The sequence below is a fragment of the Lemur catta genome, chromosome 24 (assembly GCF_020740605.2).
Source record: "Lemur catta isolate mLemCat1 chromosome 24, mLemCat1.pri, whole genome shotgun sequence".
Taxonomy (NCBI): Eukaryota; Metazoa; Chordata; class Mammalia; order Primates; family Lemuridae; genus Lemur; species Lemur catta.
Window position 1 is genome coordinate 4,613,770 of NC_059151.1, and position 72,089 is coordinate 4,685,858.

The window sequence follows — 72,089 nt, forward strand, 5'->3', positions numbered from 1 at the left end:
TTTGCCTGCTAATTTAATTGTACAGATTAGACTAGAATCTAGGCTTTCAAACCATAGGCCAGTGCTTTTTAAGCCATGCTTCAAAGTCAAAGTGAACTTACTAATTTTGTAATCATCAATAATTATTAATAATCATTGAAGTTAGTTTCCTAAAACACGTTTCGTTAGAGATATGCTAGAAATTTTACAATTTGCCTTTTGGAAATAGACTAACATTGCTTAAACAGAGTGGGTTGTGGGTAGGACACTAGCAATTGGAACGCAAAAGACTTAGGTTTTTATTTAGGCTCAGAAGTTATCTATTTGACCTTAATCTTTCTGGGACGCTTAAACATTCTTCAAGATGGTTGACTTTAACCACTCTATGTTGAAGAATCCTAAAAAATTTTTATCTCAGGCACTTATATGATTAAGACCTAATTTTCTGATATTTTTACAAAATACTGCATGTTCCTGATTCTAAGATACTATCAATTGTACAATGTACCATTTCATTAATAATAGCTTTTTAAAGAACAACAAGATCCTAGATTCAAGGGATGTATTCATTGTGTCCTGATTTCAGAAAAATATCTGTAGAAAGTGTGGTTTAGATAAATAGGATTTTTTAGTGTTACGTTTTGTAACTCTATTCAAGTATTCAGCATTTTCATTTGTGAAGATTTTGAGTAATTTATTGTATCGGTAAAAGGCCTCAATTTGAATTATTACAAAACATATCTGTTGGAATTTAGATTTGATAATCTTTAATGTATTATGTGTTTATGATAATTCGTCATTAGTGAAGAATTAATCCTTCCTAGAGCAATTTATCCTATAATGCAAGTCTTTTTACTCTTACCGTCATTGATGATAGAAGAAATTATCATGTTAGCTTATGGTTTGGATGAATTGAATAAATAAATGTAGAACCCTTCTCATGCATTGAGGTGGTTTTTTGCTTTGAATTTAACAGCTGTGCTTCATTTTGTATTCAAATAAACCAATACCAAAATAATGAATACAGACAATCATTTTCATGATGAATTGGTTCATCTTATGTAGGGTACTGAATGTAGTACTTTGACAGACTTTCTAGATTAACAAGGAAAAGCATATTTACCACTATAAGATCATTAAGTGTCAGGATGACCTAGAATAAAAGAAACAATCCAATAATCAAGGAGTTGTAATTCAGAATTTTATCTATCTCTTCTATGTCATACATTTTATATTAGCTTGGTAAATGAAGCCATGCTTTTTAGAATTCTTAGAATTTCTAAAATTTGTTAAGACTCCTATTCACTAATATTTTAAGCACCCCTCTTCAAATCTAACCATCTCGGGAAACATATAGTCTATTTTCCTTTGTGGGCACTAAACACAGGGACTTTTTGGAAAGATCATCAAATTTGTGCTTGCTGAGTTGGAAAAAAGACTATATTTTGGTATCACCTTTTTATGAAAAAAATGTTATTTTCTATAAATATTAAAAATTGGAATTAATATGCTATTTTTTTTTAGTATTTTACTGAATCGATCTTATCATATGTAATTATCACCTACTCAGTAAAATCTTTTCAAAAGTCAAATCTAAACAATTCTTTTATACCATGACTGTAGCCTTTAAATCTAGTTCAAAAACTTCTAGGACAGATTTATATTTCAATTAGAATGCATTTTCCCTCCACTAATGACAAATATAAAACTTTAGAGGCAAAATGGACATTGTAAATGATCTCATTTTACTATTTTATATTCTAGAAGAAGGTAGGGGTCAAAGGAGTTTTAAGAATATTCTGCAGCATTAAATGGGAGAGCTGAAGCTTACACGTAACTCCAAATCATTGGACTTCAAATTAAATGCTTTTTCTACTGCTCCTGCCACACGAATAAGAAACGTTTCAGATAGTTCACTTTTCAAGGATATGTACGATTTGACCATTAAATTCCTCAAATCAGACAAAATAGCAATAAAGCAACAACGAGTGGTCCCCTAAAGAGAATGTTAACCATTAATTCTTGCTTTCAAATTCCTCCCCAATTAAATCTAAAGAATTTTCAAGTTTTTGTAGTACTTTCTTAAAAGGAAGCTTTAAGTATCATTACCTGATTTGGATTGTTAGGAAAGGGAAAAGGAAATGGAATCTACAAAAAAAGGGGGAAAAACCAGTGAATTGTGAATGAAACAAACTGCACATTTTCTCTCGTCCTTTTTGTCATTCATGCAGTCACTTACCCATCATCCATCTGTCCATCCATCCCTGCAATATTTATTGAGCAATTAATTGTATGTGTAGGTCTAGGAATGGCAGTAAAGAAGACATTGTTCTTAGGGGGCTCCCTTTCTAGTTCGAGATTAGAGTCTAGTGGATTCTATATAATTTTTTCTTTTCATAGGTAAGGTTCTTTTGCTTAATTAGTCAAAGTCTAGGAATCTGTCTTACGTATCATTGTTGGCATAAATAGTTCTTGCAAATCAACCAGTCAGCTTCTCTTCAGTATTTCTTTGCTTGCTTTTTACATACTATTCTGCCATCTGGTGGTGGTAGGAAGAATTTCCATTTCCAATACTAGTGATTCTTCTAATTGCCACGTAGATTTACATCAATTTAAATAGAAGATGTCAACATGGATTCCTAAATTCTAGCTATTAGCCAAACCGCCAGGATTTTGCATCAGTTTAAAACAAATAAACTGAATTTCAGCCCCAAATAGGGAAACAATGCACCTAGCCCTGACTAGCACCCAAATCGTTCACAATTAATTACAAATGCAAGTATTTAGAAATTTAGCGACGACTAGGATTCAATTAGAACATGTAAAAACATTAAAGGGGAAGACATAGTCCATTGAGGACTGGGACTTTAGTGACAGATTTTCAAAAGCCTACTTAAAGTGGGGAGAAACAGTTTGAAATTAAACCCAAGTAAAGGGAAGGTGCTTATTACATTGAATTATAAAAACAAAATTATGCAAAATCATGTTTGTTTAAAATATTTAGGGAGTCAGACAAGATATTAAGCAGGATGCTATTTTAAAATGTATGTGAACTTTTTAAGTGTGTGTGATTGAGAAAAAGATCATTGCTTAAATACTGTCCCAATTTAACCTGTGTTGCAGCTGCGTTGTATTAATCATTCTTCTCCCAAATTACCGCGCACTTGCTGTTCCTCTGCCCGAAATGCCCCATCTAATCCTCATCCTTTAACACCTGGCTTGGATACTGTCTCCTGTGTGAAGTCTTTGATCCATAGCGTTGTATTTGTGTCTAGAAATACTGATCAAATCACATTGTGTTTTTCATTTCTTCCTCATCAGATCTTAAACTTATACTCTTTGTATTTCCAGCACTCACCACTAACTCTCAGTAAATATGAACCAAGTGAATGCTATCTGTGTTTACTTACAAAAGTGTTAGACATAGAATAAAGGCAACTCTATCATGTATTTAGCATTGATCCTACCTTTTTTGAAAAAAAATGTTAGAAGCATTCAGATATTAAAGAGATATTGGAGAGGGTCCAACATAAAGAGCCAAATAATCCTATTGCTTGACTTTTGGGAAAAAATTATAGAAAACCAAGGGAAAAAAAAACTTTCTGGAGAAAAGAAAGCAGCAAGATGAAATTAGTAAAAGCATAAGAATGGATATTATAGGAAGAAGTTAGTATTCTCTTCACAAAGAGTAACTAGGCTCATCATAGTGAAAATAATTCAGCATAAACACCTTTATAATGATACGTGCAGAGAGACAACTGGGAGAGGGCACTGAAGACTTGGGGGGAGATTTGCTCACCAAATATGACCCTGGTCTTGCTCCACCACAAGCTATGCAAGGAGAGGAGTTTGAATAGCTGGTTTCCCAGTGACCTCTTAACACCTTTCTTCCTATATCAAAATTTGGCCAATTTCATAACCATCATCCCAACTGCTAAATACTTTTTGCAATGTGAGATTCCCCGAACTCACGCTTACCAGAGGCGGTTGTGGAGCGGGTGGAAATGGGAACTGAGGAAGAAATGGCAGTATTGGTGGTGGGAAAAAGTTAAATCTCTACAAAAAGAAACACGACATCAGTCATTTCAGACAGTGGCAAACTGTGAAAATGATGAACACATCCTTTGAAAGTAGAACTGGAAGTTTACCTGTTCACTGGAACTTCCTCCAAATTGTTCAAGCTTGTAAAACAATAACAGCAACAAGGTGAAGCAGCATATGACAATAGATTATCCATGAAAAGAGATTTTATTCTAAATGAGAATATGTGATAAGTCACTACTGAGCATCCTACCCATTGTAATATAGCTTCCTGTCTGAAATAAAAAGCAGTTGAGCATCTAGTAGGGAAAAGTTGAATTAATTTGGCCAATGATTTAGAACACCGAGTACTTTTTTGCCTTATATCCAAAGAATGTTATTTACATTTCTTAGGATTAATTATATATTACATGAATATCATTTTTTTATCTTTGAATGAACAGTATTTTTTACTTAGTTCTCAGCACTTATAAATTCAAAGTGAAGGGAGTAGAAAAGTGTAAATTTAAATGTTGCATCCCAAACGTAAATTTTCCTCTTTTGTGAAATGCAAAGACGTAGGAAATGCTTTCTAGGCTAGAAATACAATCGCTCTAAGTCTGCGACTGGGTTGACAACCGACGACGGATTACTCACAGGGATGGGCAGCGAGGTGGCAGTGCCCAAAAGGCCAACCAAGAGGAGAAATTTCATCCTGAAGGTGAAATGCCTGGAATCGAAGGGTTAGGAGATCATTTCTAGTGTTTTTTTCTTTTTCTTTTTCTGTAAGTCCTATTTTTGCTGTAAATAGACTGTTTAGTTAGAAGTGTTCAAATAGTGGCCAGGCTAAATCCTGCCTCCAGATTCAGGTTTTATAAGCCCAGGAGAGTGTTTTTAAAACCTTTAGACACATTTTGAAATGCTTTGGACAAGACATGCACTCTTTGGCTCCCAACATAGACCACCACTTGCTACTCTTTCTTACCGATTTACAGTTCAACCTATACCTGTACCTGTTTGGTCCCTGAAGTTATTCGCTCATAAATCTTTTAAACATCAATGTTGCATCATGCTCGCTATTGGGAAATGATCACCACTGGCTCAAATGAGAGGAGAGTTTTTATGTGATGCACAAATGTAATAAATCCACCTGGAGCTTGTGCCTCCATGAAACTTACCAGGCCTTCATATGGTGAGGATGCTGTTACTGACAGGAAATCGTACGGGAAAAATTTAGTAAGATAGAATGGATTGGTAGGGAATAAACATGGTAAGAGTCAATTCAATAAAGCAAATCAGCTGGCCTTTTACTGGGATGTTGGTTCTGAAAGTCAACCTTTTTCTGTTTTTAAAATCACATTGAATTCAAATGAACTTACCTTGTGAGTATCACACCAAATCACCGGATTCTGGAATTAGATTTTGAGAGAAAAACACCTTCATCATATTCTTTTTAAGACTTCTCCCAGCCTCTGAGGCAAATTATATCTATTTATATATAAATCATTCTTTAGCTATTTTATATATATTGAAAACTCACCTCTGATTTGTCTTAGTGCTAATTTACTTTGCCTGAATTTAGACAATTTATCTCCCCCCCCCCTTCATGGTTTTCCTTTGTATTATTTTTCTTCTTTCTGCATTCAAACACTTGAATTTCTTTTTTCCTGTTATAAGTGGACCTACTAGAAATCATTAAATTATCCAACACAAGAATATCTTACATTCTTTTATCTAGTACAATAGAATCAGTGCAAATTATACCGTATGCCTCTTCAATTACCTTTCCTTCAGCTGGCCCTTGGAGAGACAAATCCAAGGAGCAGTGTGGTCTCCTAGGCTCTCTATACCCATCTAGTATTTAAGCCACGTTACTAATGCCTTTATGGTCAGAGGCTCTATGAGTCACAGCAGTTCAAACTAAACTCAGTAACTGCTTTCAGACCATGAACTCCACCTTCTAAAATATCTCAATTACACAGAAATAGGCTTACGGACTGATTACTGAGAAAATCGCTTCATCTCCTTGGTTGGGATTAGTATCTTTCTCACAAACCACACACAATTAAAAATTGTGACCCCCTAGAATATTAAAGTGCTTCTATATCATCCAGCTTTATACATGAGATCCTTAATTGGCACAGAAACTTAAGGTTTGAAATTTTCTGTTATTAAATACTATTTTTCATTTCAAAAGGAAAATTATTTTCAAATAAAAAAATTTTAAATAAATATTTAGGTGGTGTCCTTAGCATGAAAATCACTTTTCACTATTTTAAAACATTTTAAAAAGTTGCCTGAGGGTAAAATAATTTAGGTCTAATTAATGCTTCCGAACATAATTTCACTGTTCCCAAGAACTTGGTTTCTAATTAGTTAAACCCTTCTTAGCATCACATAAAAATATTCTGAAATTTGGAATAATTTATAAAGTTATTTCCCTAGCTGGAAAAAAATTACAAATAATCATTAGATTTTGATTCATCAAATTGAACTTAATTATTAATATTTAGAAAGGACCTGGTGTTATGTGGTTCTGGTTAAGAACAAGTGACTTGCTGAGCTAAGAAAAGAGATAACAAATACAATTTTGAAGTACTCAGAGAAGATTATTCTGATAAAAAAAGGAATAAACTCTTCCATAAGTATCTTTCAGATAAAATAAAATTCCCAGGGGCACGTTTTCTCAGCCACTATCACAGACAAGATTCTTAACAACAACATACTTTTTTTTTTTCAAATAATCAAAGATAATTGTATTGAGATATTACATTTCAGATAGGAAAATAGGTGAAACACCACTTTCTTTCAAATATTTGTAGGTAGATAAAGATTGACAGATCTTTTATTGTCTTGGTTTAGACCTTGGAAAACTCTATTATGATGCCTTTTATATTTTTGTGATCTAGTCTTTACCATAATAGGTACCGAAGAAGAGCTCAGATAAAAACACAAATTTTCTCTGACGACACATTTTTTGTTATCAGTTTACAGTAGTAATATCTATCTCTTTCTACATTGGACGTCAAGACACTTCATGGTTCTCCATCTGTCTAACGTTACATGACCTTTATTTTGTGGTAACGAAGCAAGCAGAAATTTTTGCAGGGTCTCCCTCTCCCCCAACACATGCCCAACTGCACAAAAGCTAGAATTGGTTTGATCAAGCAGTGTATAATCTTCCACATTTTAAACTGAATTTGGTAGAAAAGCACTTGAATTCAAATTTTTTTCTGTTTAAACTTACATAATGACAAAGGACATTGATGAACAACTACCATGAGTATTTTACAACTGAAGATTTGTTTCCCATAAGAAACATCTCATACTTTTTCCTCACCCACACTCACATATATATATATTTTTTAGGCATTAGGGTCTGGGAAGCACAATTATAATTTGATGTGAAGTATAAGCCCTGGGTTGGTCTTTCTGATTTGGTTATTTAAATAAATAACTGGAAGTCGACTTGAATAAGCATTTGGATTTTTATGGACTCTTTATTAGGATATTAAGATATTGAAAATAATGCATGTTAACCACAAAAGAGCAATACTCCACTTTCTTGAAGTGCACATGATATTATGAATATGAACGCATTATTTTTTCAAGTTTTACAATTAGTAATTACCTCCTAAGCTGATGCAGAGAGTAAAATTACTATGAGTTAAACTTCTGTTCACAATGTACAGTGTTTAGCATATACTGACTTGACTTAAAAAGTTTTATTTCCAAAGTTGTGTTAAATGCCTGGTGCATATATTGTTATCAAGCAGTTGCTCTCATTGTCTTCTTATACATGCAAACATTTTGCTAAATATAAATCTACAGGTATCACAGCTGCCTATATTTCTGAAGTGGTTACGACCGAGGAGGATGCTGGAAAGTTGGAGTTCTTTCAAATCTTAATTCAGAACAGGAGGTTCTCATCTATGTCTTCTGTAAAACAAAAAACAAAAAAACATTTTCAGAAAGTAGCCAGAGTAGAAGCATAACCAATGCTGGGGGATTAGAGAAACCATCTAATAAGGCAGAATAATGGTGATTCTCAGCCCTGGGAAGGCATCGACATCGCTTATGAACTTTCACAAATATATATGTTTGAGGCCTCACTCCTGGCTTCAGGAATCAGAATCCCCAGGGGTGGGCCAGTGGCATGCAGACCTCTAGAAAATTCTGCAAATAATGCTGATGCAGGGTTGAGGACCACTGACAGGGAGGCCAAGAAGTGCCACGTGTACTAATCTATAAGACAGCTAAAATAGAATAGAAATAAATAGAAGTGTAGTGCCAATTAAGTCAAGTTTTCAATTGAAAACTTGTAAAAGGACTCGTCGCCACACCTATGGAAGAAGACAGGATCCTCTAGTGGATATAAGACTCCTTACCATGTGGCCTGCCCTACTCAATCATCGGTAAACAAATGTTGAAAGCAGATTCATTTGAGGCATACTGAACTGCTATTCTGTCTGGAGCACCCAGTAATTTTCCTGCCCAATTTGTCTTTAGCCCTGCAGAGTGAGAGAGATTATGGAATTTGATGGATTTCTTTTGAGTACTGGCTTCATTTGTAAAATGGAGATGATAATGTAATTGCTTATAAATTTACTTATATGTGCACGCATACTCTTTTTCTTCTTTCTGTTGTTCAAATGGGAGGTGTCATTTTTGTTGACCTTCAGGCTCATTTCCTCTATTCGTGCTCAAGATCCCTTCTGACTTTCTCAGGATCCTCCTTCTATTTTCCTCTGTTTTATTTTTTTCTTTTTACGCCCTCAACCTTTCCTTATTTTCCTGGGCCCTTTCCATTAGCATTTATATATGCTGTATATTCAGCCTCTAGGACAGTGGCCAGCTCTTACGTAGACCCTCAGCAAAGATTTGTTGAGCGAGTGAAAGGATAAATGAATGCATGAGTGGAATGCTCGAGCCTCTTCCATTCTCAAAAATGCTTCCTCCCCTCTAGATCCCCCTCTAGCTCTTCCCTGCCGTCAGACATTCCCTCTTCACCCTTTTCTCATCTCCCGTTCTTTCTCAACCTACAGAATCTGGCTTCCATCCCTACCATTCCACCAAACTGCTCTTACTGAGGCCACCCAGGATATCCTTATTTCTGCCTCCAATGAACATGCTCAGTCTCTCATCTTCCTTGACCTCTCAGCAGCATTTGGTACCGTCCCTCTCTTCCTCCTCTTTGGAACACCTCCTTTGACATGGCGCTATCCTGATGTTCCTCCTTCCTTCAGAAGAAACTTTCCATTCTCCTTAGTGAACTCCTTCTTCCTCCTCTACCCATCATCTAGATGTTGTTCTTCGGTGTTCAACCCTAGACCCTTCCCTTATAACTCAACACATTTTCCTTGAGGATTTAATTCCTTTTCCTGGTGCCAATGGCTCTTGGATGCTCACAATAATCCCCAAATATGTATTTCAGTTCCAAAACTCTTTATCTTGAAATGTAGACCCAAGTATTCAACTACCAACAGTATATGTCTCCCAAGTGGTTTAATTCAATGTATCCAAAGTGGAATTTGCCATTTCCCCCAAATCTGCTTCTGTTCTGGTGTTTTCTCTCTGAGTGGAAGGTGCCTCTGTTTACCCTGCCTGCCCTGGGCCGGGAACCTAGGCATGTACTTCTCTTTCTCTCAATCCCTCGCCTGTCTGCTCCCTGCCCCCTCATATTCCTATCACCTTCCTATTTCTGTATGCTGGACATCAGGAGTACGCTTCTATTTAAAAATATATCTTGAATATGTTTACTTCTCTTTTTTCCCTCTGTCACTTCCCTAGTTCAAGTTCTTATCAACTCTTGCCTGGATTTACCACAACATTCTCTCAACTGTTCTTTGACCTCTCTACAGTGTAACCAGAGGAATCTTTCTCAAATACGATCCCAGGGAAATCGCTCCCTTGTTTAAAACACTTTGGTGATGTCCCACGACTCTTAAGATAATGTTTTTAAATGGCTTAGTAGAATCTGCATGATCTAACTCGTTCACCCCATTGGTCTCACTTGGAAGGTTTTCTAAAGATCAGCATGGATATATGTCAATGCACGGTATGTCACAGGCATTAAATAAATGAAGACTCCTCCACCTCTTAATTGGACCCCATTTTTGTAGATAAGGAAAGTGAGACTCGCTAAGGACAAGTGGCGTGCCCTTATTCACACAGCTAGTTAATGACAGAGTTGGAATATTTGATCACATCTAGTTCAGGTCACAGGCAGTTAAAATTCAGTAAAAGACTGGCTAAAATTTATCTTCCCATTCTGTGAATTTCCCACCTCTGAGGGAAGGAAGGGTTTACTTACAAATAGAGATTTTTCTTGTTCGTTTTCCTTAGCTACATCCCAATGCAGTAACTTGTTTACTTGTTCGGACTGAGTGTTTAATATCTGCTTTATTGGTTTATTATGTGATAATTTTTTCCTTTCTCCAAAATAACATAATGACGGCCAAACCACAGTGCACAAACAAGATCATTAGCAGCTTTGCAAATGACTGGACTGTAAGTCCTTCCTGCTCCTCCCAGACAACCCCCGGCAGAGCCTGAGTGAGCTCACATGCTGAGGAGCTGCCACAAGTTTTGCAAAAGGAAGAGTGAAATGCAACCGGTTTTCTTAAATAAATGGCCTCTGTTCAAATTTGCCTTCTTACTAGTGCTTTAAAATCATATGTCATGCAAAAGAGCATACACAAATACGTCCTATTCCAGCTGAGTTTTTCCCTCTTGATAATGGGGTGGGGTAGAGCGGGGTGCAGAGCAACTGTACTTGTTTTGTCTTTTTAATATGGGAATTGGGAAAAACAGTGCTAGCCATTTTAAGGGATATATTTGAATTTTTATAAGCACTCTGTAGAATAGATGTTAGAAAGGAAATTGACATTAGTCGTATGGGTCTGGGTCTTAATAGCTTATTAATTTCATACCAGTGCTAACAGTCTTTAAACAGTATGTGGCATCCAGCCTCTAAGATGGCCCCCAATGGTCCCCCACCTCCTGTGGTCTCCTTCCAAACTATAGCAGGGTTGGTCAGGGTGACCACCAGAATATGGTAGAAGCAATGGTATGTCACTTCTGAGATTAGGTTATAAAAGACATCGGGGCATCAGCTGTGGGGTCTTGGGTGTTCTCTCTCTCTCTCTCTCTCTCTCTCTCCCCCTCCCTCCCTCCCTCCCTGCTTGACCTGGAAGCAACCAGCTACAGATACCACGCTGTGAGCAGCCCTGTGGAGGAGAGACCTCCATGGCAGACAGCCATGCGAGTGAGCTTAGAGGCAGATGCTTCGGGCCTAGTCAAGCCATCAGATCACTGCCACCCTGGCTGACAGCTTGCCTGCAACCCAGTGAGAGACCCTAAGGCAGAGCATCCATGCCAGCTACTCCCAGATGCCTGACCCTTGGAACTGTGGGAGAGATTTTAAACCGCTAAGTTTTGGCATAATTTGTTACACAGCATAGACAAGTAATACACAGAACTAGATGCTTGCAAAAATATACATGCTTTGCTTGTAACACTTGTGCTTATTTCACAGAATAATATTGTAGAGGTAAAGGACTAACGCTTTCTGCTCACCTGATTATTAATAAATAGTCCTACTCTCAGCTCTTTCTAATTGCAAGGCATTATACATAGGCATGAGGAATGTTTTCAAAGCAAAGTTTGCACAGGTTACTTCTTTTTGGGAATTCTGACCTTTGAAGAACTTACTTTTCTTTACTGGTTGGCTGCAAATTTATCCTGCATATGTCCTAGACATACGTACAAAACCTCTGTTTTAGAGATTTGATGTTCACTGTGGAATTACATTCTGTGAGCTCTTTTCTTTCTTACTTATTTATTTTAATTGACAAATAAAAATCGTATGTATTTCTCATGTATAGCATGATGTTTAGAAATATGTATACATTGTGGAATGGCTAATTTGAACTAATTAACATATGCATTGCTTCACATACTTATTTTTGTGGTGAAAACGTGAATGCTCTTTTTTTTTTTAACATCTTTCATGTCTTCATTACTGAAATCATACTTGCTCATAAAAGTCAACTCTAACTTGGGTAAAGTAAAGGAAGTAGATTAAGACACAACCTCACACAACAAATGTCTAAATTTAAATTCCTCCACTGCGGGCATCAAGAAAGAACCCTCTGATCTTTTTTCCCCTCCCACCAACTGCAAATGCAGCCACAGGCCAGTCTGGGGTTAAAGGAATCATATCCCAGCACAACTTGGGATGTAAGACCTAGTCATGAGCGGATGTTACTAATGAATTCCCATTGTCAGAAGCAGGCTTGCTGTTTTACTCTTCACACACGATTTTTAAAAGTTTGACCCAAGACCCAGGTTAAGGAGGGATCTAAAATAAGGAAGGTCATAAAGCCTTCTGAGATTTGTCACATCTGTCTGGATTCACACTGCCTTTGTAGGCTCAGCCAACTGCAGAGACCTCTCTGCGTGTCCACCCTCGCTACCCTTTGAGAACGGAATGTCATAAAGGCAGTAAGAAATGACCTTGCAATGACAGCACGTGCAGCAAGGTGTCCTCTCTGGGATGCTGCCATCTTTTTTGTCTCTAGCTGTCAATCTGAACATCAGCAGTCCCTCCCTGTGCATCCTGCAGGACACAGGGCTCCTCTAGGGGAGAGGGCACCCCTGTCCCTTGGCTGGTGATGAATTTACCTTCTTTAATTCCAAAGCAGTGGCCCCACTCCTTCAAGGTGATGTGCTTATCCTTGTTGGGGTCACACTCCTCAAAGAAGCGGGTTATGCAGTGTTCCATGGGCACCAGAGATGCTCGCAGGGGAGCCAGCTCAGAATGTGTCAGGACTCTGCGGTGAAATGAATGGCAGCCCATTAGCCGAGAAGTTTGTGCATGAAGACTTAACCCTTAGTATCCCAAGGATGTTTTTCTTCCACAAGGTTACTGTGTATGCCAAATAAATAGTACTCTGATGACAAGCTGCGAATAAAATAAACTGTTTGTGGGTACGGTTGACAGCTTTGGGGATGTCGATTTCTCTCTTCACTGGGAGCTCTCCTCTCCTCTACCCTAACTCTATAGGGCCGTGCCCAGCAATCGTGTCTGTATAACCTGGTTCTTAAGCACTAGCCATGCCTGATGGTGCCAGACGTAGACACGTGCCTCAAGTGGGGCCAATCAGATTATCTTGGGAATTTAGGATCAAGAGTGAGAAAGTTGAAGGAGTCTCTGTGGGAAGCTAGACTTTAACAAGTAAACTTGGGAGCTGTGGTGTAGCCATAATCCGTTATTTTCAAAGCAGCTTTGTATTTCGATGGCTAACCATATTTGTTTGGCATTTTAGTATTCTAACATGGAACTGGGAAATTTCCTAAATCTGTTTAGATTTTTCTTTTGCATAGAGATGTAGACAATACGTCAGAGAGATGATCCGGTAATGGGAGGGTATTTACCTATCCATAGGATGCTGGTCAAGTTCACTAAACTGCCAGTGCACAGGATACACATACATGTGATAGTTTTTCTTAAAGTCCCTCAAAAGAAGGTCAATGGGATGGTCCCCAGCCAAGAGTCTCTTTTCATCCAGGTAAATTTTCTTGACCTGGAATTAGGAAGGGAGAAGATTATCAGACCAGTGTTGGAATTGTCACTTGCTAAACTTAACTTGAAGAGTAAACTCTCTCTCCCCGCCCCCAAAACAGCGCCTGTCAAGGTCAGCGGCCAATTCTCCAATTCTCAATCCTCAACTTACAGTCTGTAAACAGTGTTTGACACAGTTAATGCGTACTCTTTTCCTGGTTTATTTTTCTTTATAGCATGTTTCATCCCACCTGACATATCTTACATGTATATTTGCTGATTTGATTATGTTTGCATAAATGCTTATTTGAATATATTTATATAATGGCATGTATACTTACATATTTGTATATGTATGTGTATATATACAAATACACATGCACGCGCGCGCGCGCACACACACACACACACACACACACACACACACACACTTATTTGTTTAGAGTCTGTCTCCACCTAGAATGTAAACTCATGAAGGCAGAGATTTTGTTTGGTTCGTTGCTGTATTTCAATTCCTGGCACCCAGGGTGCACTCAGTAACTATTTGATGTATACATTTTCTCTGGAAACTTCTGGAATCAATATTCTGCACTTTTTTCTTAATATATTACTGATGTGAGTAATGAATTTCTTTCTATCATAGATCTATGTCTGGTCTATGGGAGCAAATAAAAATGTATATATTTAAATAACATATTTGGGCCTGACTATATAAATGCTGAATTTATGGTGACTTCACTCAATCGGAGCTTGCTCTGGCTATGAGTTAAAGAGCCCTTACTCAGACCCCTGCCCTTTGGGTGGGGACGGGGTGGTTTGGTGGTATCTGAAACCTTGTGGCATGAATAGTGGCCACCACTATTCTGTTAATCCAGGTGGGCTAACCAGGTCTGGGGAAGCAGGGTGGGCTTCTGCCAATGCGTAGAGGTAGGTAGTCGCTCCCTCCCCCAACACCATTTGTCCTCAGGCCCTGTAGACAGATACTCAAGAAGCTAACCCACCGGTAACTTACTTTATTTCTCTGCTTCTCGTTGAGATACCCAGTGTGTTCAGAGTTAGCTTCATAAAGCTGCATGAGGATATTCTTGAGCCAGTCTCTCATTCGTAGGGGAAACTGAGCCACTTCAAAGTCCGTACAAGCAGGAATAGCTGTTACAAGCAGAAAAATCTTTTTATTTTAAGATTTTATTTATTTATTTATTTCAGGATGTTACAGGGGTACAGACTCTTTGGTTACATAAATTGCTTTTGAGGCTGGACAGGGTGGCTCACACCTGTAATCCTAGCACCCTGGGGGGCCGAGGTGGGAGGACTGCTTGAGGTCAGGAGTTCGAGACCAGCCTGAGCAAAAGCGAGACCCCATCTCTACTAAAAATAGAAAAAATTAGCCAGGCATGGTTTTGTGAGCCTGTAGTCCCAGCTACTCAGGAGGCTGAGGCAGGAGGATCGTTTGAGGCCAGGAGCTTGAGGTTGCTGTGAGCTAGGCTGACACCACAGCACTCTAGCCCGGGCAACAGAGCGAGACTCTGTCTCAAAAAAAATATATATATATATAGCTTTTGTACTGTTTGAGTCAAAGTTATAAGTGTGCCCATCCCCCAGGTCCCCAGATAGTGTGCATGGTACCCATGAGGTGTGAATTTACCCATTCCCTCCTCCTCACTCCCACCTGCTTGATTTCTGATGAATGTTATTTCCATATGTGCACATAAGTGTTGATCGATTAGTTCCAATTTAATGGTGAGTACATGTGGTGTTTGTTTTTCCATTCCAGTGATAGAAGCAGAAAATATGTCGTAATCTTTGGGCTTTATCTTGTGCTGTGGCAAGTCCTCATCACAAGAAGCTTAACATGGGGTGGCTGATGGAGCATCACAGCTCCTTAACCCTGGTGGCAGCTCAACAGAATTGCCTGGGGTGTTTTATAAAACATGCCAATTGCCAGCTTCCATGCACAGGAATTCTGATTTGATTGGTGTGTGTAAAGCCTAAACATTAGGACGTTTTTAAAGCTCCAAGAGTAATTTTGAGGTGCAGGTAGGATCAGAAATCATTGCTGTAGAACCAGAGTTGAAATTCAGAGGTGGAGGGCACAAGAGCTATTTTTTAGAGGAAAAGAAGAAAAGGTAGAAGTTAGCTTATACTATGGTGGCGAATAATGCTAAATCTCAGTGGCTTAAGGAAACCAAAGTCTATTTTGCAATCCTGCTCCAAGTCCAGTACAAGTTGGCAGGAGGACTCTGCTCACTGCAGTCTCCCTGGAGCTCAAGATGGCGCCACCATTTTTTGAGGCCACCGTTCTCAACACGAGGCTTCAGGGTCTGCGATGACAAGGGCAAAGAGCATGAGGAACCAGACACCAGCTCTTAAATGCTTCTGCCCAGAACTCACATGGATGACTTTTGCTCACATTTTACTGGACAAAGTAAATCATCTAATGTCCAGGGGGTTGAAGAGTTTCATCCTCTCCTGTGTCTGGAAGGAGAGGAGAACCGGAAACATTAGTGAGCACCACTAATGTGTAGAATCACTTAGCCGAGAGGGGAGTCAAATGCAATTGAGATTATCTTGGGGAAGGAAGACAACTTCAAAAAAACTTCTGGAAGAATATGTCACCATAAAACTTCTTGGCAAAGGCTTCACTTAAATCGGGAAGAGGGCAAACAATTCAGCAACATTCCAGTGATTTCATCGCTATTGTTAAGTGGATAACGTTATTATAGAGGTTCTGAGCCCTGGCTACACAATTAGAATTATCTAGGTTACTTTCAAAACAAATGAAAAAACAATGCCAGGGTTCCAACATGGTCCAATCAAATCAGAATTTCGTATGGTTAAGGCTTGGAAATTATTCTTATTTTTTCAGTCCCCGCAGTTGATTTTTATTGTGCAGCCTGAGTTCAGAACGGCATTAGCTGTTTCCTCTTTGCATGGAGATAAATCAGGCATATGCAGATTCACCCCAAACCCTCTCAGAAATGCGGATTGTCAAGAGTGATGGAATCTTACATTTGCAGGCTCCAAAATAATCCAGTTGTAGTTGATGCCCCTTTTTGGTCCCCTCCATTCTGCACTTAGTGGCAAACAGATGACAAGAGCTAGCATAGGTCTGATTGTCAGTGCCACAAACCTAGGAAAGACAAGCAAGAGAAAAAGTTGATAGAGCCAAATGCTCACTGGAAAACACTCTGCTCTGTAAAGCTCAGAGGCTGTCTGATAAATGGTGCAGGTAAGTCAGACTATTAAAATCATAATTCTTCCATTTGGTATACAAAAAAAATCAAGTCAACTATACCAATGGTGATGCCAGTTGTCTAGCTCTAGATGAGCTCAGTAGACTACTTCAGATGTTCCAAGGCTAAAATGAGTTTTAAGGTAAGTTCTATAGCTCAAATGTCATTATTACCTTCCCGTGGCACAGTTGAAATTCTTTGATTTTGTTTGCATTTGTTCCTGTTCAATGTTACTTCAAATATTGTATGAACACTTGGGCATCTCATCTGCTTTTTTTTTTTTTTTTAACAAAACATTTCCATTGCAAACTATTTTCATTCATAGCACTAACCTTTTGGAACCTCGTAAAGACTATTTTGTAGAATACTTACTTGGTCAAGGAGTTTTGTTGGAGGACAAGTCACTGGGTCTTGGCAAACACAGTGGGGTTTTCCCTGTTGGTCCGCCTTACAGACGTGTCCTCTTTTACACTGGAAGCTCATGCAAGCATCTAGCAGAAAAGTTTGGATAGGAAACATGGAGAAGGATAAACTATAAGCATGCAAATGCAAATTCACTCAGACTAGTAGCTTCATTTCCACTAATATGGGAGAAAGTGTGACACCTTTGAAATTTGAAAATTTGGAAGTGGGAAAATATTAGAAACCACTTCAGTTGATGTGTTAATTTCCAGATGGAACCTTCTACCATCAGACTATTTTACATGACAGCCTAGATTTCCTCTTGCAGCAGTTTGGATTGGAGATATACAAAGAACAGACAGCTCTTCTTGGCCTGCCTGACATGGTCATAGTCTGAAGTCTACAGTGCAATGTTGTACAAGCCGGTCAGAAGTTAAATAAGCCGTGAGAATTTTACTGTGCTGAAATTCAAAATGTTTGTGATTGTTGTAGGAATTAGGCCCTTAATTAAGTATGGGACCTAAATTCACTAGTAAGTTATGGGCTTTAGAATAAATAAAGTAGAATTAATTCTTCTCCAGAAGCAAAAGGATTTAGGGAAAAAGAATTCTAGCTTTTTCATTAATATTTCAACAGGACTTCCAGTTTGTAAACACATTTACCCTAGTTGTGTGTCAAATATGCACAAGTAAATATCAACAATTTATGGGAGTGTTTCCTTGGAGAGGATTGCAGTAGTCACAAAGGAGGGGAGGGGCGAGCCCAAAGTGGCAGATGCCACTTCTTCCTTGATATAGTCACCAACAGCTTGCCTGGTGCACACTCACCAACGCTGTGCAGCCTCATGTTGTCTTCACTTGACGTTTTGTCTTCATTTGATGAGCTCTCTGCTTTCTTTTCCTTTAGAATAACAAAAACAGAAGTTAAACCTATGAACGGGAAAGCCACTACTTAATGTATATTCCCACTGTGCAAAATCTCACTGTTTTTTTTTTCATGCCCAGATCATTTTGGATCTCAAAAAGGGAAACCAGTTGCAACTGTGGAGGTAGACGGTAGCCCTTGGAGAACAAATGATTCTATTGTCATTGATTGGATTTAGTGCTGTATCTCAGGGGATTTACTCAGTAAGACCTGGAATCTCCCTCTTTGGGTTTGGGAAAACCCTAGAAATGAGGTATTACCTTGTGATTCTGTGGTTAAGGCAGGGTTGCATTGGTAATCTCTATGAGGTTGTTGGTAAAGCTTTCTTACCAGGTTTTTTTTTTTTTTTTTGAGACAGAGTTTCACTCTTTTGCCTTGGCTAGAGTGCCGTGGCGTCAGCCTAGCTCACAGCAACCTCAAACTCCTGGGCTTAAGTGATCCTACTGCCTCAGCCTCCCCAGTAGCTGGGACTACAGGCATGTGCCACCATGCCTGGCTAATCTTTTTTTATATATATTTTTAGCTGTCCAAATAATTCCTTTCTATTTTTAGTAGAGACAAGGTCTCGCTCTTGCTCAGGCTGGTCTGGAACTCCTGACCTTGAGCAATCCTCCCGCCTCGGCCTCCCAGAGTGCTAGGATTACAGGTGTGAGCCACCGCGCCTGGCCTCTTACCAGGTTTTTAAAGTGTAAGAAAACTCCTGTCTTCTCATGGCAACAGAGTTCTCAGTAATTGAGGTTACTATTGACCTTGCTCACCAAAAAGCTGTGCCTAGCCCTCCTGGAGGGTGGCTGGTAGGGTTTGGCATGAAAACTCCAAATGATTAAACAACTAAATAGCAATCTGCTTCCTCCCTGACCCTACCCAGCTGCAGTTTCCAGATTATCATTCTGGCATGTATTTGCTTAATAAAGTAGTACTTTAATCTTTATAGCTAATTCAACAAATATTGCTGGATCTCTTATGATGTCAGAGGCATTTGGTTAGATGCCGGCGATTGAACTTGAACACAACATGGCACCTGCTCTCAAGGCATCAGAGCAGCCTCTGCCAGAGTCTCCCACCCTCCAGATCTGTCGTAATTGATCATTCCAGCTCGCTCCAGCGACTTCCAGCTGCCAGTTCCTACATCTCTGTGCCTGGAAAAACATGGAAATCTACTTGGCCTGCTCAAAGGACAGACTGGAAGTGCTGAGAAATTAGTAGCTCCCCTAGCAAAATAAGCCAAAATAAGCTCTAGCTCCCTTATTCCCCAAATGGAATAATTCTAAGGAATTTTCTTACATGGCTTTAACAATGTTCCTTTTTACTAGTTTCCTTTCCTGCCCTATAAAACGTTTCCACTCTTCTATCTTTATTCCCTGCACTTCTCAAATAAATAGCCTTCAAATCCCGAGTCTGCTTCTAAGGGAACCCCAGTAAAACAGGCATCATTAGGTCAGCTTAATGATGGAGATCGACCTAAAAATAAATAACGGCCATACATTTTGGTAATGTACTGATAGATATACACGTAAGAGATTATAAGAGCACAGGGACAGGTCATGGCTGTTCACTGATGATGCTGACTTTATGGAACAAGTATCATTGTCAGTAACCTTACCTCTGGGTGTTCTCCGGGTTCAGTGGTATCTGCGCTTTCATTCTCATGGGCTCTTTCTCTTTGCTCCTCATCCTTGCTGTGATGGTAATTGGACTGAGCTCCCTCGCCCTCCAGAAAGGCCTGGCTTGGGATGAAGTAGTCATCACTTGTGCTGTGCCTGGGGCCGTCATCACCCCCATCATCATCATCGGCCCCAGGGTTTCGGGGCATGATGTTACCGTCCTCAGTAGGTTCCATGAGCAAAGCCTCAGGAATGGTCTTTTCATCATTCTCCTCGTGGCTGCTGACAACTTCAAGGCCAGGTTTACCCTCTTGGCTCTGCCATTCCGTCCCTTGAATGTGCTTATTGAGGTTTGAGGCGTTTTCCTCTTCCATTTCTGTATCGGGGTTACCCTCTTCCTGTTCTTGGGTACCCTGCTCAAACTCCTCCTTCTGCAACTTGCTCACTTGCATTGGTTGATCAGACTCTTCCAAAATATCATCAGATTGGATATTGCTATCTTCCTGCTTGCTGTCAGGATGCTCCTTGGGAAATTCTCTCTCCTTTTCTTGGTTATCAATGTGAGCGCCAACATCACCTGGCTCTTTTTCCTCCTCCTCCTCTTCTCCGTTGGGAATATTTGGATCCTGCTCTTGGTTTCCTTGATCCCTTAGGTCTTGGCTGTGTTCACTGCTCCTGTTCAACTGATAATGGGAATCACTTGTAGGTTGTTCTTGGTTCTCCTCTCCCTCTGTGATGCTTTCTTCTTTGTTAGAATCGACGAAGGAACCAACACTGGAAGCAGGGAGATCCATGTTCTCTGGGAGTTCTTCCTTCTGAGGCTCACCCGTATCTTCGTTTAGGTCCAACGTGTCTTCAGTCGGTGTATACCCCAAATTCACACTTAAGTCACCATCACTGTCCTCTGGATCCTTCAACCCCAGCTCTTGGCTGTAACTCTCGCCCTGTTCTGCTGACTGTTCATGGATTTCCCCTTTTGACTTTGGTATTGAAGATTCTTCAGCCTTAAAAGAAAGTTTATTCTTGAAACAAATGATAATGTCATCATGTTTATAATTCCTAAGCCAACATTTAATATTCATTATTCTTTTCCTTTATACATTATCATGTAAACATATCAATGATATTCTTTGCATTCTATAGCCACAGGTTTACCCTGAGTTTGAAATTTGTAAAATGAAACAATTATATAGCACCTCAGCCCAAAGAGTAAAACGCATGAATCTTCACAATTCTTCTAGCGATTGGAGGTAGCTGATGTGATCGTAATGTTTTGAAAAATTAAACTGAGACATAAATAGGTAATCTCTTTGACCACGCTTTGAAATTGAGACATTTTTTCTTTCTTTTTTTTTTTTTTGAGACAGAGTCTCACCTGTTGCCCAGGCTAGAGTGCTGTGGTATCAGCCTAGCTCACAGCAACCTCAGACTCCTGGGCTCAAGCAATCCTCCTGCCTCAGCCTCCCAAGTAGGTGGGACTACAGGCATGCGCCACCATCACCAGCTAATTTTTTCTATTTTTAATAGAGATGGGGTCTTGCTTTTGTTGAGGCTGGTCTCAAATTCCTGATCTCACACCATCCTCCTGCCTTGGCCTCCCAGAGTGTTAGGATTACAAGTGTGAGCCACTGCACCCGGCTGAAACTGAGACATTTGGAGAATTAAATTATACTAACATAATGATATTATTTTTACCTCATAGTTGGGATGGTCTTCTATGGATACTACAGTTTCCTTTTCATTTTCTCCATCATCATCCCTTAAAATGGGGATTTCAGTGTTGTCAGATGTTACCGTTTCAGCAGTTGGTTTGGAATGATCAGATAAGAACTTTGCATTTGTCTGAAAAAATTAAAACTAGTTTGTGTCATTCATGTCTAGATGCTAATTTTGAAAATTGCTAAGTACTCTTCTTGTCATGATTATTAGTAGCAATATACTTCACTCATAACCTCAATTAAAAGATATTCTCTAGTGTTTTTGAGGATACAAACAAATCCCAGAATATAATGTTAGGTGAAAGAAGAATCTCAGTCATATCTGAGAAAAAGTTGTATACGCAGAGCCTGGGTGAAAATAGAACAAAAGGATTTCAATAAGGGTCATTTTTGAATTTCGGAATTATTTCCTGTGTTCTACAAACTTTTACAAAGCATGCATACTTCTTAATATTGAAAAGTGTTGTTTAGCAGAAAGCTAAAGTCAAATAAAATTAACCATAGGATATCATATTATACCGTTTCTTAATTTAACATTTAAGTACTCACTGACAATTAGCAGAAAATGTTATAAGCCTTTTTATTTAATATTTATTTCCTTTCTTAACACTATTGACCTTAACGTTGATTAGGAAATCTTTTAATGAAAAACAATTTAGAATTAATTAAAAAACTGTGTAAAACAGGGCACCAAGCCTAGTAGGGAAGGGCAGCTATGGAGTATTATTGCAACTAGAGGGATGGCTCTATCTCTTTCTAGCATGATTGGAGATACAGGTGAAGAGCTGGGCAGTGATGCATGATGGAGAAGTTGAGCAACTGGTCTTGGAGGTAAGAGGCCTCCCTTCAAGTCTTGACTCTGTTACTTACTATCTGTCATTAGACAGGTCATTCATTTCTACCCTGCCATCTCTCAAAGTGGCAAGAAATATCAAGTGAGCAGAAATATCAAAATAAGGTTATATGTCCAAACTATCTCTTAAATTCTAAGGAGTTACTCAACTGCAAATGACCATTGCTAGTAGGAATACCATACAGTGGTTATAACAGGCACTGCCCAACATCTGAGGCAGATATTCCCCAGTGATCTTTATTATAGAGATGTCTGCACATGCAGATGGCAAAACATGTCAAGGTGTTAAGTATAAAACTCAGATTATTTTTGGATTGACTCATTTTGGTTCTATTAGCAGGTCCGGTAGTGCTGATTGTGTAATACAAAGAAAGCCATGGAGGACAGGATTTATTTTAGATTTGGTTTGCTCTCTTGCTTCTTATGCTATTATCAACTACAAGGAGTAATACTTGAAAAAAGATTTCTAAAGGAGCTATAAAAAAAGAAGGAAAAGCAGAAACAATGGTGTGCACGTTGGTGAGTTTGTCAACGGGGCATTGTGGAAGGCAATGGATGGGGGAGATTTTAAGCCTATTAGTGGAGACCTGTTCACTCTCTCCCACCCCCTCACTCTCTTCCCACCCCCCCAAGTGGGAAGAAATGTACAAAAAACATGGAAGCTTTTGTTCTTTCAGAAATATTCTGAAATTGAAATTCTGTTTTATCATTATGCCCGTATCTACATTTATTTAACAAGCCCTCTGGAAATTCATCTGGAATCTCCCAATCACACAGAATTCACTTATATCTGGAGAATTCAGGCATGCTGGGGAAATAATAGCAAATTATTAATAGGTCAAGCCTATGAGAAGATATTTATCTTTTCAGCATTTGGCTGGGTCTGCCTGATAATAAATTGCCCGGGAGATGAAACATCTAGAATGTGTCTGTACGTGGGTGTGTTATTCAAACACTTGGTTCAAAGACACTTTTTGATGCCTATTTACATAGCAACTGCTCCAAGGGCAAAACACATTTTCAGGAGAAAACAATGGTTTTGTGGGAGATCCTTTCTGTGTTGAACGTTAATTTGTCCCACTTTTCCAATTTCAGGCTACAATGTATAATTTCAGCTGGAGTAGCTCCACACTACTTAAGCCTGATTCTTAGCTGTGGTCAGAAATTCTCTTTTCTAAGAACTTCTTGGTGTGGGTGGCATGGGGTTTGTTTGTGTTGACACATCTGTCAACCAGAAGCTAGCCACCAACTTCTCCAAAAAGCAAGGGCAGAATCTTAGACCTAGAGAGAGAGGGAGGGAGGGACAACAGAGAAATAGTTTTGTCTGTTTAAAGGAGGCTGATTCCTCCATTTGATGAAAAAGAAAAAAAAAATGGTACAAATCCTTTGTTTTAATTAAGGATGATAAAATAGATCATCTGTGGATCATTCGAAATGATCATTCAAGCCATGATTCCACTTTTGTTTTTTTTTTAACTTTCATTTTGATTTGAGGCTGCTGACATGGTCTCAAATGATCTAATTTGTGTATGGCTGCTTTACTGCCATGCGATTGATGGGGCCAGGATATCTGACCACGAAGAAGAGAATGTTCTAGTCCTACCTACTTTCAGCGTGCTTGCTTGGACAGTCCCCCAGGGATGAGTTTGGAGCCAATTTACAATTACCATATCATTTCCTGCCCCCTAACCAATTGGTTCCTGTTTTTATTACAGACTTCCAAAATTTCTCAGCCAGTCTATATTAATCTTGAAGAAAATGCAGCTGGACAGTGTGACATACACTCGAAGTGAAATTCTTAGATTCATAATACCACTGTGATGAGCTCCTGTAGGAGAATTTATTTCTTCCTGTCCCGTTGGTATTTGGGCATATTCTGTGGCTAACAAACTGATAGCTCACACTTTCTGCTGCATATGTATTGCATCTTGTAGAAACTGATAGTTCTGAAAAAAGTTTTTTTAAAAAATATATTAGATCGATTTTTTCTAGTTATCCATTCATTGCTTGGGCAATAAAGAATATAATTAAAATAAAAAAAGAGAATTTCAAACCACTAATAAGAACATTTTCTTTTAAATGGAGGATTTCTAAACTAAATGTCAGGGGGAGAGAGATTTGACAACAGAAGAAAGGAAATTTACCGGGATTGCAGCTACTGTTCCCAAGATGGAGAGGAAAAAAAGCACAGTCTTCATGATTTCTAGACCTGTGAACAAAGAAGATAATAATCGGTAGTAGGTAAAAGTTTCCTTATGAAAGATTCAAAGATAATCTTAGCCAATGCTGAGCTCAGTCTTGTCCTTTGTATTTGAGGCTAATTGCTATCTTTGTGGACTAACATGTCTGAAAAGACAGATTAATGACAGTTCTTACTCAATTGTGTCCCTGTGAAAATGACTCCTTGATTTCTTGGACCATCTGGGTTCAGCAAAACCTACCTCCGTTTAGGGCTGTGTGTAAAAGCTCTATGTAGATCTCAGGTTTCAAGATTTGTGAGTATTTGTAATGAAGATGAAAGTCATGAAATGAAGTAATATGGTATGTCAGGTTTGAGTAAAACAAACTGCCTCCTTCATGGTAGAGAAAAATACTCATTCAATGAAGATTTTTAGTAATAGAACATGGCACTGCCACAGAGTCATGGGCTAGAGGATGTCAATGTTCACCTAACCATTGACGCCCTCACTTGGCAACCTGTGATTTTGGGGGCAGGGGGTACCGTGGATAGGTTTGGTGTGGTAGGCACTGTACATTTCAAACAAGTATTTTAAAATCCAGAGGTTTCACGTAAAAATTAAAACGAAAGGATATAAATACTCACAACTCATCACTTCATAATGATTTTACTATTATCTACTCTCTTGAGGTTATTTATACCCATTATATCTGTAGGTGGAGATACTATACCATGTGTGCGACTCTTCTCAATTCTGTTCAATAATGTCATATTATTAGCTCAGAACCAGTCATGGTGGGAAACTCACACCATGAAAACCATCCAATGCTATCCATCCCTCCTCAAACCAGCTGTTAAACACTTACCAGCACACCCCTGGATTATTTCTAATACATAACTAAAGGAAAAAGACATCAAGACCGATTGATGAAAAAGACTCAATGACCAGTTATAACAGATATTGTGGGACTATGAGAAGGAAGAGTCTTGAGTTATCACATTTCTAATTTGAATAACTGGGTGATGATGGTGTTAATCACCAAGATGAGGAAGATCTAGTTTTAGAAGAAAGGTAATCGATTAGTTTTGGGCTTCTTGAATTTGAGTAGAGATATCTAGTAGATACTTGGGTAAATAGGTCTGGAGGTGAGCTTAGAGTTGGAGCTCCATATATAGTTTGGGTACCATTAGCATGAGAAACTGCCATGCATGAAGTGGAGGAAGGGCTGGAGCCAGAACCCTAGTGAGGGAGGATCATTAGGTTCCATCATAGGGTGGGAAGAGCTGAAGATACAAACAAGGAGAGAAAGGAAATTCACATAAGAAAAAGGAAGTATTAAATATCACAGACAGTTCAAAGCAAATGAGGTCAGGAAATTATCCATTGTCTTGCATGGTCCCTGATTATTACTGAATCCTGGAGTGAAATGATTTTTTAGGAGTTTATTTCCATTGTGAAATTGAAAACAAAATTTAAAGGCAGAATATGGTCATGTCATTTAGAATGATCTAAGCAGGAAACCACCTCAAGTTTCATTGATAAAGAAGATGCCCGTGTTATATTTTTGAAGGACCTTGTGAGAAATTCCAACATCTAGACTTTAAACAGCCCTGCGTTCTTCTGCTGTGTTCCATTTGGTCCTTCAGACCAGTCTCTGGACATTTTTGTCTTACTGAGATAATTGTGTTTGCTGCACATTGATCAAAATAATTTCATGGCCTTTAGATTCTTATTTTAAGAACTGAACAAATGTGCTGATTTGTATAAATAAGACAGAATGGAGAACTTTCCTGGGAAATGAGAGATATTTTGAAAATGACTGTCATACTGAAGACTCAGGGAGGCTTAATTAGCTGATGCTTGCAAAGTACTTTGAAAATCAAAACCATGATGTCCTTGCTAAGTATGATGAATACCATTTATTCTTGGATAAGCAAAAAGTCATTTATTTTGAGACATTCCAATTTGGTATACACTGGCTACAAAATGCAGACTATTTTGCGGAAAGAGAATATAAAACTCTAGGTGGAAAATGCAGAAATGAAACACATTTTTGAATGCGTATTTATTATTCTTGAAGGCTTAAATATGCAGTACTGATCGTGAAATTAGATAGATAGTTTTTTTGCCCAAATGTCTGAGCTGATTCAAAGGCAGCAGCACAGTTTAAAGAACGCTTGGTGTGGAATTGGAAGATCTAAGTTCTGAACTTGAACTGCCTTTTACCAGGCAAGAGACTTTGGTCAAGTCGCTGGTTTCTTCCTCTGCCAAATAGGAAAAATAATAGTACCTTTCTCGTTTATCTTCTAGAGTTGTTTTGAGACTCATGTGATCATATAGTTATTTGGTAATTTCACCAACTGTAAAAATTAAATGAAAGATGTTATCATTTCTTTGAAACACTCATAAAGCAGAAAATGGCTTAATAACCCCAATAATTAATAATTCACAGAGACTTTAATTCATCCTTTTACTTAGAGTCCTTAAATTCTTTCTTCCTTTCCTCATCCCAATGTTGCTTTTCATGGATTTAGAGAAGTTAAAGATGAGGGATTGTGGAGAACCTTTCCTTCTGTTAGGAACAGGATATCTTTTTTTTTTTAAATTATTCTTGATTTATTTATTTTGTTGGAGTGTCTCATTACCCAATTTTCAGGAGAACTTCATCTGGAATTTTAAAAGGTGACAGCTAGACTGCATTGCATAGGTATGGCCTTTCTGGGAAAATCCTATATTTGGAATTTCAAATGCTTCAAGTTTTTCTATTGGCTGGGCCATGTGCCAATCAAACAAACATCCAGATGAGTCATCTGGCAGGGTAGAAATAGGTCTCCCGTTAGGAACAAAACACGCACAAATGTCAACTCTGTTCTAACTCCCATGGGTAGCTGTCTTGAGACAATTTGTTATATTTCTCATTTAATACGTAATTGTGGTAAAGATGGCTGTAAATTCTTTGCTATTCCTCCCATTGAGAGGTGGAGTCTAATTCTCCTCTCCTTGAGTCTGGCCTGGCTTTAGTGCCTTACCCGACCAACTGGTTGAGGAAGAAGTGATGTTCTAGGACTTCTGAGGCTGGGTCGTAAGAAGACGAGGAGATTTTACCTGGATTTCTTGGAAAACTCATTTTGGGAGTCCCGAGACACTTGGTAAGAGACCGTCATGCCACAGAAGATACTGTTCAACAGTCCCTGCCAATCTTAGCTTTCCGTCTGTCCTTGGAAATGCACAGGACACGTGAGCGGAACCATCTTGGGCACTCCAGACCAGCTCACCTGCCACCTGGGTACCTCCGAGTGACCTGCTCAAATTCCTGTCCCACAAAATCTTGAGACATTATGAAACAGTTGTTTTAAGTCACTAAGTTTGTAAGCAGCCATATGTCCTTGGAATAAACATTAAGTATTTTTATGGGGAATAGCACTCAAGTATATTCTTTAGTAACAGACTCACTTACGTTCATCAAAGTATTATCTTATTGAAAAAGTGCATTTTTTAATCGACCATTTAATAGCAGCTAATACAACGGCTTATGTATTTTGGGGGGATTTTACTATATGCCAGGTACAGAGCTGCTTAGCTGTACCTATATACCACCTGTGCGTTCCCACCTGTGACGTCACCTCCACTGCATAGAAGTTTCCATCCAGGGAGAGCTACCTGAACATCTCTCTTCGCCACTGTGCCCAGTCATGAATGAGGAACATGGAAGCCAAAGGACACACACACAAATGGCTTTTCAGGGACATTCTCAAAGATCTACTTCTCTCTTGCTCAGGAGAAATTAGTGCATTCCCCCCCTTCTCTAATGTGTCATTGTGGGATTACTTTAATTATATTTAGTGAATCCACACAGGCTTATCTGAGGCAAGCTCGTGTGACAGCCGCCTGTCCACACCTCTTCATCATGCCTTCCAGAGTTCCTCATCGTATCGTACCACTCACTGATCTCACTGTGTCGCAGCCCAGCACTCCATACGGGATGGAAGAAAAGAACAAATCCTCTCTTCTTTTCCTCAGACATTTGCAAGCCCCTCAGAGAGTCTCTGCTGCTCCCTGCCCGGCAGTGTTGTGGGAAAAATTATTTTGGCCATATTTGTTTTTCTTTTCTCAAGTCCTACTACAAAATCTGCCCTTTTATTTTCTCCTCCACGAGTGCAAGATTTTCTCATATTCACATTTATCTGCCCCCCCCCCCCACCTTTTTGCATATTCTTTGGGGTACAGACATATGAGCATCACCAGAGTGGATGTACCGCAAAACTACGAGGCTTAAGTTTTAGGGTCCCTCGCTTGCACCATACAAAGTCCTGTCCCTGATTTCAACTTTTGTGTTCTTACAAAAGAAGGTCCCACAAATTTGTGTAAATTCCTGGCTTCACAAAACCTGAATCCACTCCTAAGTATGGCTTACCTGGCGTCCTGTGGCATTTGTGATGTTATAGGACTTAATAATACCTGAATAATTTGCTTCATGCTGTTAATAGCATGACAAGTCACCATTTTTAAGTCTAGACCCTGAAATGATCAGATAAATCAATCCTCTTCTTTTTCTGCCTTTAGCTCTTCTCTTTACCTCTTAATTTATTTTCTTCTCTACCTCCCTGGAATTTCTCTCCCCTGAATGCCTGGTTCCTGGCTTTCTCCTTTGACTGCTCTTATTTGAATTTCTCTTATTAAACTCTACCAGTATAGTATGAAACCTCTTTGGACCCAGTGGAAATTGTCTCTCTTTTGTTAATAGAGTAAGTCAGTTGTTAAATTCTGCTAGTTGGGAGAGAAATTGCAAGGGCTTTCAGCTCTGTGAATGGACCAAGAATTATTCATTGTGGGTAGTTCTCTTCCAGGAATAAGAAAAACAGCAGAGTATACCTAAGAACAGTTCCAAGTAGCCTCATTCTCATGGTGTTGGGAACCTCTGGGGAATAATGGTGTGCTTTAACGAGTATTTAGCTCTTGTTCCCACTCATGAAAGCACTCTGTCCAAACAGAGGTCCCTTCAGGGTTCAGCACATGGCCCAGGCTTCTCACGTACCTTGGTGAGGGCCAAGACATTTAATAGGGGAAACAGTTGCTTGTCCCAGCGGTGCAACCTTACTCATTACCTGCCTTCTCGCAGAGAAGCAGACACGATAAACCCTAATGGATTTTATGGCTGGAGTCTGAGGAGTTCTTTGCAAACAGGGTGAAAACCCAAAGCTTATTTATGCCTTCAGAGGGAAAGGTCTAGAAAGATTCCCTGAAGCAAGGAAAAGACACAGCTTGTCCACAGCTGTAAATTCTTCCTCTCCCACCCAGGGAAGAGATCTTCCCCGCTGGCTGTCTGGACACCTTCCCTTTGCTTTTCCACATGCCCTCTTCATCCACGCTGCCCTTCTCCACCCTGCCCGCCGTCCCGAGGAGGAATTTAAGGGAAGGAGGAAAGTAGGGCTGGGGAATATATTTCTCAGTTCCCTGCAGGTGTCTGTGTCCCTCTCCTGAAGGTCACAGCGCCTATTGGTGACCCTCTCACTCAGCCTTTCCTGTCTGGGTTCGGAAAATATTCCCTCCCCTCACACGTACAAGCTCAGCTCTTACCAGTCTGTTCCCACAATCTCTGTGGCTTCTCTATCCCCTGCCCACACCTTGGTAAATCACTCTTTAATTACACTCTCCTCAAATTCCCAAATTTGAGTTTCCTGCCTGGATCCATCATTTCTTTTCCAAGTCCTTGACCAATACAACCCTTGATTTAAGATTTAGAATTCACAAGTTTGGGCCGGGCGCAGTGGCTCACGCCTGTAATCCTAGCACTCCGGGAGGCTAAGGTGGGAGGATCACTCGAGGTCAGGAGTTCGAGACCAGCCTGAGCAAGAGCGAGACCCTGTCTCTACTAAAAATAGAAAGAAATTATCTGGCCAACTAAAAATATATATAGAAAAAATTAGCTGGGCATGGTAGCACATGCCTGTGGTCCCAGCTACTTGGGAGGCTGAGGCAGTAGGATTTCTTGAGCCCAGGAGTTTGAGGTTGCAGTGGGCTAGGCTGATGCCACTGCACTCTAGCCTGGGCAACAGAGCGAGACTCTGTCTCAGGAAAAAAAAAAGAATAAAAAATAGAATTCACGAGCTTTAATATTTCTAGAGTTGCCTTAGCTGGAGCACATTTCATCATCTTCTTCTTCTTCTTTTTTTTTTTTTAACAGAGCTCAACAGTCCTCATCTTTGGAGAAAGTCAGAAGCTACAAACTATTTAAATGTGATCAGTACCCAATAAAGACGATTTTGTTGATAGAATGACAAGATTCAAAGATGATATAGAACGGAAGAGCTTAAGAAAGAAATATGGGCAACTAACGTGGGAAGCATTTGGTGTTGGAAAGGGGCATTTCTGACTGTACAGTGTTCTTCCTTTTCTCTTTCCCTACAGTCTCTAGAGAGTTAGGACACTGGGTTTAATCTGGGGCCTTGGGAAGTAATTAGTCCTTCTGTTTTTCCCTTCTGTTCCAGTCCTTTCTACATCAAAGGAAGCCCAGCTTGCTAGCTCAGTCAATGTTTTCCAAAAAAACACTGTTTTGGGGCGGTTAGTCCCAGAACACATAGAAATTTACTTAATCAAGAGTAGTCTAATTAGCTAAATTGAAACAAAGTTGTATTTGGGATGAATAACACTGTACAAGGGAATCTGTTGTTAATTTTTTTGGACAATGACTAGTTCTGGCTGCACAGCACTAAAATGTCCACCCCGCATTCAAGAACGAGGCTACGGGTCCCTGGAGCGGTTGGCTCTGTTCTCAAGATGGCAGGAAGCAGTCAGGCCAGCCAGGCACCACCAGGCAGGGTCACACCTTACTGTGGCCCCCATCCAAACACACAGGATTGGAGAAAAATAAAACAACAAAGAAGCAAACAGAGTAAGCATGGGCTGGAATTTTGTGTGTGGGAAAGAAAAGAAGTTAATAATAGCCAGATCTCAGGCTATTGTAACCTTCCACCAGCAGTCCCCAACCTTTTTGGCACCAGGGACCGGTTTCATGGAAGACAATTTTTCCATGGATTGGGGGGGGATGGTTTTAGAACGATTCAAGCACATTACATTTATGATGCAGTCAAACCTCTCTGCTAATGATGATCTGTATTTGCAGCTGCTCCCCAGCACTAGCATCACCATCTCAGCTGCACCTCAGATCAGCAGCTGCATTAGATTCTCATAAGGAGCCAAACTAGATCCCTTGCACGTGCAGTTTACAGCAGGGCTCGTGCTCCTGTGAGCATCTCATCCTGCTGCTGATCTGATGGGAGGCGGAGCTTATGCGGTGATGCGGGTGATGGGGAGCAGCTGTAAACACGGATGAAGCTTCGCTCACTCACCTGCTGCTCACCTCCTGCTATGTGTCTGGTTCCTAATAGGCCACAGACTGGTACCATGGTTGGGAACCACAGCCTTACACACTCCAAGCAAGAATATTTTTCAAATCATAAAAAAAATTTGCTTTTGAAATTAATGACTTTAAATTGTTTTCAGGTCACAAGAAGACATCAATCAGCTGTTGTGATCCGTGTGTGAGTTGATGCTGGTACTTGTCTTCCCCTACGTCTATGCCTATCTAAAAGCTACTGAATACGAAATCACTGTGAGTACCAAGGTTTAAACCAAACATTGTCCTAGTTTAAAACAAAAGCTTCTAGTATTTTCCTCTCTCCATATTTTAGGAAATAATTGAAAAGTTTTTCTAGAAAGAGATTAACTTGTGCCCCCCTTTGAAGTTCTTAAAACCTACTGTTAGTTGGGGCTGGGGATCAGGGAAGAAAAAGAGAGGAAAAGAAGACATTTGGGTTCAGCATTTGTGTTTTGTTTCTTGTGAATTCTAACAGATTATTGCATTGATTTAGAGAGAATTAGCTCAGAGTTGTTTGGTGCCCAATAACGGGTTGAGAGAATCCACTGAAATAATGGCTTGAGAGCTGAAAATGATTCCAATGAGTTAAGAGAGCATGAACATTCAACCAAACATGGCGTATTGAAACAAGTTATAGGTTTTTATTGACTTATAATTAAGGTGAATTCTTCTGATTTTTGTAATCTCAGGATACCTTTCCACTGGGTCCCTATCACATAGATAATTAGGTAACTCAAGTTGAATCTAAAAATGCTTTGCTTTCAGAGCTGTTTGCTCATTTTTTCTTTATAAGCTGCAAATCTGTATTTTACATACATTCAGTGGAGTAGAGTGATTATGCAGTAGTGATAGAGTTTTGAATAGAATGTCCTTAATTGTATTATTTTAGCAGTTATAGACGTGCACCAGGTACTTATAAAATATGTATTTGCATAAATTACTATTTTGAGGATTGTATCTATTTATCTTCATTAGGTTTTAGGAATTCAGGGGGACCCTTCTCCAAATAGCACTGCAGTGTCTCACTCTCCTCAAGCATACAAGTTGGCTGAAAGGGTGACACATAGCATTAAAGACATCAGGAGCACACGACAGGAGGATATTGGCCTAAATAACTCACTACCTTTTTTCTTGTTTAACATGGCATTCCAGGTGCAATATGCAAAATCATCTTGCTGGGAAAAAAAAAAGTGTGTGTAGGGAGGGAGCAGGTGTTGGCTCAAAATTTGCTTTATCTAACTAAGGGATCTTAGAGAAAATCCTCAAAACTCCTGACATCAGATATGAAAATATTTTTTCCTTTTCGTTGAGTGGGAAGGCGTAGTAGATTGTGACCTCTGTTCTTAAGCAAGGCAAGCCAAGGTCATGGTGACCTTTCAGCACAGTCGCCTAAGAGAGAAAACAGAACACAGGCCTGTCCCCTGCTTGAAGCCATTTGTTTAGCCGCCCCCCACCCCCACCCCACCCCTGCCGCATTAAAACGATTGGTTTTCACCATGGGAGAGGTTGTAATTAGATTTCACCATGAAAGGAAGTTGTAATTAGATTTCTCCACAGCTCCACAAGCTCTGTCCCTGGAGAAGCGAGCAAAGGGCTTGAATACCCTCTCCTCTAGCTGGAAACGTAGCCCAGCCAAGCACACAGAGATTGGCCAGAAGGCTCGGATGAAATGGGCCATGCCTGTGTCAGCCAGCCCCAAGCTCTGATGCAGCGAGGCCAGCTCGGACCTCCAAGACCAGTGCCTGGTCCCTCAAAGGCGAGGACGGAAGCTGTGCAGTGGGTATTGCACTTGGTAGAGAACATAGGACATCCCTCTGAATGGAACCCGCTGACTCATCTTCTGTCTCTTCATCCTGAAGTTTGTATCTCCTGGAGAAGGGGAGGGTATCTACAATTTGGCACACCCTGGAACTTCACTCTCCCTCTAGATTTAGTCGTGAACTGAAGCAAACAACCAGAATGTATTTTGGGTACTGTGGTTCATTTTGCATTTTTTTTTTTTTTTGTAATGGGTTCCATTTCAGTTTCTATAGTATTTTCTAGAAATTTAGATTAGCGTAAGGTTAGATCAAAGTAGATATATGTATTTGATTTCTTTTCAGTGCCTATAGCTTTTTGAGAACATTCATTTAAATTTAAAATGATAAATTTTAATTTTGAAGTTCTGCCTGTTGCCTCGTCACTTGAATCTAGTTAGCATAACCATCTGTCTCCAATGGGCACTTTTTACATTCTTGTATCTCTTCTCTCTCTCTTTCTCTCCCTTTGCTTTCCTTTTTTCTTAAGCCCCAACAAGCTGCCTAAACACTGAATGGTGTGAACACAGTCATCCATAGCTCCGAAAGGAAAAATCGAATTCCTCTTTTATATTGGCCATGACGATGACTCCTTGGGAATTTTAATGTTGGCAGCTCCTGGTTCAAGTCTTTCTAATTGAATGTTCCTCTATGGCCTTGACTTCCCCGGGTAGCTGAACTCTCCCTCCAATTGTTGGCTCCTTCTCTGGCAGCCTCAATAAAACTTACAAAACCTCCTTCTTCCCTTTTAGACCAAGGGAAACTTATTTTAGTGTTTTTGGGTTTCAAGGCGGATGGTGACTACTTGATCTATTTATCTCTTTTTGTCCAAAGTGAAACGAACTGAGAAAGACATGCCCCATACTCTAGAGAAATGAGAGGTTTGTGCTGTTCTCCCTGTTACTTTCTTTTTCTTATTACTGTTGGTGTTTAATTTCCTGGAGTACGTTCGTCCCCGCTTCCAAATAAGGCCAGGTATCTTCTGTTGAATTTGCTTATATCAGAGGAAGCCTGCAGGCTGCTATTTTTAGCGATTAGAATAACTATGAAAAAATTCCCTTTCTGGGAAATGTAATAAACAAAGTGATTATTACAGGTACTTCATAATCAGATTCGACCAGAACATTCCCCCTCGCCTCGTCTTTGCATGATAGTCAAAGGCTTTGTTCTGAGAGGGCAAATCTCTTAGTCATATTCTGGCTAACGTATATACGTGCTAGTACCTGATTCAGAGTCCACACTGATGCTTTAGGGATTTTAAAGTATTAATGAGTCTCTGGGGAGAGCTTCTCTGGCTTGGCGTTCAAGTCATCTGAAGGATGAATAAGAGGCTCTTCTATTTTGAGTTCTCTACTGAGTCACCGTCTGACATCAAGATGTCCTAGCCCCGTGAGCGTCTATGATATTCTCAGACTCAGTGATACAGACTTCTCTCGGGTCTATGACCTTCAACTGCCAGACATCCTTCCTCACTGACCCTACCAGCGTGTGGGTCCGAGCTAGGGGTAGACGTAGTTCATGCCTGCGGGGGCTCTGAGACTAACCAGAATTCCACATTCTAGTGCTTCTCCAGTCTCTATATATTAAGGGCCACTGCCTCCATTTCTTCCTTTTGAGCAACAAAGCACCATTTAAGAAAACAACCAAAAACCATCCCAGGCAAAGCTTATTTTTGTTCTTAGGAAGGTCACCTTGACAGCATGGATGAAAAAGGAGATAAAGGTATTTAAAACAGATTTAGTCATGATTCCCGAGGTATGACTTCATTATCATAAGTGTTGGAACCATAGAGTTTTAGAAAACCACACTTAAAGATTCAGGTGGTTTTACATAAGCCCTTTAAAGAGCAGTGGAAACAGCCATATAGTAAGTAATTAATACGTGGAGAGCATCAGCCCGGGCTGAGGACTTATGTCTGGGGCTTAAATCTGTGGCATCAGCAAATTTTTCAAAAGTGTGTTATAAGCAACTTGCATAAGGATTGCAGATGTGCTCAGTATTAGATAATTACAGAGTGGACCCAGGCAACACACACATGGTGTTAAAGATGCATGTGAAGAGTTTTAACAAAACTGTTGCGTGAAATTTAAGACAGAAAAAAGTCAGTTTTACAAGTTTACAATATTCAAAGTAAAAATGACATTTTAATTGTGTCAGTATAACCATAGATTAAATATCCTGAGTATACATTACATTATCCATTTGTACATTTAGGTTGGCCAAAATCTTTGGTTGAGGATCTTTTCATTAGGAAAATAAAGACGGCTTTGTATTCCAAGCCATCTATGTTTGGGCATATGCAGTTTTCATATTTTCATATTTCATATTCAAATTATGTGATAATTTGATTAATGACCATCTCCCTAACTACACGGGAAGCTCCGCAAGAACACAGCCCCTCTGTAGTTTTGCTTCCTGCTGAATCTCTGGCATTTTGCATGGTATAGACTGAATACATGAGTTGCTTGAAACGTAAGATAAAAATATGGCTTATTTATATAATTGCATGACCTGGAAAACGCTGGAGAAACTGAAACAGAAACTTTAATAAAAGTATTTTAATGAAAGATGCGGTGTTCTAATACTTTCAACCTAGTGTTAATCAAGAGGAGAGGTCTTCTTTACTCTTTATACATGCAAAAAATCATAATTATTTCTTTTTTTCTCCTTAGACATGCAGTGGTTCACATTTATGCACTGATATTTCTGAAGCCTCTATTCGTTGGAATTTACTCACTGGGAGATTCCAAGTTCAAAAAGGCCATTCCTATCAGTTTTATGTCTAACCATGAAAAAAAGCTCTAATAATAGCTACTACTTATGGAGCATTTACACTCATTGTCTTAGCTAATCATACAATGATCTTATGAATTCACTGTTAATCCTCATGTCACAAGTGGGGGAAACTGAGGCCCTCAAGTTTAGCAGCCAACCTTTACCACAGGTTGTTCATTAGACACTGTAATAAATGCCCCATTTGATGCCCATGACAATGTTATGGCTGTCACAGATGAGAAAACAGAGGCACAGAGTGGATAAGATTAAAGAAACCAGAAAGTATGAGTCCCGGGATTGGGGTCCAGGCAGCCTGCCCTGGAATCCTCTCAGGTCACCGCTGCACTGGGGCACATGGTGAGGATGGGGGAGACAGTGGGGACTCGGAAGATGGGTTTATGGCGGGGTGTGCGGCATGGGCTATCAAGTGAGGCCAATTCTATTTCTCTTCTTTTGCTTCCTAGTTTCCGTCTGTGTTCCACAGTAAAGTGGCCACTGTTTTAGAGCCCTTGTTCATTTTTTAAAAATACCTATTCACTCAATCTTTAAAGGAAACATTTAGCTACTGCAATTGGTGTACCTAAATTGGTTGCATAATAGGAAGGAAACAAGCCAGGACTGGAGACTTCATTTCTAAAGAAGGATTTTTTTTTTAAGCAGACTAAGAGTTATTTCCCAGAGCAGGCCATGAAGCAGGACTTTCTCTAGACCCTTTCATTGCTATGACGACAGGCTGCTGCTCCAGGCAGCCAGAAAAAGCAGCTGACATTTCAATGCGAGGAACATGGGGAGAGGTTTACAAAAACAAAAAAACAAAGACAAAAAAACAACAACAAAAAAACTCTTTCGTTTGGATTTCAGTTAGAGAAGAAAAAAAACACCCCCTAGAGCAAGTCAAAAGCCCTATTCTTGCCTTTAGAAAGTACAAGAAAGACAAAATGTTGGGGGCCTTCTTCCCTGTCCAAGTGGGTCAATAAAACAGGATCGACTGCAAAGCAGCACTTCTCCCGCTGTGTGATGGCCGGCTGAAACAGAACCCTCTCTTGGGTTCCATTTGACTTGGCCATTAAGAAGATACTAATTGATGAAGCAGTAAAGAGCCTTCCCTGCCCCCAGAGGGAAACACCAGTGTCAGATTTATCTGGACATTTCTTTGGATTTCCAACAAGACAATGTGAAGAATATTTCCTTCTTAATCCCCACCATTATTACCAGAAAAATCATGTAATGTACGTTAACCGATGCCTCACTGATAGATGAGATTTCTTTTAAGCAATGAGTAAAATTTCCTGTGTGTCCAGCACTCTGCCAGGTACTATACGTGGCATTTAATAAACCTCTCATTTGATTCCCACAGCAACTCCATTTGTAGGTATTACGATCGCCATTTTGCTTCACAGATGGGTAAACTGAGTCCTGGACGTATGAAGTGACTGCCCAGGCTCATGCAGCTTGTAGGAGGCAGAGTCGGATTCCAGCCCAGGGGCGTTAAACTCCGAACCCAAGTTCTGTCCACTCTGCTGTGCTGACTCTGAGGCACAGACCTGGCATTGACATTTTATTATAGAGCAAAATGTGTAAGTACAAGGAGGAAACCAAGGGGGGAAATCTGTTGTCAATTCCCTTTCTACGTAGTTTCAGTAGGGACATATAGGTAGGCCAGTACATTCGTATTAGCCATGATTAATTGATTGCTTTAATGTACCAAGCATAGCAGTGTTCTTCCCTTAACTCTTGTAACAAACCTCTGAGGTAGCTACTAATTTTATGATCCCATTTCCACAAATGAAAAGACTCAGGCACAAAGAGGTTAAGTTGTTTGCCCAAAGTCACAGAGCTATTCAGTGGTAAAGCTTGGATATAAACCAGGTCTATACTGTACTGTCATATATAAACCAGTTCTATATGGTCAGATATAAACCAGAGCCCATGGCCTTCTTCACTTTATTAGACTGTTTCTCTGTCTTTGGAGTAATCAGTCAAGACCACACAGTCTGTTTTCCAGAGTTCTGTCCATTTTTTGATGCCTAAGACAAAAGCCAGGCTAGCCTCAGGTGGTACTCCTATCACAAGCTCAGCAGATGCCCTGTGAACCCTGTAAGAACCAGACCCTGGCCTGGTTGGGCATGTCTTGGGCAGCCAGGCCTTCCGGAGAAATTGTCCTGGATGTATGGGGGTCTCCCCCACTGAAGATCCTTCCAGAGTGATATGTGAGGGCAAAGCACAGGTCAAGTCTTATAGCAAGTTATTTATGTTCTACTTGATGGAAAAAATGTTCTTAACGTGTTCCGGACATTGGAATAAACTTAACTAAAATAGCAATGTTCAAATCAACTGAGTAAAAATACCAGTCAAGAGGAAATGAAATGAATAATGTTCTGGAGTCGTCCAGATGTATCACTATTCATTTCATTTCTGTCATCACTATTTATTATTTTTACTTAGTTGTTAAGTGAAATTGCACCATGAGAGGCTACTGGGAATTAAATCCCAAAGGACTTGGGAAAGAAACCCCAGTACGCTAACTGCTCAATGGCTGTACAAAAATTCTCCGGAAGAAAAAGGCAAGATTCCTGAATGACACGTACACATGCTTTTCCAAAATGTAGACAGCAGCATTAGTTGATTGGACGATAAGCGAATGAAATAGACTGCTGTACTTTGCTAGATCTTGTTGAATGCACCGAAATATAAACTTAAATCTTTCCAAAGAGGGGTGTCGTTTTTTTTTAAATCATAGTTAACCGTAGTCATAACCACCAAAGTTTAACCAAGTAAACTGGGAACTGAAAGAAACTGGTATCCATGAGAAAAGGGAGAACTGAAAAAAAAAAAAAAAAGAAAAAAGATTTCTGCTGAGTTGGACTGAGTGAACATTTCTATTCAGTGTGCTTAGGCTCTGGGCCAGAGGAGAGCTCAGATACAATGCCAAGGTGACATATTTAACCTCTGCAGATTAAAGGCAGTGCGAAAGAGATACTCTTTCTGCAGTACCTCCCGGTGTACAGTTTCAACAGTATTGATCTGCAGTTGAAAGTGTGGTTTTCTCCTGCAGGGTAACCTTTAATACCTGGGAGGAATGAATAAGCACGGCTTGCATTATTGTTTTATTTTAGAAGAGAGAGTCAGAAATGATGGTACCTTATAATATGAGTTATCATAATCTCTTTAGCTCTTTAAGTCCCCTCCCCTTTGCTTTTCTAAGTAAAGCATCACCGAGAATTAGAGAAATTTTATATCTGTGTGTGTGCATCTTAGCAATACTAGTAGGAGGCGAGACACAATTCGTTATAAAGCTATAAAAGGGAGTCAGGAAAGGGATAACAAACAATCACACTAACTCAGAAATAATCAAACAAGAATATGCTATTAGAGAGATTTCCCTGCCTTTTGGAAAAGCTAAATATTTCATTTCTACATTACGATTAGGTACAGACTGGGACTATAGAAGTAATTAAAGAACTTTCGATAATATAAACATGGAAAATAGATTATTTTATTTGAAAGGTTTTTTTTTTAAAAAAAAAACTACTTTCTTTATGGTTTATTTTGTACTTTAGTGAAGTATTTCTACAAAACACATTTCAGGATTTGGGCTTCACCAAGGTCTGAGTGCTGCTCGGGCTAACAACAGTTCTGTATTTCTGTCCCGGGTCTTCACTAAAACCGTCATCGTTTATTAGTATTTGCTATTTCATCTTGGAGGAAAAAAGGAAACACAAATACAAATGGTAAAATTCCCCATGAAGTAGCTTTTCTGCAAATCACACAAAAAGTTGATTATTCTGTATTATTTAGGCAAAAATATTAGACAGCTTTATCAGCTCATGCAAATCAGTTTAACAAATGCAATCAGGCAATACAGTGAAGTTATTAAAATTTATTTACCTTCAGGTAAGTGGCTGGATCCCGAGCCTGGGCGGAAAATTGAAGTTGAATCCCCTCTTTGCACACAGCCAGGAAATAAAAGTTTGACAAATACCCAAGAGAAAACTCTCTAAATCCCTTTCCTGGTGAGCTCTGCTTCTTTGCCCAGAAGCACATTCAAGCCTAGTGGAGTTGAAATTCTGCTGCTCTGTCAACTAACTAGTGCAGGGTCTGAAGTGACAGACGAGAATTTGGAGGTTGGCACCGGGGGAGCGTTTCAGACTGTCATCGTTTTGGTTGCAGATTCCTGGATTTCCCTCGGAGGCCGGCCTCTCTCTGAGGGCACGAGGAGCCTCGCAGCCAGTGCAAAGCAAAAGGGAAAGAGCTAGTGCTTTCGACACGGATGGGGTTAACAGTCCTCCCCTCCAGCTCTTGCTCTCAGAGGCTTATAACTTGGCCAGAACACGAGCACTTGGCTCTGCGTGCATTTCTTTCTTTCTTTTTTTTTTTTTTTTGCTTTTTCAAACAACTCTGAAAGGTTTTATAAGCAGCGTCCCCTTTTTTGGGATTTTTATTTTAAGACTATGAAAAGAAACTCCATGCTGTTGTTTCTTTCTAAATAAAGGACATAGGGGAGTAGGGGTTAAAGAAGGGAAGAAGAGTAATGGCAGCAGATGTGTTTTTACATGGCTCGATTGGAGATTGTTCTTGCAAAGACTAGTCTGAATTTTAATAACAGGGTACTTCAGATACTTTGACCTTCGTTGAATGCGTTCAGAAATTTACATGTGTATGAACCATCATCACTCCTTAGATTGTAGATCATTTGGATGCCCGTTCAGAAATGTTGCCATTTAGGGAGTGTTTTCCCCCAAAACACAGCTCCCCACTGTACCCCCATGGTTAGAAGGATGGGTCTAGAAGGAGGAGTTTTCCTGTGAAACAGACTGGAGGGATGCACTTATTTTTGACTTGGTGTTCTGGATATTTTTATACGTGTCCAATCTCTTTTTCTGCTACTTCCACATTTATTGCACATTTATTATGTGTCAGACACCGTGCTAGCAGCTTTGCGTGTGGTATATCAGTTGATCCTCACGAGTCTGTCTGACATAAGTTTCACCGTGTCCCCATTTGAAGGGCAATGTCATCTCACGGTTAAGTCTGCAGGACTTGAGGCCAAGCAGCTTGGGTTTACATCCTGGCTTCACTGCTTCCTAACTGTGTGACCTGGGACAAGTGACATAATCTCTCTAAGCTTCAGCATCCTTACCTGTGAGATGGGGACGCGAAAATGGAAACGATAATAGTATCTGTCTCAGGTGGTTGTTCTGAGTTTTAAGTAAGTTAATATAAATAAACTGCGCAGGACACCCCCTGCCACCTAGTAGGCACTCGGTCAAGGTTTGTGCAAGAGGAAACCAAAGCTTAGGAAAGCTGGGTGGTTCTTCTAGGGTCTCCAGCTGGAACTTGTAGAGTGGGTTTTAAAGCAGCTACCGTGAGCAAGTTGGAAGCTCTTTTTTTTTTTTTTTTGAGACAGAGTCTCACTCTGTTGCCGGGGCTGGAGTGCCATGGCGTCAGCCTAGCTCACAGCAACCTCAAACTCCTGGGCTCAAGCGATCCTCCTGCCTCAGCCTCCCAAGAGGCTGGGATTACAGGCATGCGCCACCATGCCCGGCTAATTTTTTTCTATATATCTTTTTAGCTGTCCATATAATTTCTTTCTATTTTTAGTAGAGATGGGGGGGCTTTCACTCTTGCTCAGGCTGGTCTGGAACTCCTGACCTCGAGCGATCCACCCGCCTCGGCCTCCCAGAGTGCTAGGATTACAGGCGTGAGCCACCGCGCCCGGCCAAGTTGTAAGCTCTTTGAAGGCAGGGCTGTGCCCTTCTATGTTCCCCAGGTGCCTAGCATGTTGTAAATGCTCCATTAACATTCGATGTGTGGTTGTCATTTAATTTAATTTCGATTTTCTAAATGCATGCCAGTCTGGCCAAAAGCAAAACACACCCATAAAAAACACAACACAACAAAAATAAACAAAACCTCCACAGAGTTCAAGGCAAATATGCCTTCCGCCAGATCTCTCAAAGCACTTTAGAAACATTTGCCCTGTTTATTTTCAGAACGCCGCGAGAGAAAGGTAACAAGAATTATCTCTGTTTTGCAGCTGGGAAATTTGGGAGCCGAGGAAACTGGGCACTTTGCCTAGGAACCGAAAACAAGTCACGGTGCAGCTGGGACCATCTCGCCTCTCTATAATTGGGATTACTTGCTCCAAACTGCCTTTCCAGGGAGAGGCTGGAAGGATATGAGGTCGTTTTGCCTCAGACAATGGGACGTTTTTTTCATAGCCAAGGTCTAGGATGTGAGCGGGCTCCTCAGAGGAGGGCTGAAGGGGTGGGCTATGTCTGACTGTGTTTCTCCTCACCTCTGTGCACAGCTGGTCTTAGAAGTGTGGGAGACACATATACCATTTCTGCAGGTCCCTTGAGAGTTGGGGGACTCTTGCAGCGTATGTAGGAAAAGCATTTCTGAGCATTTGGCTCTAATTGGCTAAAGGAACTGTTCTAGGGGACCCAAAATATTGACTTCTTCTTCAAACCCGCATTCTCCATTTATCTGAGATGGCTTTATGAAATTGACTTCAGGTAACTGCAGCAACTCACGGAGAAAGTTTTAGCTACGGGTTCTGGAAAAATGATTTGACCGACTAAAAGTTTTTTTCCTCCTATTGAAATAGATATTTTGTGTTTCTATGAAATGATAAAAATAAAATTTCTTATAGGAATCCGTGTTAACGTAAAAAGTAATATGGTTAAAGCAAACTGGACTCATCTCTTAAAGGTAAATATACACCTAGAGAGTTCATTTGGAGGCAGCGAAGCTTGAGAATTTTGACTCTCAGTTTCATAGGATGTCTGATTAATTTATAGCATGATTTACACAGCTCACTGTATTTCTTATAACAAGATAGAAAAAGGAATCAAAAAAGAAATAAAAGGTCCTTGAAGTCACAATGTCATTTTTTGAGTATGGCTTTATTTTGGGAATGTTCATGGGCAGATATCCAAACTTTATTGTTTCTGAAGCTGTCATTTCTAAAACAGTTTACAGCTCAGAAAGCTGAAGACATTAAACCCACAAGACCCACCTAACAGATGGAGCTATAGATCAGATTTAGAAAAACTTATGCAATGTCCAAATGCGATGGTAGAACTTTGACAAAGAGCTTATCACGTGACTGTCCATGAGCTAATCCACATGACATCAGCGTCAGTCAGAGGACCGGACAAATGCCAGTTTCTAGTTGGAATAATTTTTTTTAACCTTTCAGTGAGAGGATTCCATTTGAGAATGTAGCAAAGGCTGTGGGCAAGCTCCTACAACCCTTCTATGAACCCCATTGCCCCCACCCGCTAAGCGGTTCTATAATGTCAAGACCCCCTAATTCAGGAGAAGGACCAGAGAACACAGTCATCAGTCCTCAAGCACATCATGAGGCTCTTTGTCCTACATAGCTCCAGTCTCTGGGTGACAGGAGTGACATATCACAGTTCCTGCCTAGTAGGAGTCTAAGAGGCAAGGCATACACTTGGTGTCAGAAGGTGGCGTGATTCCTTGGGGCGGTGGAGAGCCCCAGGTGGGAGGTGAGTATGGGTGCGGGAGGGCTCCAGTGACAACACAACATCTGTGATGATCTTGGCCAGGATCTGGCCTGTAGGACCCTCTTCCTTGCTTACCCAGTGTATCAGTTTGCTCGAGCTGCTGTAACAAAACACCACGGACTGGGTGGCTCAAACAACAGAGATTTACGTTCTCACAGTTCCGGAGGCTGGAAGTCCAAGGTCAAGGTGTCGGCAGGTTTTGTTTCCCCCGAGGGCTCTCTCCTGGGCTTGCAGACGGCCACCTCTCTGTGTCCTCGCGTGGCTTCCCCCTGTGCACGTGTGCTTCTGATGTCTCTGCCTCCTCTCACAAAGACACCAGTCCTATTGGACTAGGGCCTTACCCTGTGACCGCATTTAACCTTAATTACCTCTTTAAAGGCCCCATCTCCAAATAGAGTCACATTGGGGGTTAGGGCTTCACCATGTGAATTTTGGGGGGGGCACAATTCAGTCCATAGCACTCCATTATGGTTTTTTCTTTCCCCGTTATGTTTTTTAGATCTTGATATTTAGGTTTCGCTTCCAGGACTCCTTTTCAGGTCTCAGTTGTGGCTGAGTTACAGACCTCCCTGCCTGTGCAATCTCCCTCAGCTCCCAGCTGCCATCACATCCTGGCACTGAGCTCTCTAAGGTCTCTCAGCTGCCTTGGTGGGCAACACACTGAGTCAACTTCTGACCGTGGGCTCTTGCAGGAGTTTAGCCATCATCCTCTCCCAGCCCAGCCCTGCTGTGGCCTTAGTCACACCCTCTACTAGGTCTTAGGCAGAGACTTGACACACAGAAAGCAATTAACAAGAGAGTAGCGGCCGGGCGCGGTGGCTCACGCCTGTAATCCTAGCACTCTGGGAGGCCGAGGTGGGAGGATCGCTCGAGCTCAGGAGTTCGAGACCAGCCTGAGCAGAAAGAAATTATCTGGACAGCTAAAAATATATGGAAAAAATTAGCCGGGCATGGTGGCGCATGCCTGTAGTCCCAGCTACTCGGGAGGCTGAGGCAGGAGGATCGCTTGAGCCCAGGAGTTTGAGGTTGCTGTGAGTGAGGCTGACACCATGGCACTCACTCTAGCCCGGGCAACAGAGTGAGACTCTGTCTCAAAATAAATAAATAAATTAATTAATTAATTAAAAAAATAAATAAATAGAGGAGGAACTATAGGCAAGAGATCCAGAAAACAGATTTTAACCGGGAATGGACAGATAGAAGATCTTGTTGGAAAAATGTATTAGGAAAAAGGAAGATGATAGAAGGAGCAGGAGCAAAGTTTAAAAAAGGCGGGGGGATATAAGAGATAAGCGGGGAGAGAGAGGAAAGTAAGGTAAAAGTAAGAGGCAACTCTGAAAAAGGCAGAAATAAATGATTGGGAGACCCGGGATAACAGAAATATAAGGGCTTAGACTAGCCGAGAGCAATACCAACCACGTGGCTCTGTACAGTTGTAAGAGGAGTGCGTTAGTTTACTGGGGCTGTCATTGCAAATTGCCACAAACTGGGGACCTTAAAACCAGAGAAATTTGTTTTCTTGATGTTCTAGAGGTTAAAAGTGTGCAATTAAGGTGGCAGCAGGCACACGCTCCTTCCTAATGCTCCAGGGAAGGATATGTCCTTACCTCTTCCTGACGTCTGGTGGCTCCCAGAAACCCTTGCTGTTCCTTTGCGTGATACCAACCTATGCTTCCGTCTTCGCATGGCCTTGCCCTGTGCCTCCTCCGAATCTCATGTGTCCTCCTCTCTTCCTAGAAGGATGCCAGTCATTGCATTTAGGGTCCACCCTAATCCAGTATGGCCTCATTTTAACTTGATCACATCTGCAAAAACCCTACTTTCAAACAAGATCACATTCACATGTACCAGGGGTTGAGGCTCGCAGGTATGTTTTTAGGGGACATAATTCAACCCACTGCAGTCCACTCTCTAAGATGATAGAAGATTTATCTACAGTTCTTCTTATTTCTTCCTGAGTCCTTACCAGAATCTCCTTTAATGCCCTTATTTCCGCCAACAGTCTTTTCAAGGTAATCTAGGCTTTTAAAATCGTGTGTCTGAAAATTCTTCCAACCACTACCATTATCTAATTTCAAAGCCACCTCAATATTTTTAGCAATTTGTTATATTCGTACCCCACTCTCAGTACCAAAATCTGTATTCGTTTTTAAGGGCTGCCAAAGCAAGTTACTACAAACTGGTAGGCTCAGGACAATAGAAATTTGTTTTCTCAAAGTTCTGGAGGCTGGAAGTCTAAAATCAAGGTGTAAGCCAGGCCATCCTCCCTCTAAGAGGCTCTAGGGAAGAATCTTTCCTTACCTCTTCCTAACTTTTGATGGCTCCCAACAATCTTTGGTATTCCTCAGCTTGTAGCTATGTCAGTCCAATCTAATTCAGTATGACCTCATCTTAACTCCTGCAAAGACTATTTTCAGATAAAGGTCACGTTCATAGGTCTCAGAGGTTAGGACTAGAACATATATTTTGGGGGGACATGATTCAACCACTACATGGTGGGTTGCAGGTTTGACTCTGTAAACTTTGGATTGACCAAAGGAATGAGGAAAATATGATTAGTGGTAGATATTGTAATGTCCCATAAAATAAAACAATTTTTAACACACTATGTAAAGCAGCAGGTGGTAACCTTGCAGTATCCTTACAATAGCAGGTTACCTTTTGCTGTTTGCTACAACATCCCTAGGTGGATGGGTAATGGAATAAGTCAAATTCAGTAAAAGAAATTCTGTGAGATGCTAACAAGTGATAGTTTGGTTTTCATTCTTCAATGTTGACATTAGTAAAACTCCAAATGTAATTTCTGTTTGCTGTTACATTCTGATCTCTGTTCTCTGGGTTCGGTTTGAACTAGTTTTATCTACTACTGCATAAATTGGACTTGTCCAAAGGATGAGTGGGGTGAGTCTGCCAGGAGCCAAGGACTTCTTGGGAGAGACTCATTCTAAGTGAACAGGAAGCGAGGCAGATAAGATTAGTTCAGCAATGTAGCCATTGGAGTGGCGGAGTAGTTTATTTCCCTTAGATTTGACCCCAGCTCAGCTCTCAATGGACTCCACTGCATCCAGGAAAGAGGGAACTCTGGGTTTAAATGGAACGAGCCATTTTAATTGAATCTCTTAAAAACACCAGGGCCTCAGCAGCCCTGTTTTGGCACCTACGTGAGTCGGAGTAACAAAAAGCACAGAAGGTTTCCTGTATGGAGGACTGTGGAGCACACAGAGCCACTATGGCGTCTCGGTCATGCTCAAGCCATGGGCAACGGTGCATGGTGAAGACACTCCGGGTGATGGTGGCAGTGGTATCGACTGGCAGTGCAGGGCTCAGCAGTGAGGTTGGTGGTGTCCTGCAGCAATAATGGTGCCCACTAGAGGTGATGGTGTCTGGCAAACACAGTGGAACTCAGCAGGCAGGTAATGCTTGGGGAGAGGTAGCCCAAATACGGACCTCAGAGCACGGCCAACCTCATGTAGCTGCCCAGGCTGAGGTATCCTCAAAGGAGCCGTGGCAAGCGATCACAAAATGGTAGACATCTTGTGCTAATTGAGAATCTGGGGACACATGAGAAATCTCTGAGGACGTCCAGAAAACAATGATTAAGTGTGCAACTCCGAGGTGGAGGGCTGAGTTTCAAAGAATGAAAGTTGGAAGTCAAAGAAGTGAGATTGCAGTGGCCTGAGGAAGGAAATAGGAAATTTTAATATGTACTTTTTCTTCTGGAATTACTTAAGATCATTCTCGGTTGAAGCAACGTCCACAGCCGTTTTTATGTTGCTCAGTTCACAAAGATATTTTGCACCTATGTGTGAGTAGATTTTCATTCAGTAGTTAAGAGTTCTGTCTCCGTTTTTTTGTATTCCAGAACTCCTTCATCACCATAGCAAGAAACCTTGTTTTCTTTTCCTCTGAGAAATTTTAATCACTGTTGAAAGATTCCAAAGGAAACTAGACTGATGGTTACTTGGCTATGAACATGGACTGTCAAATTCATTGCCAAGGTGCTGGACGCCTGTGTCTGAGTCCCAGCCCAAAGAGTTACAAATATCCAGTGCTTTGATTCAGAATTTGTAAATTCTGAATTGAAGGACATTTGGAATCGGAGTTCAGTACCTGTTGGTTTTTTTGTCCCTTTTATGCATTCTGTCCACCTTCCTATCAGGTGCCAGACCATAAAAGGACATCAAAAAGGCCTGAGGGTATCTTGCTAATCACTGATGCCATTGAATTTTCCCAGAAACAAATTCTACTACCTCCCAAGCTAAATCACACCAATCAAGGCCTGTGAGGATGGAGTGTGTATTCAACATCCTTCTCCCCGGAGAGAGGAGAGCAGAAAATTGATGGGTCAGACAGACCTGAATTCAAGTTCCAACTCTGATGCTTCCCAGCTGTGTGACCTTGGGCAAGTTACTTACCCTCTCTGTGTCTCAGTTCCTCACCTGTCAGATGAGGCTGGGTAATTGTTAAGAGAAGAAATGATGTTTGCATGGTGCTTTGCCCCGTGCGTGACTAGCGTAGGGCTTAATAAGCAATGATGATGATGATGGTGATGGGAGCCACCAGTAAGGAGGCTGAGCATCGCTGGAGATGGCATCATGGAGCCTTCTGTAATAGGATGCAGAACGCCTCCTCTTTTCACACGGACTGCTAATGCACTCTGTAAGGAATGATGATTTTCAAGCATACGGGGGAAATAGATCCGTTTAGGCAAGCTTTACGGACACAGCAGCTGCTGCACTCAGTCCCTGGAGTCCTGTACAGTTGTCTTTTCTCAGACAGAACCCCCCCGAGTCTGGGGGAAATTGGGTTGGCCGGGCACTAGCAACGTGAGCCACGAAGCTCCTCTTTTGCTCTGACCTCACCTTGGGATGGACACGGAGCCCAGTTTATCCAGTCGTCTGGTGTTTGGGTCTCTCGTCCAAAGGAGGTGCAGCTGGACTTCCTCATATGTCGGTGCATCCGCCTGGCAGGACGTGTCTTGTTCACCAAGGCAGAAGTTTATACTCGGGCCTTCTCCCGGGTGAGGTCACTTTGCTGGGATTAGCCAAACGCCGCCCTTCTCCAGACGTGTCTGATGTTTTCTTGGCTGCAGCGTTAAGTTCCCAGAGCAGGATGTTTTAGACGGAGAAGCACTGCTTGTGGGATGAGGCAATCCTGTTCTGGAAATCTGTTCTAGCGTTTCTGTTTTCTTCTTGGTTTTAAGCAACCGTATTCGTATTTTTCTTGGTGTTTCACTCGTGAGAGAGCAGTGGGTTTGTTAGGGAGATTTTGCAGGTCTGGTTGTGCACACCAACGCGACAGCGGAGGCCTGGCCTCTAGCAAACGTTAGGAAAGCCAGATTAGGGCTGTTTAGAGCACACGTTGGCATTAACTGGCTGGCAGCTCAGCAGGAGACAAAAATGATCCACCTGCACAATGCCTGTTCTCACTAGCCTAGTATTTCTCTAAAATTTCTTTTCATTATCACTCCCCGAAGGGGCTTTTTGAACTTTTTTTCCTAAATGTCCCCTCCCCTCATCACATTTTGATACCACAGATAGATGGACTATCCATTCATGTACTCTATCTATATCTGGGTTTAAATACAAAAAGAACAGGATTCCAGCCACTCCCTAACCCATTTTGCCTTTTGACTAATGAGCCTCCCCAACTGGCTGAAACCCATCTCATGCTTAAAAAATACACAATTCACTGTGGTGCAATCAATTGGCAATCATCATCTATGGCTGGAGAAACTGAGTCATACATGTTTTCCTGTGGCATTCTGTAGTATCTATAACAGCATCTATTGCTCTACAAACTTGGAGAAAGCAACAAGGCAGAATAACTTTTTCGAAACATTACGGTTTTGCTTTTCTGAGGAAATGCAGTCCAGATTTTATAATTATCATTTTTTTTCCCCATCTTGTTCTTGTTAGCACTTCCCACGTTGCTGGCTCTAACGTTGGTTGGGGATCAACGTTGGTTGGGATCCGGCCAAAATGCAGGACAAATAAATATCTCGTGCATGTGCCCTTTTTCATTCCTACGATGACACCCCTGATAAAAGCCTCAATGGTTCCACATCTGACTGTTCATCCCTCTACCAGCTTTCGCTCAAAGGTTGAGCTTTTTAAACATTCGAGAACATGGATCAATGAAGACGATACTGTCTATTGACCCTTGTTTGAACATCATGTTCAACATCTGCTCATTTTTAAAAATCGGGCTGACATTCTAGAAGGACTAAAGCTATTCCCGGGTGTCCTGACTTGAATGAAGGCACTCAATTTCCCCTGTGCCTTGCAAGGCTCCCGTGTCCCGGCCAGTGCGCTTGAAAGTGGCCACAAGAGGGGGCTGTGAACCACAGTCACTTTAACAGATGAACGGGACTCACGAGTCAATGAGTCATTCCTTCTCCAGCCGAGTGAAGAAAGCTACATCCTGAACTACAGTCCACTAAACAGTCACACTCTTTCTAGCCACTGTCACAGAATAAACACGGGTCTGCCCCTTCTTTGCTCACAGAGACCACGACCTTCCCCTTTCTGCTGTCCAATCTTACCATAATCCCGCCTGGAACACATATTCATGGAAGAGGGCCTGAAGGACATGCATCCCCTCTCCTTCGATGTCCCCGACATCCTCTCACTTTGGCATGAAACCAGAACCCTGAGAAAACTGTGTCCTCGGGTCACCTTGTTTTGGCCCCTTTAGAATTATTCGTGCTGAACAACAGCGACTGAGCACGGGATTTGGCCTCTCTGAATCCCTGTATTGAGAGGTGCTTTAAGAAACAGCTGATTAAGATGCATTATTATATCAACGTAAAGATGTTGTCTGCAGATTCACACAATGTTCTCTTTTAGAGGATCCATGGAAGAAATTCTGCTCAAAAGTCAGAATACAGGGAAAGCTGTGCTTTTCCTGGGAAACTTTTATTTACTGACTTTGGAAATATTTTAACTTATGGTGCTTTTCTCTCCCCTTTGATTCCTGGGAGGCTTCATGTATTCAACCAATGTGTATGGAGTGACCATTTGCAATGGGCACTTCCAGCTGCTGGAGGTGGGGGGGCAAAAGGAGACGGAGTTGTGTCTTCCGGAAGCTTCCAGTTCAATGGAAGAGACAGATATTTACTTATCACTCCAATGAATGTTAAGCTACAAACCGAAAAGTGCTATGAAGGGAACCCTGCTATGAGAGCATAATCGGATGGGACTTCATTTGAGGAAGAGCCCTTGGGGCCCAAGGATGTGTAGAAGTCACTCATTCTGCCTCAGTCCAAGAGAGCTGCTTCCTGACACATGGCTGCCCCAGGACATTTGCACCTGCTGCTCCCTCTACCTGCAATGCTCTTCCTCTGTCTAACTACGAGTCTGACTTGTGCACCTCCTTCTAGTTTCTGATTGAATATTATCTTCTCAATGAGGCTCACTTTGAGCACTGTATTTAAAATTGGGGACCCCCTTGAACTGATTTCTTTTACCTATTTTAGGGGCTTGTAAATGATGGCCTCTAAACACCCATTTCTGTAAATAAAGGTTTATTGGAATACAGCCACTCCCTTTTTTTTTTTACATCTTGAGTGTGGCTGCTCTTGCCCAGCAGCCATAGAGTTGAGAGACAACACGGCCCACCAAGTCTAAAATATTTGCTAGCTGGCCCTTTCCAGAAATTTTGCCAATCCTACCCTGTCAAATTTTTTTCTGCTTCATTTAGAATCTTCTAACAGCATGTATCTATATATCTGCATCTTTATATCTCTATGTAGACACTATCTTATTTTTTAAAATCTCCACAAGGGCATAGACGTTTTGTTTGTTTTTTGTTTGTTCACCAATGTATTTCAAGAATCTGGAACATTGCTTGGTAGATCTTGGGGACTATTTGCTAAATGAATGAACCAATACACGAGTAAATGAATATAAAGTTTCCCATAAAGATTAGCCAGTTAATTATGATCGTTATTGTTATTTCAGTATAACGACAACTTTTCAAAAAGAAGATGTGTGTTATCCCACCATATATTCTCAGCCTGACACATAGGAGGTGGTAGCACAAGGCTTTCTCGGTGACTGCAGGAAGTGTGCTCTCACCGGTTATTCTCTGAGCCTTATATACCTGCTTACCTCTACCAGAACACCTACACAATCCCAAAATAAACCCTAGAGGAAAAGGCTTTTTTTTTTTTTAAAGTAAACATTTTTTGCAGCTCTAAAACTTTTGGCTTTTGTTGGGGAAGTGCTATTTTCATGTACAGACAGGAATGCCTATTTTTACACTATAGCCAGACAAGACTTAACTATTGAGCCAAATGGGCAGGTGTCTTTTCAAACTATGTCTTTATTTCACTTCAAAGAAGAGAGGAAGGGAGAAACTCATCTTTTGACCAAGGAAATAAAAGGTTCAGTCTTCTAGCTCCTTTCAGCAATGGATAAAACCTTTTCACCTGGGTTACATTTCTTGATCACATCAACAAAAATCAATTTATTTAAAAGAGCCTCTTATTTGTGTGAAATGTCCACATAGTCACTGCAAAAGCATTAATTAAGATGGGATAGCATCTAACTAGAATTCTGAAATTTTTTTTTATTTCTGCTGACTTTTTGATCACCATTCTAGTTGTAGTCTTCAAATATATATATATATATATAAATACATACACACATACATACACACACATATATTACACATACTTGTCAAGCTCTTTATTGTTTTTAGATAGTTTTTGAGGGTGAGCATGAGCTAAGAGTTATATATGGCACAATTGGGTCACCCAATGACAGCTGGTCTCAACTGGGGGTGATTTTGCATTTAGCAAAGTCTGGAGATGCTTTTGAAGTACTGCATGAAGTTGTTCTGTTAAGCTGAAGGCTAATTCATACTGCTGATTAGTTATAGTTCTCCTTGAAAGAGGCAGCTGTTTGTACTTGGCAATGTTATCGGGGTCTAAGCATCCTACAACTTCGACAATGCATTCTTTCACAATTTCTACATCGCTGAATGGCTTCCCTTTTTCCCTAGTATAGAAGCTACTTTATAAGTTGCTTCAGTGGCATTATTTCCAGGTTTTACAGCTGCTTGAAAGAATTGTCATTGCTTTTGATTTGCATTGTCTAATTTTCACAATACACCCTTTCGCGCCTCTCCCTCTTATTAAAATATCTGTGGTTCTGACGATTGTTATAACTGATGAAGACTGAATTCCTTTAATGTTGATATTGCAGTATCACAAAGCAAGCAAATCATCTGAGCTCCAGCAGAAACAAGATAATATTGCAATTCCCAATCCTCATTTAAAAAAAATCTGTTTTCTTTTTTCAGTGTTCTCTTGGTCTTCTTTGACACGATGGGCTGTTAAGCAGACAGAATTTAAAACTACTGTCCAGCTGTGCAACTGTTCACAAATTCCACTTCAAACAGAAACACAGTGCACCGTTGTCAAAAGCCGATAACAGACTGGTGTACTCAATCCCCATAAACTCTCGCCAACCAGCCTCGTGCGATAGGGGTGCCCGTCACGTGGGGGAAGTTAGAACTAAATCATAAGCATAGCAGCCGTCAATGTAGCCCTTATGGTTTACTAATGTTCTAGTTGTGCTGGTCAATCTGGGAGGATTGCTTCATTGAAACTTATCTTATCCTTTGCTATTTTAAAATACATTCATTTTAAAAATAAAAATATAAAAGACAAACAAAAATGCATTAATAAAAATGAAAGGATTTGTGGTGCAAGATTTGGATTCAGTCAAAAGGCCACACTTAAGGACCTAGAAGCCCACATGTGGCCTTAGGGCTGCAGGTTCCCACCCCTGGACTATACTATTTAATATTGTAAACCACGCCTTTTCCTTCTCCCCTGGACTCTTTTGATCCTCCTGATCCTTCTTGCCTGTCCAACTTTGTTTTTTCTTTCTTACATCGTATTAATGACCTTCTAGCAAACTAAAGAAGTTGCTCACTTATAATGCCCTGTGTTTATGTTCTGCCTGCCCCTACTGGAATGTAAACTTCTCGAGGGCAGCAATTTTTGTCTGTTTAGTTCCTTAGTGGATCTCAACAGCCCAGCAGAGTGCTTGGCTCACAGTAGCTACTCCACACGTAATTGTTGAATAAACAAATGGGCTGGTTAAGGATAAGCAGGAACAGAGAGGTGTAGTGAGGGCAAGGGCATTTATGAGGAATTTGTGGCTGTCAAGAGGATAGATTGAAGACACCACAAGTTGAGGACGGAAGGAAGACAACCCCTGACTCACGACGGTTCAACTTAAAAATTTTCAGTGGTGCAAAAGCAATACACACTCAGACACCATACTTCAGCTACGCGTATAACCATTCTGATTCACTTTCAGTATGGCATTCAATCAATAACATGAAATAGTCAACACTTTATTATAAAATAGGCTTTCTGTTAGATAATTTTGCCCAACTGCAGGCTGATGGAAGTGTAGGGAGCACGTTTCTGGTAGGCTGGGCTAGTCAGCTATGATGTTTGGTAGGTTAGGTATATTAAATGCATTTTGATTGACAATATTTTCAACTTTTCATGGCTTTCTTGGGACATAACTGCATCGTAAGTCAGGGAGCATGTGTACTGCACTGCACAAATTTTTTTAGGGTTTACCCTTTGCGCTGGTCCTCGCAGCGTGCCGTCTAGTTTTATTTTTATAGCCAGACAAAGATGACAAACTCAAGATATCTCTGGATAGGACCTTAAATACCTCTCAGGGCCACGGTGAGACAAAACAACTTCATTTTTACCAGACACAAGACAAAGATGACTCATCAGACAAAACAAATCTCGTTTTACAAACCCACCTGTTCACCCTTGCACGGCTGTTTTAACTCGACATGCCGGTGTGTGCTTGTCCCATGAGAAGGAAGAATGGAAAGGCTATTAGAAGATGGAAAAATTCATATTACTTTATTTTTTTTGCCCCCTGTCAGTCTGTGGCTGCTGCTAATAAGCCCCCTTTGTGTGTGTAGCTCTAAGCCTGAGCCCTATAGTTCAGGGGACACAAATCAGACTGCCTGGGTTTAGATATTCTATCCGACACTTACTACTAAATAGTTGTGTGACTTACGGAAAGTAAATCCCATGAGATTATTGTGAGAATATACAGCGGAAATGCCCGGCACAGTCCCTTAATAAAGGCTGTCTATTGGGCATGCTCTATAATATAACAGCCAGACGACCTGTTTCAAAATTCTGGCTTTTAAATATTTACTTTCTATGCAGCTTAGGGCCAGATACGTCACCTCATTTTGCCTCAGCTTCCTCATTTTCAAAAGAGGCGAATTTTTTTCACCACACAGGATGGTTATGAGGATTCAGTGAAGCAGTTTAGGTACATCAATTAGGAAAAACCTGGCATATAGCAAGTGCGCAATAAAACGCAGCTTCTAGCACTCTTTTCTTCACCTGATTTTTTTTTCTTGTGATAAAATATAAATAACATAAAATTTACCATCTTAATCATTTTAATTTATTTTTTATTTTTATGTTTTTTTAGAGACAGGGTCTTGCCCTGTCAACCAGGCTGGAATGCAGTGGCATCATCATAGCTCACTGCAGCCTTGAACTCCTGGCCTCAAGTGATCCTCCTGCCTCAGCCTCCCAAAGTAGCTGGGACTACAGGCATGAACCACCTTGCCCCGGTTAACTTTTCTTATTTTTTGTAGAGACAGAGATCTCTGTGTTGCCCAGGCTGGTCTCAAACTCCTGGCCTCAAGTGATCCTCCTGCCTCGGCCTCCCAAAGTTCTGACATTTACAAGCATGAACCACTTCTCCCAGCCCTTAATCACTTTTAAATGTACAGACCAGAGGTATTAAACACATTTGCAATGCTAGGTGTAGTGGCTTGTGCCTGTAGGTCCACCTCCTGGGGAAGCTGAGGCAGGAGGATTGCTTGGGGCCAGGAGTTTGAGGCTGTAGAGCCCTATGATCGTGCCTGTGAACAGCCACTGTACTCTAGCCTTGGCAACATAGTGAGACCCTGTCTCTCCAAAAAAAAAAAAAAAAGTACTTGTGTGATGTTATACAACCATCACCACCATCCGCCTCCAGAACCCTTTTCATGTTGTGCAACTGAAACTTTACTCACAGTTAACAATAACACCTCATCCCCCTTCCTCCAGCCCCTGTCAACAACCATTCTACTTTCTGTCTCTACGATTTTGACTAGTCTAAGTATCTCATATAGGCGGAATCATACTATATGTGGATTATCTCACTTGCATAATGTCCTCGGTGTTCATCCATGTTGTAGCATATGTTGGCATTTGCTTTCTTTTTGAGGCTAAATAATATTCCATCACACACACACACACACACACACACACACACACACACACACACACACACAATGTGCTTAATCCGTGTATCTGTTGATTGACACTTGGGTGGCTTCCACATTTCAGTGATTAGGAATAATGCCACCGTGAACACGGGTACACAGATCATTCCTTCAAGTCCCTGCTTTTGATTATCCTGGATATCTACCCAGAAGTGGAATTGCTGGATCATATGATAATTTGATTTTTCGAGGAATCACCAGACTGTATCCCACAGTGACTGTAGCTCTTTACATTCCTGCTAACAAGGCATAAGCGTTCCAGTTATTCCACAGCTTCGTCAACACTTGCTAGTTTCTGGGTTTTTTGGTTTTCTAGATAGTAGCCATTGTAATGGGTGCAAGGTGGTAATTTGTATTACTCTTGTGCTTTTTTGTTTGTTTTTTGAGACAGAGTCTCACTCCATTGCCTGGGCTAGAGTGCCGTGGCGTCAGGGAATACCTAAAATGAAGGGAGCCTTCTATCAGGCTAGCATAACTTCATAAATATGCCTGGAAGAACATCCCGTGTCCTGTACTTTCCTTCTGTAAACATTTGCTCTGAGGTTTGGGCTCCTGGGTAGACCGGCCAAGCCCGAGGAAATGAGCACCCTTTCTCTGGGCTGGGGGATCGCCCATCGCCCCGTGTGGAGATGTGTCCTGTCGCACCTGAGCGTGCAAAGCTCTCCCGATGGGGTCTGTGCAAATGCAGTGTGGCCCCTTCACTCTCCGAACCCAGCAAGTCCACCCAGAGCACCAGCACATTCTTCTTCTGGTGACGGGTGGCTGGGTACCGCTGTGGAACCCAGGCAGGCCCTCCGGTAATGACAGAGTGGGCCCTGTGGTTGTCTTCCAGGAAATGGCAAATGCCACTTGCCCTAGTGTGTCCCGGCAGACTTCACTCAGGGGACAACAGGAAGCAAATGCCCTATAAGGACATCCTGTGGCAGCTGCTGCTTTCCTGAGGACAACTGGAAGGTAGACAGGTTCCCTTTTGCCATTTCCACTACCCCTTCCTAAATCAATCAAAGCTTATCATTAAGAAAACTGTGTGCATTTATGTGGATCCTCCAAAGCCCCTAAATGAACTTTCACACCAGAGTTTTGGATACTTGCTTTTGACCTTCCTCGACTTCGACTGTGAGAATGTTTTTGCAGCTTTTTCGGTGCTTGTTATCTTGCTGCCAAGTCTCCTGGAAAGTTCTTCAAAGAGTTTCTCTGTTTTTATAATTTATTCGAGGGAGCGGTAGCCATAGCAGCTCGTGGCCAGACGTGGATTTTAAAAATAACTCAATTCCCGGGATTAAACTTATCCGTTGCAGGAATTCGACTCTTCCCTGAACTGTTAAACTCTGGCGTGTCAGGTGAAATGGGAGCAGGAGAGGAAGCGTGTGGTCGGCAGGAGACAAGCCAGACAGGATGTTCTCAGGTGTCTTCACGGTTTATTGCTCTTGGCAGGGTCTCCCGTTTTTCTACCGCAAGGGGAGGTTGACAGGATGCTGTAATCTGAAAGGAGACCACAGCAGGAAAAGCCTCACCCTGCCATGGAGTATTACGTGGCTATTAAAAATAATGAATTAGAGCTCGTCCAAATGATTTGCAGGAATTTCCACAAATTAGGACTTGAGGGAGGAAAACAAGAGGCAGGAGAGTGTGATGCCGTATGGAGCACTCAGTATTGGTCTTTCTGGTCTGCGGTTTGTGCGTTTGCAGGATCAGCAGCTGAATCAGCCTGGGGGAATTCGAGCCTCGTTGGACACACAGAGCCTCTCTCCTGCCACGAAGGCTACTTCATCCACTTGGCCGCTAGGTTAACAGCAGGGTTGCAGATGGCAGAAGCTGACGGATGTCAACCAGTTGAGTCATTTTGTCTACCTGACTGTTTGGTGTCCCTTCCATGTCAGTGCTCTTTGGTGGCTGTTAACATGGACTATGACACTCTTCATACTACATGCTTGTTCTCTGACATCCAACTGCATGCCTTTTTCCAAGACCTCCATTTTCCTGATGTTCCAACCTTTTTCCCTTTAGGCCCCTGTAGTGGGTTGAACAGTGTCCCCCCTGCCCCCCAAAATTCATCTCTACTGGGAACCTCAGAATGCAACGTTTATAGAAAATAATGTCTTTTGCAGACATAATTGGTTAAAAATCTTGAGATGAAATCATCCTGGAATCACCCCGAAAACATCCTGACTGCTGTTCTTACAAAACGAGGAGAGGACACAGAGAGATAGAGAGAGAGAAACGGCTAAAGGCAATGTGACCGGTAGAGGCAGAGATTGCCGTGATGGGCCAACAAGTCAAGGAATGCCTGGGATTGCTGGCAACCACTAGAAGGTAGGAGGGAGACAGGGGACACTTTCTCAGAGCCTCCACAAGAACCAACCCTGCTGACACCTTCATTTCAGACTTCTGGCCTGCTAAACCGTGAGGGAGTGGATCGAAGCCATCCAATTTGTGGTCATTCGTATATGGCAGCTCTAGGAAATTAGCACAGTCTCTGACCAGCTAGCCAAGCATTTGCCACTGCCTGTGAGTCTGTGTATTTTCTAACCTTGGGTCACTTCTCTTTTTGCACGAAGTGGATGATTAGGTCCACAGCCTAAAGCTCTACCATTGGGAGAATTCCCGTTTCCATCATCTTTGAAGGCAACCTCGTCAACTTCTATGATGGCAGGTGTCTTGATATGATAAATTTGATATACTAAATTTAAAAACTTCTGTAGATGGAGAGATATGCTTAAGACAATAAAAAATAAACCGAGACAAAATATTCACAACATCCTGGCAAAGAATCGATGGCAAGAATATATAAAGGACATCTATAAGCGAATAAGAAATGATCGTACAAAAAGAATTGAAAAATGAACAAGATCCAGGAATAGCTATTTCCCAGAAGAGATAAAACATATGGCCAATAAACATATGAAGAGGTGCTCAATTTCATTAGTGATTAGTGAAATGAAGAAACAAAAATCAAAGCCAAAATGAGATACTATTTTAAACCCAATTGATTGCGAAGTTAAAAAAAGGTCTAATGCCACCAAATACTAGAAAGGTTGTGGATCAATGGAGTAGCTTATATATTGCTGCTGGGAACATAAATTTGTTCAGCCACTTTGGAAAACAATCTGGCATTATCTCTTAAAGTTGGAGATTCGTGTAATCTATGATGAGTAATTGTACTCTTAGGCATATACGCCAAAGACATTATTACACATGCGATTAGGAGGGACATATAAGAAGGTCCATGGAAGCATTCCCGTTTGAGATAGCAAAAACTTAGGAAAAAAATTACATGCCCAGTGACAGGAGAACAGATAAATCGTGGTACATTTATATAATAAAATATACCTTACTGCAAAGAAAATGCATATAAATGAATGCTAGAAATGTAATTTGAGGAAAAAATAAGTTCTCAGAGATGACATAATACCACAAAAACCTTTTTAAAAAGTTACAAACAACTAAAACTACCCATTATACTTTTCAAGAAATATTTATATTGTGGTGACAGGGTAGCTCCAAAAAGCAAAGGGGAGGCCAATACAAGTCACAGGGTAGTGGTTACTTCTGGTTGGGGGAGGCAGGGTACAAGACAGGGAAGATGATGTAGGTGGATGTTAGAAATTACCAATGTTCTCATTGTCATGCTGGGTGGTGTGTATGCAGGTATTTATTGTTTAACAGACAAATTGTTCAACAGATAGGTAAGTAAATAAATAAAAAGAAGGCTATGCTTGAACCAAGCATGAGACCGTGTCTTGGGCAAAGCCTTATGATCAATTACCTTTTAGGCACTTGGCATTCGAAACACAACCACTGGATCTTTTTTTATTGTGCAGAGATGTTTCTGGTTGAATCAGCATTGAAATTCTAAATATTTCATTAAATACGTTATCCATGATTTTATTTATTACTTCTTTGAAAGATTATAGCATCATAGCGTGAGATTATTTGAGCTCCCCTAGGTTAATCAAGCCAGGAATCACTAGCGTATATAAGAATGTTCACCAATGGATGGAGGTGTGTGGTATGAGGTGGGGTGGAGAAAGGAGGTGTATCAGAATTACTTGGAAACCTTTCTCAATGTACAAATGCCCATGCCACTGCTCCTCTTGATTAAGAACCACTGATACGAAAGAAGGTAGAGAAATAGAGGTCACTTATCACTGCTTCTGTTTTCCTAGATGCCAAATTCCCGCTTTTTCAGAATTCAGAATCCCCGTTCACTGTCGTCTTTTCTGTGTCCTCACCCCACTGTATGGGTCCATCCCTGCACTTGTTTTCTCTTCATTCAACCCAAATCCCACCAGTATAAATCACCTCCACTCCGGGCTCTCCCTGTCTCCTTTACATGGCTTTGCTTTAGCCATAGCCTTTGGCGTTATCTGCCCATGAGGACAGAGACTGTCTGTTTTGTTTGCTGCTATATCCCTAGTACTGTACCCCACACAGTAGGAACCCAATAAATAAGTGTGTAATGAATGAGTGAAAAGACTTTTATTAAGTACTATTTATTTTATGTATGTAACAGAATTTCACTGTGGGCTTCGGATAGTGCAGGTTACTAACCCTAGAGCTCAGGACAGGAAACCACTTAAAATGGACTCTAGACGTCTCTTTTTCGAGTTCCTGGACCATTCCCCATGGGAGATTTCTCACCAGACTGTCTCTTCAGGTCACTTTTTGGATTTTATTGGGGTCTCTTTCCCTTTCTCTTTCAGACGCTATCATATCCCCATGATACACTCATTGGTATCCCCACGTGAAAATGGAGAAACTGAGGCCATAGTTGATGGAGCTGGTGAGTACCCTGCTGAACCATCACTCGGTCTGTCCCCTCAGCTCGTGGCTTTAATTCATTTATAATACTATCTCCACAATATAACAACATTTGAATGTCACCCAACAGTAAAGAACTAGAGCTGTCTCGCAGAAAAGCGTGTAAGTGCTTATTGACCCATCATTTTAAAGTTCCCTTTAAAATGGTTTGAAAAACTTGCCACCTTGAATTTTCAAGGTCTTCCAAGTTCACGATTATCAGCCCATGAATGCCAGAAGAAAAGATGATTCATGGCTGCCCACATTAAAATGCAACGGGTTCTTACTGAAAACAGTCCCGGGTTAGTTGATGACTACATCTAACTGCCACATAGAAGACGTCCTTTTATTTTTAGGAGCTTCCGGAAACAAAGATATCTAGGTACAAGCACATTACAAACTCTCAGTGGGCTTTGCCAGACAGCACGACTTTATATTTTTAACTCCTTCGGAACGTAGTAGCAATTTGCTCATTTCTTGTTGAATGAAAGGATGGATGGATGAATGAGTGAAACCAGAATGAAGTGCAGTCCAAGCACTGCAACATTATAAGCAGATGAAACTGGAAAAGGCAGATCCTCTAAGGAGGCCACCGTGTGTAAGAAAAGCCATCAGGGGCAGAAGAAAGAGCAGGTTCGCATGGTGTGTTTTGACAGCGGTTTCACTTGTTATGTCTAAACTTCACAATGTCTTGTTATAAAAAGGGTCTTTCTTGTGTTCTGTGCCATGAGTGTATATGTTTTAAGATAGCATCATATAAACTGCTTCCCATAAAAAGAGTATGTTCATAGAAAAACAGTGTTTTCATAGACAGATAATTATAATTTGTGCGTTTTCCTTCAAAACCAGACACACCATTTGACTCAAAGTTAGAGCTTTATGTTAAAAGGTAAACACAGAAAACTAAATCTAACCTGTTGTTACGTTTTGTGCCAGGGAGGCTGGGTCTATGCGCTACTGATCAATTCAGTAGAAGAACATTTGTTAACGTCGTGCTGGGTGGCAGCGTAACTGCCTGAATTTTTTGCTTTCCATCAAATTGTTTCAACATTCTATCAATACAATGAAGATACTTATTTTGAGAAATTTTATATAATTTATTTTGAAACAGTTTCATACTTGTAGAACAGTTGCCAGAACAGATAAAAGAGCTGCTATATCCCTTTCGCCCAGATTCCTCAAATATTAATATTTTACTGCATTTGCTTCATCACCCACACTCCATTGTCATTAGTCTGTTTCTGAATCTTTGGACAGTAAGTTGCAGAAAAGATGGCCCAGCACCCCTAGATAGTCGTGTGTGTTTCCTAAATGTAATGACATTCACATAAAAACAGCCTATAGCTCTCCAAATAAACATGTCAACCAACATGGGTACAAGACAACCATTCTTATCCAAAGATTCCATCACGTGTTCCCAAATACCCCTTTTGGGAAGGGATATTTCTCTTTTTTCCTTTTTGGTCTAGGATCCTATCCAGGAAAATGTGTTGCATTTAGCTGTCTTGTCTGTTAAGACACCTTCAATTTGGAATAGTTCCCACTCTTTATCTGCCTTCCATATGCTCGGCGGTTTTACCAAGTAGAAGCCTTACACTCTGTAGGATGGTCTCCAGCTTTGGTCCAACTGATGCTTCCTCGTGACTAGACTCAGGCCATGCGCTGTTGGCATGATGCCTTCATGATGTCAACCCATCCTACTGCCCGTGCTAGTAACCTTGATCACTTGCTCATGTCGCCCTCTGCCAGAATTCTCCACTTTAGAGTCACAATTTTCCCTCTGTAATTGATTAGTATTTGCGGTATGTCTGAGGGGAGTTATTCTGATATTGTGCCAATACTCTGTACCTCATTCACTCTCCACCCACTAGCTTTGGCAACCATTGATAGCTTCTGTCTCCACCAACTTCCTCTGTAATGGTTGCAAATGATTGTTCTCTGTTTTTTGCACTTAATAGTAAATATAAATATTCTGTAAGGAAAAACTTTCTCTTCCACTCCATTTATTTGCTTATTCCTTTATTTACTTATTATATCAGTATGGATGCATGGATATCTATTTTATCATGGGTCATACTTTGTTAATACCATTATTTATTTTGATGTCCAAATTATTCCCAATTTGGTCAGCTGGAGCCCCTTCAAGTTGGCTCTTGTGCCTCTTTGACATGTCCCCGTCATTATTTATAGTAGTATTTGCAGTCTTTCTGATGTAAAAAGATATTCTAGGCTTATCTTGTATTTTGTGTGCATTAGTCCTTAAATCAGCCAGTGTTCTCTTCTGAGCAAAGAGGTGTTCTCCAAGAAGCTCTGATGCCTTTCAGAGGAGAGTAGTATTTAGAAACCAAGATCTGGGTGCTTGGTATACTTGAAGTTTTCTAATCCATTCTGTCTGGGTTTGGATCTTGACTCCGTTACCTGCTGGATCAGGTCCTGGGCAAGGCACTTAACCTCCCTGTGCCTCAGTTTCCTACTTTGTGAAACAGGGTTAGAGATAATGATGATCTCAGATGATTGTTGTGAGAATTCAATGTTAATCCATGTAAAGCTCTTAGTGTGTAGCACCCATTAACCTCTCGATAAAGTCTAGCCATTATTATTAGTTAGGGTTACTTTTCCAGTTCATGTAAGGATACAACAACATGGTAGCCTGGAAATTTAACATGCTTCTCAGACTTTCTCAGGAGTATTTCCTCAACCAGGCATTAAGCAGGTACCTGGTCACAGTCATTTCTAAATCAAGGCTTCTGTCCAGGGTTTGAAATATAGCTCATGTGTGTGACTGATTAAAGATATACTATTTAGGTATCAAGGAAGAGGGAGCAAAGGTAAAAACAATTCTTAAGAAAATTAGGGATCTGGACAGTTTTCTTGTCCATGTCAGCGGACACAGCAGAAATGCGCCTTCCTCAGGGGACAGCCTATGGATACGGACAAGTGTCTGGACAAGAACTTGATGGAGACTCGAGTCTTTCTATTGTGACAAATCCACAAGAGAGGGTCTGAATGCTAATGGCATCAATGGTCTCCCTTATCCATGAAAGAAACAATGGCTCAGAGTCTGGGGAGAAAAGCATCTGAATGAACGAAGCCCAGCTTAAGTTTTCTGCAAAATGTATCCCAAGCAGTTGAATGAAGTGGCATATTGGGGAGGGTCTTTGAATACCTTTCACTTTTACCCTGGATGATGTCTATTGAAACCCTGTTTTAATCTTTTCTTCTTGACAGTGACTAATCAAGAAATCTGATCATACCTTAAAAACCGCTTCGATTTCACGACAGTACAGAGAAATGTGTTTTCCTATGTTTTATAAAGCTATTTTTTGTTATTAAAATATGTTGTTGAAACTTAAGGGTTTTAAATTATTTATAAAGAATGTTCTTTGCCGCTATTTTTTGTGTGGCTGTTTAAAACTCTCCTTTATAGAGTTTATACTGCAAGTCAGAAGCATTTTAGAAATGCAATTTTATGTCGTGCTGATGAAGTCAAAGTTTGTGCTGTGATCCGTGTCCTTTTACTATTTTTATCCCCTGACATGACTGTAGATAATGATGAAAGACGGACCTGCTGCAAACAACATCAACATTTCCAAAGAGTGAATCAACCCTGGCCTGATTTGCAACTGGGGCATGTTTGTGCCGTGATCATGTCTCTTCAAACTTTGCAGATGAGTGTGGAATAGTTTCCTGCCCCTCAGATACAGCGGTCATCAATTTAGACAAAATACAGACATAATTATGCCCCTGAAAAACCAAAAAGGATGGTAAATCTCCCTTATGATTGAGCAGAGACCCAGGTCTCCCAAATTTAGCCAGCTTTCTCTTGCAGGGACTGATCCTGGCCTCGTCTGTGTCTCCCACAGAAATCCCTTTGACATCAGAGACAGGGTACCCTCTCTAGAAAGGGGAGTTATCCTGATACTGTGCCAATGCTCTGTACCTCATTCAATCTCCACCCACCAGTTTTGGCAACCATTGAGAGCTTCTGTCTCCATCAACCTCCTCTGGGATGGTTGCGAATGATTGTTCTCTATTTTCTACACTTAGTAGCCGACATTCTGTAAGGAAAAACTTTCTCTTCTACTCCATTTGTTTATTTGCACTCAGCAGGATCTATCTTGTGAATCATATCAGAGCTAGACGCCAGGACATTGATGTGGAATGACCTATTCTGTAGGAAGAGGGGAAAAAATACAATTAATATCAGTAATTAATGGACATGCCTACAGTTCTTTTCTGTTTACGAAGTATTTTAACAAACATTATCTTGTGTGATTCTCACGATAACCCTGTGAAGTGGGCATAAAAGGTATTTCTTATTATTCATCCCCCTTTGCAAATGAGATAACTGAGGTTCAGAAAGATTGAATGGCTTCCTAAAATATATTAATACAAAGCTAAGAATCATCATTGTCACAGCTGCTAACATTTATCTAGGACTTACTATGTGCCAGGCACCATATTAAGTACTTTATATGGATAGTTCTTTTCATTTAAGATGGTGAACTGCAAAACCAAGAGAGAGAAATAGCCAAAGTCCTGCGCCATTTCCCCTATACCAAACTGCCTTCTTCAACAATAAATCTCAGACATTAAAAAGCAACTATTAGAAAGTCTGATATAAATGTTTCTCCTGAAATCAGCAGCTCCTATAAACACAACCTGATAGTTAAGCCTACTTATAAAAGGCTTTTGAAGGAAAAAGTGCATTTAAATGGATTATTCTGTCAAAATTCTTTCATTTGTCTTTCAATTAAACTGATGCATTTAATGATTTCACATAGAGTTGGTAGCAAAAATGTAGCAAGCAGCAGCTCCTCTTTAAGTTTGCCTCTGTCCTTTAACACAAAGAAACAATTCAGGCACTCAACAGGGAAATAGTTCAGTTACTCAAAGGTGTCCAGAATAATTCTAGTTGATTACATGAAGGCTTGGTCTCTGTGCTGAGAGTAGGTTATCTACCTAAATACACATTGGAGATGCTCATAGTCTCCTGATACAGAACTTTGTACCCTTTCTTTGGATCTTGGTATGTTAAAATATTTATAATATATTATATAGAAAGAGAGAAACTACACTTTGCTAAGCATTAACTCTAAATGTTTAATTTAAATCTGAGAGCATTTTGTTCACTTGCTTCGCAGTTAGCATATTTGTAGCAAACCTGTCACTACGCTCCCAGTCATGGGCTGGTGGCAGACATTGCTAATTGCTTGCAACATTTGTTTCCTCTAAAGCAGGACTCAAAGCAGCCTGCAAGCTTGTACTCTAATCAGCCATTATTGATCAATCACAGTTGGCGTCTATAAAGAAACCTAAATCTGAATAAGATTGGTGGCTCGTAGCGAAGTCAATACCCTGGTTGAGATACTGCACCGCAGTATAGTTTTTCTGAGATTTTACCATTGGCGGGAACTGGGTAAAGGCTACACAGGATCTCTTTGTATTATTCCTCACAACTACATGTGAATCTACAATGATCTCAAAACCAAAAATTTAATTTAAAAAATCTATTTGTCACTCAGGAGATTGGCAATACATTGCAATGATAATATCTCGGATGCATTGATAGAATGACCATTTAAATTAAATTAGACAATTTTAGAGCAGGCAAAGCTCTAGTTTATCTGGTTCAACCCTTTTATTTCACAATGAGGAAAGAAGGCAGAGGGAAATTAAATGACTTTTGTTGTGCTACCTGAATCTTTGTATACACGATACCTTAAGTGGAACAGAGAAGGAATGGACATTTGTTAGATGACAATATTACGGCAGACACTGCGCTAAGTGGGTTTATATACATGAGTCCATTTCGCTTCCCAAGAATTCTTATAGGTATTATTTTCATTTTATCTTTAAGGAAACTGAAGCTTGCTGCAAGTCATAAAACTAGTGATAGAGCTTGGATTCCAACTCCGTGTGCTTTCAGAGCAGTTAGCTCTCCACCACCCCAGTTTTCAAACTTTTCCCACTATAAAAAAAATAATTATTATACTGTGATTCAAATACACATGCAAACTTAAATAAATCTTTTTAAAAAATCCTTACTCTGTGTGATGTTCTATTCTATTCTTTAGTTCTATTCTATTTAAAAAATAAATTAAGATTGATTTTATGATTTGTTAATGGGTTGTGATCCATGGTTTGAAAAACACAACATGCTATTTCCCCTTCACGGTGCGCCTTCGACTAATATTTTGGAAGAACTCTTCTTTTCAATGCTAGCCAATAGTCCTCTTTTTAGCATTGCTCAGAGCTTGCATACCAAAATTAAAGGGGATGTTGTCTTGGTTAACCTTTGCTTTTTTAAATTCACAACAGCACATGCAAAACATTATGGCAGATTCTTCCTGGGCCATAGGGCATTTTAGGTCCCTTCCCCCCCTGTTTTTGTTTTTTCTCTCTTCCTGACCACATCCCTGTGAGAGGGCAGATAGACCCTTTAAAATCGAACCCTGTCATTTTCGGAACTGATGGGCGGTTTGTTGTTTGAGGAGACTCCACGGCCGTTTCTATAAGAGGAAAATGTAGGCAAGTTATCCACTGATTTACATTTGGCTTAAAACCTTCTCTGAGTGGGTGTGTTGGGTGGTAGTCGTGGTGGAGTTGGGCTCTGTGTCATTTACCCTGGCAATGCTCCACGGGACAGGGTGAGCTTGGGTGGCCTGGCATTCCTAACTCCTTTCCTGGTGGATGCCGTGATGTACCCATTGGGACCTCCTGTATTATCCGTGCACAGTTTTCCTTGGGTAATGACATATAATAAGGTCTTCAATTTCCTGGCCCGTCATGGGATGACTTTTAGAGCCCAGAAATATGGGTCTGCCAGGGGTTATGTTAGCTTTTGCTAATTGTTGGCATTGATTTAGCCTTCTGGGTGTCAGGAACTGGGTTAAACACTTGACATGCATTATTGTTGGATCTTCCCAGCAACCTGTGATGAGGATGCTATTACATGATTTCACACTCCCATAAAGGCGAGGCTGGCAGGCCGGTGTTGTTTAGCAGGTGCTTAGAAGGGCAGAGGAAAGTTTAATTAGAAAACGTATTGAGAAAGGAAGTGGTAGAGATGAGGTTTACATACATACATGCACACACCCCAAAAATAAAATTTTGAGGAGTTTTGGTGTCCAAGTAAAGCTTTTCCTGCTTTCTTCTTTTTCTGGCCTTGATTATCTTGGCTCTGTCATCATCTGTTTTAGCCAACATTATGAACAACTTAAATCCTAGAATTTTCTGTGCTTGGCTTTTCTCATTTAGAAAAGATGATTGAAATTGGCTCTCAGATCTGAGCTTATTTTGTAATCAGAGGCAGATTCAGCTTTCAAATGAGAGATATTTCGGTTCTTCCTGTTGAGCAGTGGCTCTTGAATATTAGTGCACGCAAAAGTAATCTAGGAAGCATCTTAAAATGCAGATTCCTGGGCTCCACCAGGATAGATTCTGATTTAATGGGTCGGAGGTGGTTCCCTAAAGTATACATTTTAAACAAACTTAGATTTGACAGTATGAACCAAGGTGATTCAGATAACTAGGAGCCACACAATGAAAACTGCTAATTCAGGCTGGGTGCGGTGGCTCACACCTGTAATCCTAGCACTCTGAGAGGCCGAGGCGGGTGGATTGTTTGAGCTCAGGAGTTGGAGACCAGCCTGAGCAAGAGCGAGGCCCTGTCTCTACTAAAAATAGAAAGAAATTATCTGGACAGCTAAAAATATATATACAAAAAATTAGCCGGGCATGGTGGCGCATGCCTGTAGTCCCAGCTACTCAGGAGGCTGAGGCAGGAGGATCACTTGAGCCCAGGAGTTTGAGGTTGCTGTGAGAGAGGCTGACACCACGGCACTCTAGCCAGGGTGACAGAGTGAGACCCTGTCTCAAAAAAAAAAAAAAAAGAAAAGAAAAGAAATGAAAATTGCTAATTCCAGGTATTATGTGGAGGGGAGGAGGAGGCAAGATGGTGGACGAGAAACATCTCTAGCCAGAGCATCTCAGCAAGAAGGAGAACTTTCAGATGAAAGTGAAAAAAAAAAAACAAACAGGCAGACAAACATAGATCAGATAAGGATCAGAAGGAAGGGTGCCCAAACCTACAGGAGACTCCACGGAAGAAGTTGTGGGGGAGAACTGGACAGAGAAAGGCCCCCCGAGAGGCTTGGAGACCAGCAACAAGGGTAGGTGGAGCGGTTAAATTTCCCCTCCCTTGCCTCTCGGGCTGCTGGTGGGCTCCCAGGCTGCTGGAAAGACCTGCCAACACCAGCCCAGAGACTGCTCCCACCAGTGAGTGGAGAGCCTCTTGTGGACAGGGCACGAGGCTCCCAGCTCCCTTGGGGCACCTCCCACCCCACAGACCAGACCCAATGGGCAGGCGCCATATTGCTTCATTCTCCCATTCCCCTCCTCTACCCCTGGGGGCCAAGAGAGACAATTTAGCCACCACCCGGAGGCATCCATAGGGAATGAGACCTTTCCTTTTGGGCCCCTGCAGTGGACTGAGGGGTGCTTGGGCTGTGAGCTTCCTACCTGTTGGCCCTTCCTGGTGCTGCTTGCCTGGTGACTCCAGCAGAGCGGGGCAAACCCTGAGGCAGAGAGACACTGATCCAGCTTGGGCACCCTGTGGGAGACTTGGGACCAGCATCCTTCTCCTGGGCATGGTCAGGGATCGATCTCTGGGGTCTGGGGGACAGGCCTGCAGACCAGATTCTGTATACCCAGGTCTCAATCATGTTGCCCGGGGGCACAAAAAGGATATTTGTGAATTAGTCTACTGAGGTGTATGTGCGTTCAGAGGCAGGTCAGAGTGGAGAGTGAGTGGGTCCTAGATGCAGCATGCTCGAGGGACACACCTTTTCCCACGGGAATGCCACGCTCCCAGCTCAGGCCGTGATCCTGGGCAGGGAACCTCTTGGCCCACATCACGGTAGAGGGGGAGCTCAGCTGGCTTGAGGTCCTGCCTGCAGGCAGAGGTCCATGAGAAACTGGACTTTCAAATGCAAGAGAATGGAAGACTGCTGAATGCCAACAGCTTTGATGGTTTTAAGTAATCTATCCATTTCATCTAAGTTGTTAATTTGTTAGAATACAGTTGCTCATAGTATTCTCTTATTATCCGTTATAGAATCTTTATAGAATGTCTAGAAAGTCTGTAGTGTTGTCATTTCTCTCGTTCCCCATATTGCTAATTTATCTTCTCTTTTATTTCCCTGATTGGTCTGGTTAGAGTCTTCTAAATTTTATTGAGTTTCTCAAGGAATCGGCTTTTGGTTTCATTAGTTTTCTCTGTTGTTTTTCTGTTTTCTATTTAATTAATTTCAGTTCTGACCTTTATTACTTCCTTTCTTCTACTTACTTTGAATTTAATTTTTCCATCTTTTTGTAGTTTCGACATAGGGAACTGGCAGGCATTGCTTGACTGAGTGAGGAAGTCTTGAAACAAAGGCTCAAGCTATCCTGATCAAAACAGATTGCAAGTTAGGAGGTTCTGAACTACCTTGATCAAAACAAGATGGGGGCAGGACAAGCTCCAGCTGGTTAGAACCAAGATGGCAGAGGAATCGACCACTTCTTGACCTTACAGCTTCATTATACCCTTGTTACCATAAAAGTTTCCAAGGAAACCTCCCACTGTCATCGTGCACCTGACGCCATGACACTTTCGGTCTGATCATATTCAGTCCAAAGGAGGGTGTCAAGCTAATTCCAGGAAAACACCACCCCTTTCAAGAAATAACATGGATGGTCTTGCCCTCGTTAAGCCTATAATTAAGATGTTGCTTAAATAGAGGGGCTAAAGGAACCATGGGGCTGGTTCTCCTCCACGAGGACAACTCGCTTTCGCTCTACACTGTCGCCTTGCTCCTGAATTGTTTCTTGTGTGAAGCCAAAGACCCACTTAGACTTCAGCGATTCCCAGCATAGAGAATTACCTTCCTGTGTCAGTTTCTTAAGGTGAAAGCTGAGGGCATTGTTTTCAAAACTTTTTATTTTCATATATAATCATTTAGTGCTATAAATTTTATCCTAAGTACGCTTTAGGGATGTCCAGAAAATTCTGATATGCTGTGTTTTCTCCCAATTCCATATATTTTGAATTTCCCTTTTGGTTTCTTGTTTCACCCATCGACCATTTAGAAGTATGCTGTTTAACTTCCAAGTATCTGGGGTTTTCCAGAGTTCTTTTTGTTATTGATTTCTGATTGAATTCTATTGAGGTTGGTAAACATAGTCTGTATGGCTTGAATCCTTTTAAATTTATGGAGATTTATTTTTGGCTCAGAATACGTTCCATCTTGGTAAATGGTCCACATACACTTGAAAAGAATGCTTATTCACCATTGATGGATGAAGTGTTCTGTTTATGTCAACTAGATCAAGTTGGTTGAAACTTCTGTTTAAATTGTGTATACCCATACTGATTTTCTGTCCATCAGTCATTAAGAGAGGGCTACTGAAATCTCTGACTATAATTAATGTTAATTCAAATTAAGGTAAAGAAAATCAGGTTCAGGTCACCAACTTCCACTGGTGAGTGTGTGAGTGGGTGAAGGTATTGCCCCTGGGAGAGACTCGGGCCTTCTTAAAATGTGTAAGGCACCTTTAAGCTGCCCAAATAAATGCGCTGTATAATTAAAATCAAAGTGCTTGTCATGAAAACATAGCATCAAGGCAAATCTCCTTTCCATTCCCTTTACTCCCTTTCAACCTTGCTGCTTTCTCTACATATACAGCTTTATACTGTACATAAATATTATCTATCTTCCTGTATATAAATTCTGGAGATACCACTGTTGCATAGTGATATAGTATTAGTGGTCTTGTGTGTTTCACACTCTTCATTATTGTAACATAAGAAAAATCGGCATATGCCTGAAAATTCTAAACAAGTGCATGGAGAGACAGAGATTGTCAAGTTTTTACTTGATAAATTGGAGAAATGGTTTAGGGATTACCTGCTTTATAGGACACCCAGGGGTTTAAGAGAATCATGA

General features: G+C 40.9%; 1 protein-coding gene across 1 annotated transcript; it reads right to left on the reverse strand.

Moving 5' to 3' along the window:
• Positions 1-7,479: 7,479 nt before the first annotated feature.
• On the reverse strand, positions 7,480-40,769 carry SPARCL1 (SPARC like 1). The gene is made up of 11 exons (XM_045536794.1): positions 40,316-40,769; positions 24,443-24,507; positions 21,423-21,569; positions 19,727-20,731; positions 18,027-18,099; positions 17,170-17,288; positions 16,574-16,694; positions 14,577-14,713; positions 13,438-13,586; positions 12,685-12,833; positions 7,480-7,938 (listed from the first exon to the last, which is right to left on the reverse strand). Exons 2-11 carry the CDS (start codon positions 24,494-24,496, stop codon positions 7,910-7,912), a joined length of 1,983 nt encoding a protein of 660 aa, XP_045392750.1. The 5' UTR covers positions 24,497-24,507; positions 40,316-40,769; the 3' UTR covers positions 7,480-7,909.
• Positions 40,770-72,089: the final 31,320 nt, after the last annotated feature.

Bases quoted from the DNA above. Each gene is read 5' to 3' on its own strand.
- SPARCL1 (XM_045536794.1), bottom strand. From the start codon at position 24,496: ATGAAGACTGTGCTTTTTTTCCTCTCCATCTTGGGAACAGTAGCTGCA. The intron at 17,289-18,026 runs GTGAGTGTGCAC...CTTTTCTGCTAG, and splicing joins CATGAGGCTGCACAGCGTTG to ATGCTTGCATGAGCTTCCAG. The intron at 12,834-13,437 runs GTAAATACCCTC...ATTTCACCGCAG, and splicing joins GACCAGCATCCTATGGATAG to AGTCCTGACACATTCTGAGC.